Source organism: Nicotiana tabacum, chromosome 22 (assembly GCF_000715075.1).
Source record: "Nicotiana tabacum cultivar K326 chromosome 22, ASM71507v2, whole genome shotgun sequence".
Classification (NCBI taxonomy): domain Eukaryota; kingdom Viridiplantae; phylum Streptophyta; class Magnoliopsida; order Solanales; family Solanaceae; genus Nicotiana; species Nicotiana tabacum.
In genome coordinates this window covers 84681820-84753908 of record NC_134101.1, presented here as the reverse complement: position 1 = coordinate 84753908, position 72089 = coordinate 84681820, and the positions used below count along the sequence as shown (strand labels likewise).

Genomic DNA, 72089 nt, shown 5'->3' with positions numbered 1-72089 from the left:
TTAACGAATCAAGCTAGAAACTTAGTTTAGATCAAATATCATCAGAATGAAACCAATGATTCCGGGCAACATATATTGAACTATTAAGTTCAGATTGATTCACACAGATACAGTGAATAAGCTAACCAATTCTAACCTAAACAAGAACAAATGAACACTGAACTCAACAAACTGAACTCATATGAAAAACATGGTGAATAACAATGAGAAAGGGAAATTGGAACAAATTGAATCAAATGATACTAACATGCTTATTTCAACACAAAATTAGAACAGAAAAGAAACAGGAGGGTAAACCTACTAGAATGAACCAAAAATTAAACTATTATCATGCTAATCTAACATTCAAGCATAGCAGACTAATCGACGACACTTATTCAATCGATTACACAAACTATAACATATAACAATCGACAACAAACAGAAGCAATGATAAAATTGGACCAAATAAAAGGTCTGATGGAGAAAGAAAAGAGTAATTGATAAAAGACGAATTTGAACTCATCTTAAACAAACAAACAACAAAACATGAAAAACAAACAGAGAAACAGAAGAAATACCTCCGAACTCAGACCTATCTCTCACTCGCTCTGCTCGTAACTCCGACTTGAGCCTTTTGGGGTAAAAACGGACTTTAATCGAGTGTTCTCAACTGAGAACACTCGACTAAAGTCGATTAGAACCCCCAATTTTTCCTCGGACTGCTTCTAGGTTTGGTTTGTTCGATTTGGGATTTGAATAGTTCCGATGAGATTCGAACGAAACTGGGGTGTGATTTGGGACTGGGGAGGTGTAGTGGTCAACGGGTGTAAGTTTGGGGGCGATTGGGTAAACTAGGTTTTTTGGTCGGATTTTTCGATCTAAGATTCGAAAAGCTCTGTCATGATTCGAGGTTAAAGGGGTATGGATTCGGAAAGAGGAAGGCATGGAGGTTCAGCGGTGTTATTTGGGTGGTCGGCGGCGTCGTTGCCTCCGGGTTTTAGGCGAAGGTGTGGGGTGGAGGCTCTAGGGTTTCGAGGGGTCGTTTGGTCTGTGGTTTGGGAGGCGAAGAAGAGGGGTCGAGAAATGAGGGGGGTAAGGGGTTTAGGGTATTTTGGTATATTAGATTAAGGGGATTAATGTGAGCCGTTGGATTACAAAATCCAACGGCTGTGATCAAGCCTAAGCGAAACAGGGTCATTTTGTTTAAATGTTGGGGCGGGTTTGGGCTGGACTGGGTACAGGGACGGGGTTGGGTTGGATTTGGGTAAGAGATAATCCTGGCCGTTGGATTGATTCAATCCAACGGCACTGATTGAAAGTGGCATAGACGACGTTGTTTGGGACGTCTGAGTGGGCTGATCAGTCGGACCGGGTTAGACACAAAGTTTGGGCTGGATTTGGTCAAAATTAACATGGCCCAGTCCGATTTCTCTTCCATTTTAATTTTTTCTTTCTTTTTCTTTTTATTTTCTTCCTAAATTATTTTGCTAAAATTATAAACCACGTTAAAAATACTAATTATCTTCTAATAACAATTATCACATATAATTAAATGCCAATTAACAATAAAATCACACAATTCAACATTAAATGCTAAAAATGCAAAGTACATTATTTTTTATGATTTTCATTTTCTTCAAATAAGTCACTGGCTAATTAATCCTAAATTGTAAATGTAAATGTAACACATATATTGTTGTATTTTTCAGAAGTAAAAATAGAATAAAGATGCACAGACAAATACAAATAAATAACAAGCAATACACAACTATTTTATTTTGAATTTTTGTGGGAGTAGTTCTTGTAGGGCAAAAATCACGTGCTCACAACTGCCCCTCTTTGTCCGGAAACACAAAGAGTTTTCGTGGAAAGATAAGGTGAGTAGATACGAGCGATTTTTTTTGCCTGCTTGGCTACTCCGTGTGAAGCATTTTTTTGAAAGATTTGACCGAACCTCTGCTTCAAAGGTTTCCTACATATCCCTGGCTAAAGGGGAATCAGGTCAATATAGTTCGGGAAGTTTCGGTAGCTGGGACTACCATGAAGCTGTAATTTTGCTGTTACTACTGCTGCATGCTGTTACTACTGCTTTCCGACCTCCTTATTACACCGTGCTAAAAGAAGATAAGAAGCTAGACTAAACTAGGGATTACAACATCTTATCTATCTTCAAACTTGCTCTTGTAGCCTTCCTTCTAATTTCTGCAGCGGAATTTACGCTGGGGATATTTTGTTGTAACCCTCCGCTTTACTGACTCTTGACTTGAAATTGAGTGTAGTCCTCTGTGCTACAGGCGGGCTCCTAACTTCAAACTTGAAATTTATTCCTCTGTTCTACAGGCGGTCTCCTGACTTCGCTTTGAAATGTGCAGCCTCCATTCTCCAGGCGGGCTCCTGACTTCAACAGCAACTATTTCTCCAGAATATAACACTTTCATTCTCCGGGCGGGCTCCTGACCTCAACAATTTCTTAAAAATATAACACCGCCATTCTCCAAGCGGGCTCCTGACTTCAACAACTTCTTAAAAATATAACACCTCCATTCTCCAGGCGGGCTCCTGACCTCAACAATTTCTTAAAAACATAACACCTCCATTCTCCAGGCAGGCTTCTGACCTCAACAACTTCTTAAAAATATAACACCTCCATTCTTCAGGAGGGCTCCTGACTTCAACAGCAACTTAAAAGTATGGCACCTCTATTCTCCAGGCGGGCTCCTGACTTCGACTACAACTCAAAAATATAACACCTCCATTCTCCAGGCGGGTTCCTGACCTCAACAATTTCTTTAAAATATAACACCTCCATTCTCCCAGGCGGGCTCTTGACTTCAACAACTTCTTAAAAATATAACACCTCTATTCTCCAGGCAGGCTCCTGACCTCAACAATTTCTTAAAAACATAACACCTCCATTCTCCCAGGCGGGCTCCTGACTTCAACAACTTCTTAAAAATATAACACCTCTATTCTCCAGGCGGGCTCCTGACTTCAACAACTTCCTAAAAATATAACACCTCTATTCTCCAGGCGGGCTCCTGACTCCAACTACAACTAAAAAATAAAACACCTCCATTCTCCAGGCGGGTTCCTGACCTCAACAATTTCTTAAAAACATAACACCTCCATTCTCCCAGGAGGGCTCCTGACTTCAACAACTTCTTAAAAATATAACACCTCTATTTTCCAGGCGGGCTCCTGACTTCAACAACTTCCTAAAAATATAACACCTCTATTCTCCAGGCGGGCTCCTGACTTCGACTACAACTCAAAAATATAACACCTCCATTTTTCCAGGCGGGTTCCTGACTTCAACTTTAACTTGAAATGATAACAACCTCCATTCTCCAAGCGGGCTCCTGACTTCAACTTCAACTTGAAATGACAACAACCTCCATTCTCCAGGCGAGCTCCTGACTTCAGCTACAACTCAAAATGTAATACCTCCATTCTCCAAGCAGGCCCTAACTTCACTACTTCCCAAAACATAATATCTCCATTCTCCAAGCAGGCTCCTAACTTCACTACTTCCCAAAACATAATATCTCCATTCTCCAGACGGGCTCCTGACTTCAACTACTTCTTAAAAATATAGCACCTCCATTCTCCAGGCGGGCTCCTGCCTTCAATGACTTCTAAGAAATGCATTTTATTGTTGTTGCTCCTTCCTGCCTCCTGAACCATTTTCCTTCTAACTTGAAATTATCTTCTTTCAGAACTGCTTCCCTCAAACTGGTGTTTCATTTCTCTGAAAACTGCTAGGGATAACACCGGTGTTTTATTCAAAATTATGTTATTTGCCTCCTTCAAAGACTACTTCCCTTAAGACTTGTGTTATCTTCATTCCGAAATTGCTTCCTTTAAAACTTGTTTGGCCTTCTTCCAAAAACTGCTGGGGATACCATTTTCCCCAAACTTGTGTTATCTTGTTTCTTCCCCAAGTGGGTACCGGACTTCCAGAAAATTTTCAAAATGAAAGAATTTTTTTTGCCCCAGTTTGACAATCTTTCTTGTATCATGATGTATTTTCATCATCTATAACATTTCCTGTCCCAAAGCTGTTGGGGATGAGATTATTTGTTGGGGATGATATTCCTGCTGGCGATCATATTCCTGCTGGTGATGGTTTTTCCCCTCTTCTTTCCCTGCTCCGTGTTGTCCGACCCTCTTGGAACTTGGTCGATAATCTTCCATGGATGCTCTTGTTTCTTGATGATTCTTTATTCACCAATTGTTGCTTCCCACTTTTCTCCATACTCTTCCCGAAATCCTAGACCAATCCATCATTTGGTCTTGCAACGAATGTCTTTCTCATTCCATTGCATTATCTTTGGCCCGTCCTATCCACATTGTGTTTTTGCACCATCTTGGCAACTGGTAATAAGCTCTGAAAATCCTTTTAAAAAACAAACTGCTGGGGAGATAAAGTCTTTAAAAATAAAAAAATTATGAATTCAAGAAAATAAGAGAAGAATAGTTTTCTGAAAAATGTTGGGGAGAACTTATCTGAATGGTACAACCGATCCCAATGATCACGTCGTGCATTTTGGATTAACCAACCCAGTCTATTTTTATCAATCAATCTTTCTGATGGCCTTACTTTGTTGGGGATATATAAGCGCCCAATTCTTTTGTCGACTCAACATCTTTGCACTGCTTGATGCCTCGACGGATCCTTTCCGTCAATCTTATCTTGTTTGCCTCTTTTGACCCCTTGTCGCCTCATAGTGCCCTTCGAGGGGTTTTCACTAATAAGACTCTCTCATTTCCCTCAACTCCCGTCGCCTTATGGTGCTTGTGAAGGTTTTCACCGATAAGACTCTCTCATTTTATTTCTCTCAACTTCCGTCGCCTTATGGTGCCTGTGGAGGTTTTCACCGATAAGACTCTCTCATTTTATTTTATTTTTTCAGCTGGGGATTGGAGTGTTACCGATATGACTCTCTCTACTGGGGATTCTTTCGGCTATCAATTCATTTCCAGCTTATGATCCTCTTCTCTGCTGGGGATCAGAGTGTTATTCCCGACTTCCATTTGCATGACTTGACACTTCTCGGATACTGATCGGGAGGTCTTTTTGGACATCAATATGGGTTTTTGTGTATGGCTAAAAGAAAAGGGGTATCAAAAGGTTCAAAATAATTTTGATGGGTAAAACATTACAACTCTTGGAATCAAACTTCCTTCCCCAAAATTACAAACACAACTTCTGGCCCAGTTTCTTGCTTGGGGATTTTTATTTTTGTTACACTATGACCGAGACGTGAGGCGCCTACGTATCCTTTTTGAGGAATCAGGTCAAACGTAGTTCCCAATTCCTTTGTTTTTCTTGTGACTTTTCTTTTGTCTTTATTATCATTATTTTTCTCTTCTCTTTTTCTTTCATTTTCATTACTGATTCCAAAAGAGGGGCATGAAAGAATAAATAAGGCTCAAAAGGGGAAGCAAATATTGAAGTGTTTGGATAGAAGAACAAATTGCCTCCGTCATTTCATTCTCTGATACCATGCCAAATGCAAACAAACAACAATTACAATTAAAAGAAATCATATATAATATCTCTTAACTGCGTTAGAATTGATAGCCATGTCGACGCATTTCCCTTCGATATCTATTAAACATAAAGCGCCATTGGACAACACTCTGGTTACAATGAATGGCCCTTGCCAATTCGGGGCGAACTTGCCCTTTGCCTCAGCCTATTATGGGAGGATGCGTTTCAGTACTTGCTGGCCCACTTCAAACTTCTGGGGACACACCTTTTTGTTGTATGCTCTTGCCATTCTCTTTTGATATAACTGGCCATGACACGCAACTGCCAATCTCTTTTCACCAATCAAGTTCAACTGCTCCAAATGGGTTTTGACCCACTCGTCATCATCAATCTCAGCCTCAGCGACAATCCGAAGGGATGGAATTTCAACTTCTACCGGTATCACTACTTCAGTTCTGTATACCAACAAATAAGGAGTTGCACCTACTGAAGTATGAACAATAGTGCGATAACCCAACAATGCCAATGGTAACTTCTCATGCCATTGTCTGTACCCTTCTACCATCTTCCTCAGTATCTTCTTTATGTTCTTGTTGGCCGCCTCGACCACTCCATTCGCCTTGGGACGATATGGTGTGGAATTACGGTGTGTAATCTTGAACTGTTGACATACTTCTTTCATCAAACTGCTGTTAAGATTAACACCATTGTCCGTGATGATAACTTTTGGGATCCCAAATCTACAGATGATATGGGAATGAACAAAATCTACCACTGCCTTCTTGGTTGCCGACTTGAAAGTTTTAGCTTCAACCCACTTAGTGAAATAATCGATGGTCACCAGAATGAACCTATGACCGTTGGTAGCTGCCGGCTCAATAGGTCCAATGACATCCATGCCCCAGGCAACAAATGACCATGGTGCTGACATTGTATGCAATTTTGTCGGCGGAGAATGAATCAGATCTCTGTGTATCTGACACTGATGACATTTCCGCACGAAAATAATACAATCACGCTTCATAGTGAGCCAATAGTACCCTGCTCGAAGAATCTTCTTTGCCAATACATATCCGCTCATATGTGGCCCACAAACTCCAGCATGTACCTCTGTCATAACTATCGTGGCTTGACTAGCATCTATACATCTCAGCAATCCCAAATCTGGTGTTCTTTTGTACAACACTCCTCAATTGAGGAAAAATCCATTTGCAGTCGTCGAATGGCTCTCTTTTGATCTCCGGTGGCTTGCTCCGGGTATATCCCCATCCTGAGGTATTCCTTGACATCATAGAACCATGGTTCGCCATCCAGTTCTTCCTCTAACAGGTTGCAATAAGCATGCTGATCACGAACCTGAATATGCAACGGGTCCACATGAATTTTGTCTGGGTGGTGCAACATTGATGCTAAGGTGGCCAAAGCATCGGCAATCTCATTATAAACTCTTGGGATGTGTCTGAACTCCACTGATCGAAATCGCTTGCTCAGATCGTGCAAACATTGTCGATATGGTATGAGCTTCAAATCCCTTGTTTCCCATTCACCCTGAATCTGATGCACCAGGAGGTCCGAGTCTCCAAGACCAAGATGTCCTGGACATCTATGTTTGCAGCTAGCCGTAGACCCAAAATGCATGCCTCATACTCAGCCATATTGTTGGTACAATATAAACGCAGCTGAGCCGTAACAGGATAATGATGTCCTATTTCAGAAATAAGTACCGCTCCTATACCAACTCCCTTCGCATTTGCGGCTCCATCGAAAAAAAGCTTCCATCCTGGTTCCTTGGTCATTTCAAACTCATCTATATGCATCACTTCTTCATCAGGAAAATACGTCCTCAAGGGCTCGTATTCTTCATCAACAGGATTCTCAGCCAAGTGATCAGCCAATGCTTGGGCCTTCATTGTCGTCCTCGTCACATAGACGATGTCAAATTCTATGAGTAATATATGCCAATTCGCCAATCTCCCTGTGGGCATAGGCTTCTGGAAAATATACTTCAGTGAATCCAAGCGTGAAATGAGATAAGTAGTATATGATGACAGATAACGCTTCAATTTCTGGGTCACCCAAGTTAGGGCGCAACATGTCTTCTCAAGTTGAATGTACTTAACCTCATAGCCTGTAAACTTCTTGCTGAGATAATAGATGGCTTGCTCCTTCCTTCCTGTAATGTTGTGTTGCCCCAGTACGCAGCCAAACGAATTCTCCAGGACTGTTAGATAAAGAATTAACGTTCTTCCCGGCTTAGGTGGAACCAACACAGGTGCATTTGATAAATATTCTTTGATTTGGTCAAATGCTTCCTAACAATGCCTCGCCGACTGACGATGAATCCTAACAGCTTTCCAAATGGAACACCAAATGCACATTTGGCCGGGTTGAGCTTAATATCGTACCTTCGAAGTCTTTGGAAAAACTTCCTTAGGTCTGCTATGTGGTCTTCCTGATGCTTGGATTTTATGATCACATCGTCCACGTATACCTCAATCTCTTTGTGTATCATGTCTTGAAACAAAGTAGTCATTGCTCTCATGTACGTTGCCCCAGCATTCTCCAAACCAAATGGCATTACCCGATAGCAATAAGTCCCCCACGGCGTAATGAAAGCCGTCTTTTCCGCATCTTCTTCATCCATCAGAATTTGATGATACCCAGCATTGCAATCCACAAAAGACCCGATCTCACGTCCGGCACAATTATCGATCAAGATATGGATGTTGGGTAATGGAAAGTTACCCTTTGGGCTTGCCCTGTTCAGATTGCGGTAATCGACACACACCCTAATCTTCCCATCTTTCTTCGGCATTGGCACCACATTAGCCAACCAATCAGGATATCTAGTGACCCGAATAACCTTTGCTTGCAGCTGCTTGGTTACTTCCTCTTTAATCTTCACACTCATGTCTGTTTTGAACTTCCTCAATTTCTGCTTGACGGAAGGGCATGCCGGGTTAATGGGCAATTTGTGAACCACTAAATTCGTGCTTAACCCCGGCATGTCATCATACAACCATGCAAAAACATCTTTGAACTCAATAAGTGCTTTGATTAGTTCTTCTCTGATATTTGATGCAATGTGGATGCTTATTTTAGTTTCCCTGATATCATCTGCATCCCCTAAATTGATGGCTTCTGTGTCATTTAAGTTGGGCTTGGATTTCTCTTCAAACTGGCTTAACTCTTTGTTTATCTCTTCGAAGGCTTCATCCTCATCGTATTCCGATTCATCATCATAATCGACCTCTTGTACAATTAGTTCGGAATCAAATTGATTTTTTAGACTAGGTTGAAGATCCGTTGTGCATGCCATGTCATTAGAACCAATATAAAGAGAACTGTTCAGAAAGAGAAAAGAAGAAAACAAAATTAAAACAAAATAAGAAGAGCAAAGCTTTCACTTTATTAAAATACGGGATAACAGAGTTTCACACTTTGCCGAATACAAAACAAAACTGGATTACAACCCTGGAATAATCCAAAAAAAAAAACAAGAAAGAAAAAATCAAAGCCCACTACCAAGACTCCCTCCGGGTAGGAAGGGGAGTAACCATCCAATTGTTGATATTTGCCCTAGGCCCCACAAACTGTACATCTAACCTACTGGACCCTTCTCCAGCTTCTATCATGTTGACATCGGCGAACAGCCTTTCAAATTCCTCATTCAAATCTCCATCTGGCCCAATCAGTGGTCCGAGAACTTTCGGGACGGACAACTTTCTGATACCTGCTCTGACCAATGATCTGGATAGGCGCGGGATTGGCTTGGGAAGGACCCAGACTCTTTTCTTCAACTTGCGGGCCCGTCTCACATCCGCCGCTGTAGGCTTGAACCCCAACCCAAAGGTATCCAGATTTTTGGGCAAAGAAATCGGCTGAACAATACCATGAAGATCAGCCCCTAAACCTTTGCCTGGCACAAACCCGTTCTTCAACATCTCCGAGGCTACCATGATAGTTGCAACTGCTATTTTGGGAAGTGGGATGCTTTCACCTTCGGGAACTTTGTCCACTAAAACCGTATCGAAAACTTGGTAAACCCACGGTCCCTTATCATCATCAGTCTCTATGAAGGGTGCGATGGCATCACTTACGGCGCTTGCATTGTCTTCCCCATATACTACGATATCTTGCCTACCCCACTCAAATTTGACCATATGATGTAATGTAGAAGACACTGCTTTGGCAGCGTAGATCCAGGGTCACCCCAACAGAAGATTATATGACACTGCCACGTCTAACACTTGAAACTCCATGGTGAACTCGACTGGACCAATTGTTAATTCAAGTATGATGTCACCCACTATGTTTGTACCACCACCATCAAACCTTCGAACATAGATGTTGTTCTTGTGAATCCTGTTACTATCGACCTTCAGTTTGTTCAATGTGGTCATAGGACAGATATTGGCACTGGACCCATTATCAATCAGTACTCGAGTGACTACCGAGTCTTTGCACTTCACGGTCAAATAAAGGGCTCTATTATGTTTTGTACCCTCCACGGGCAACTCGTCGTCTGAAAAAGTGACCCTGTTGACCTCGAAAATCTTGTTTGCTATTTTCTCCAGATAGTTCACCGACATCTTATCCGGAACATGGGCTTCGTTCAGAATTTTCATCAATACCCGGCGGTGCTCGTCTGAATGGATCAACAACGATAACAATGAGATCTGTGCCGGGGTCTTCCTCAACTGCTCCACAATGTAGTAATCTTGCGCCTTCATTTTCTTTAAAAATTCTTCCGCCTCTTCCTCGGTAACTGGATTCTTTGTCGCTACTGGATTGGCCCTTCTTAACTCCGCGGGAGCAAAACACCTTCCCGAACGAGTTAACCCCTGTGCCTCACATATTTCCTCCACAACTTCTTTCCCCTTATACATTACCATTACTTGACTGTAGCTCCATGACACAACTTTCTCGCTGATTATCGGCAACTGTATTACTGGACTGATAACAATTGATCCTATACATGCCTCCTTTACGGCTACTGGCTTGCTTGATATCCTTTACACCGTTACTTTGACCAGCCCTGGATTCTTGGCAACATCAGACAAACTCTTCCCCATCACCACCACTGGCTTGCCTTCTACACTTTCCGACTGTACTACCACTTTTCCACTGATCGACTTTTCTTTCGGACTGGCACGGATCATTATTACCGTTTGTGAGGGCTTCTTGAGCTTCCCTCCTTCGTACACTAGTTCGATCATGTGGGCTTCATGGTGTGCCGGCAACGGGTTCTGATTGATGTTAGGTGCCTCTGGCTCCTGGACCTGGATCCTATTTGTGTCAATAAGATCTTGTACGACAGTCTACAACTTCCAACACTTCTTAGTATCATGCCCGGGAGCCCCCGAACAATATTCACAACTTACCGAGTGGTCCAGATTTTTGGGAAGGGGATTTGGCAATTTGGGCTCCACAGGACTCAATAGGCCTAACTGCCTCAATTTGTGGAACATAGTAGTATAGGTTTCTCCCAGCGGAGTGATAATCTCTGCCTCTGCACCCTTTCATTCCTGAAAGTCTGATTCCCACGGAAACCTGGCCCCGAAGGATTCCTGTAGGCCCTTGGTGGTGCATATGTGTTTTGTGGAGGTGGATATGTGTTTTGTGGAGGTGGATATGTGTTTTATGGAGGTGGATATGTATTTTGTGGAGGTGAATATGTATTCTGGGAAGCCAGCGCACGTCATTGCGGGCGAGCCGGAGGCTGGGTGTAAGTTTGGGCGTGATGGACAGAGAAATGTGGCTCTTGTGGTGGGTAGTAGGGCTGTGGAGGGCCGTATGGAATGTGTGGGTAATTTGAGTGATGGGGTCTAGGTTGGTAGTGAGGGGGGCCTCTAGATCTGGACCAAGTACCTGCCTCGACTATTGCGACATCTTCCCTTTTCTTCTTTCCGAGCACACCTCCCGTGCCGCTCTGGATGGCCTGAGTGGTTGATTTAATCGCCGAATAGCTCAGGATTTTGTTGGACTTAAGTCCCTCTTCAGTCATACCGCCCATTTTACTACTTCTCTGAAAGATTTGCCAACTGACGTCACCAGGTGACCGAAGTAAGTTGGCTCCAGAGTCTGCAAAAAGTAGTCCACCATTTCCCCCTCTCTCATCGGAGGATCAACTCTTGCCGCCTGCTCTCTCCAGCAGAACCCAAATTCTCGGAAGCTTTCCCCGGGCTTCTTCTCAAGTTTCAGCAATGTGAGACGGTCAGGGATGATCTCAAGGTTGTACTAGAAGTGGCCTGCAAAGGCTTGTGCCAGGTCGTCCCAGGTGTACCACCTGCTAGGATCCTGTCTTGTGTACCATTCCAGTGCAAACCCGCTTAGACTTTGACCAAAATGAGCTATCAACAACTCGTCTTTTCCCCTGTCCCCTCTCATCTTACTGCAAAAACCTCGCAGATGTGCCATTGAATCACTGTGCCCCTCATATAGATCAAACTTTGGCATCTTGAACCCTGTCGGCAATTGAATGTCGGGGAATGGGCACAGATCTTTGTAGGCCACACTAACTTGGTTGCCTAACCCATGGATATTCCTGAAGGACTGCTCCAGGCTTTTAAACTTTCGAAGCACTTCGTCTTGCTCTGGGCTCTTAGCCGGCTTTTCAGTCTCTACCGGGATCTCGAAGTGAGTATTATAAGTATGAGGCTCGGGTGCTTTGAAGGTTGGTTCAGGGGGTAATATTCGTTATCGTGAGCCTGAAACAACGGCTCGCTGGATGATCTTTGCAGCGTGGCTGGTGAGGGTGCCACGAAAACAGGAACATTTGGTGGAGGAGGGTTCTGATTGGGTTGTAAAGCTTAGGGATCATAGGCATTTCTTCCCTGATAGTATTGGTGACTGGGGAGGCTTGTCAAAGGGACGGGGGGAGGGTATTCCGGCATGTGTCCTGGTGGGAGAGTGGGAGTAACAGGAGGGTCAGGCACTTTTTGTACCCAAGCTAAAGCCAGCTGCATTTCTTTCATCTCCTATCTCATCTTATCCATTTCCTTCTTCAACATTTGATTCTCTATCCTTTCATGCTCGACACTTTGGTCTGAACTAGTCATGCTTTTTAGTATGGGCCCTTTGGATCTTGTTTGGTAATGGTAATCTGCCAGAACGTTCTAACAAACTAACTGGTTCGAAATCTCTGGAAAACAACAAACTTGTTAGCGTTAGAGTTCATATTGCAATTTCACATTGGGGGATGTAATGTTCCTAGGCAGTTTAACCATTTCTAACATGTCTTTGCTTCGACCGCATGCATCATTCCGGCTTACTTTGTTTGTGCCTCGTTTAAGTGTTTCTGAAACTTTCTTTATCTCTCTTTTTCTTTCTTTCTTTTCCTTTCTTTTATTCACTTTGCCTTTTCTCTTTTTATTTTTAGTGGTGGTCGAATCTTATGTAGATTGCCTACGTATCATCTCCCCGCATGAATCATATCGCGCGTAGTTCTGCCACAAGTGCGGAAAATAAAGACACCATTTTTGGATTTTTCAACCTTTACTAGCAAAACGTTTTATTACAAGGCAAAACATTTTTGAAAGGAAACTGACAGGCTTGATACAGACTACAGACTCTATGCAAAAGGGAAATACAAACTCCAACGGACAATAGACTCTGAAGACAAGGAAAATACAAACTCAAACTATGAATGTTTCAAAGTTTTGAATTTTGGCGCCCGCGGGGCATCGTTCGGTCTCGCCGCGGGCTTTGGTGCAAGGCCCCTTTGCAGATCTTTCAAATCTTCCATGATCTGGTGGACATAAATCATTATTAAAGCAAAGAAGGTGGTACGGGACATATCCTCACAAGCTAGGCACTTTATGGTGATGTAGTGCCCGATATCGTTGATTCTTCCCTTGATTTTGTCCCTCTCCGTAAGCAATCGCCCTATTTGTTGATTCCGTGTCCCCAACACTTGAGCGTTGTAAAATAGTTGATCCTGAAACTCATTCATCTGTTTCTTCATTTGGGCCATCAGATCATAGTAGTGCTTCCTATCTATTCTGGCATCTCGGGCTTGTCTGAAGATTCGCTTTTCGTAGTCCCTCTTCATTTGTTGCGTGAACCGTACTTGCTCTTATGTCTTCTTTATCCATTTCACCTGGATTCTCGCTAGACCAACTTTAGATTTTTCCAGGTCTTCTTGATATTCGAGGACTTTTTTCTTTAGACCGTTTATGAGCCTTTTATCAGCCCGGCTTCTCTCCTGGCTTCTGGCAGCTATTTTCATTTTCTGGATTTGAGTTTTGAGGGCCTCGTTTTCCTGAGCTAGTTTTCTCCTTTCTCCCTCATCTGCAGCGATATGCAAATCTTTCTCAAATTTCAAATCCATAACTTGCTTCTCCAACTTGCTTATTGTCATCCTGTACTCGTGTTCTTTAGCCAACCAATCCCACTGTTCTTGCGACGCCTTGACGAACTCCTGGAGATGGGGTCTTTTAGCCGGCCTTTCATGCTCAAGTTCTCTCATGTACCAAGCAAGGTATCCTGGCGCCACTTCGCCTTTGGCCTGATCTTGCACGCAAGTATCTGCTTTTAAATATTGGCATTCACTCCAAATCTGGTGGACTCTTGGCTCAGGGAACTGTCCGTCAGGTCTAATCTCAATTACTTGAGCACTAAGATCTTCCTCCTGTGGCACTGTTTGGCATCTCTCGAGTTGTCTCAAAACCTGATATGGCGCGTAAGGCTGAATGTTCTTGAGTCCCATCAATAGAAAGTGGGTCCTAGCTGCCGGCATATGGATGACCTCGTCAACGGTCAACCATCCTAGTGTCCACTGTATTTGGCTGGCGGTGAGGGTCCGAAAGAATGATGTCCACGTCGTAACTCCATCGGGTAGACTGACCCCCTTGATTCTTGTGTAGAACTCTTCTATGCAAGTTTTCTTCGAGGAACCATAACTTAAGAGCTGGGAACGGTGGCAGAGATGCTCAGTCATCCATATTTGTAGCAAGAAGTTACACCCCTCGAAAAAGTTCCCTCTGGCTTTGCAGGCTGTGAGAGCTCAGAAGATATCAGATACTATCATAGGCGCAAGAGTGCTTTCATCTTGAGTGAGCAAGGTACTGACGACCCCGGCTATTTTCAGATCAATGTTTCCGTCTTTCCTTGGAAATACCAAAAGGCCCAAAAAGGTTATCATAAAAGCCACTCGTCTATGCTCGTCCCATTTCTGACGGTTACTTTTGCTGCATAACTTGTTACCCGGGTTGTTGAATCCTCCGACATGACCGTATCTGTCGTATATAAAGTGCAGATTACAAAAACCTGCGGCTAAATCTGGGTTATGGACCGTCCTGGGTATCTTTAACGAATCTAAAAACCGATGCACAGTGACAGCTCTTGGAGCAACCAGGTATTTTTGCCTCAACGGAACTTCAGCATTTCCGATGTACCCGACTATTTCCTCCAAAGTCAGGGTGAGTTCAAAATCGGAGAAGTGGAAGACATTATGTGCTGGGTCCCAGCAGGTGACCAAAGCTCTTATGATATCCCCCCGAGGCTGGATTTCCAATAAACCCGTAAGACCTTTTAGATATTTCTTGACCTCATCTTGCCCTTCACCACCTAAATCATCCCACCATAGCCGCAACTTGAAAGGGATTTTAGTCATTATTGAAAAAGGTTCATTTTGCATCGTGCTCATCCTGCACATTTATTAAGGTGATTTAAGCAAAAAATAAAATTTATTTGACTCAACCAATTGGCTATTTTTAATTTTTCACAGATTAAAAGAAAGATCCGGTTTCGAACACGGCCTTTCAGCACTTCGGGAACGAAGATTTTGAGGTTGGGTGAGTCAACCGGTCAAAAATCCAAAATATGACTACAAGTGGTCATTTATGCAAAGTCAGCCTTCTAGTGTCCCTTTTGGGAACATTCGGCTATTTTAACAAAAACGGCGTCACCTAACTTATTTATGACGAAAATTAAAATTTTGACATTTTTGTAAAGGGGAGGTTGGACCCGATGAGGGTTGCCTACGTATCCCGCACTCTGTGAGAATAAACCGGCGTAGTTCGGATAGATAAAACAAACTTCTTTTGAAAACAAGACTCTTTTCAATGGCAAATAAAACCATTTTTCATAAACAAAACCCCCCTTTTTTTCATTTTCTCAAAAATTCGACAGAGTTTCGACGCTATTTGGACATTGATTTTTTTTCAAAACATGCGATTAACTACCTCTATCTCTCTTTCCTCAAAGTATTCAAAAGCCGGTCAACATGCAAGTCCGAAGCAAACAAATGCACAGGTAGCAAGTTGGATGCATCAGGATGGTCTTTTGTCGTTTTGGTACACCTGTCCTATACAGACCCAACCCCTGTGTTGAGCCTCCAAAGTCAAATGCACATGATGCGAAAAAATGTTCCTACTAGGGATCCAACATGAAGCTGAGTTATTCTAGGTTCGTAACCTGGGTATTTGTTCTAGACTGTGTACCCGAGCGGACAACTCGAGTCGAGGAGGAGGCTACGTACCGGGGACCCGCGAGATCGTCCGGCTTTGTAACTTGTCCGGCCTCTTTCTTATTTTAGGGTATGATACTAATAGAATAGGGAGTCTCAACCAGTAAGCACATCCCCGGAGGTGAGAAGAGAAGGGTTTCGTAGCAGTTTATATACAGTTCAGATAATATCAAAGCGATAAAAGCAACATTTTGCACATTTAGGCCAAAACATGTAATAAGATCAAATAATAAATGAAGCAAAATAATAACAATTATTCCAGGCTCGAATTCTTGAACCCTGAACAAGAGATTCTAGGTTATCTCCCCAGCAGAGTCGCCAGAGCTGTCAAACCTCCTTTTTATCTACACCCCGCAAAGGGGCGTAAAGGGAGTTTTTCCAATTAAAGGACAATCGAAACGAGATTTATTATTTAATTTAGAGTCGCCACTTGGGAGATTTATGGTGTTTCAAGTCACCGGTTGAATCACGAATCGAGGAAAAGATTAACTCTATATTACAGTCCGCGAACCAGAAATCCGGACAAGGAATTCTGTTAACCCGGGAGAAGGTGTTTGGCATTCCCGAGTTCCGTGGTTCTAGCACGGTCGCTCAACTGTCACATTCGGCTTATTTATCTGACTTTAACAATTATGAGCTTATATGCAAGTTTTAACTCTTTACCAATTTTATTATTATCATTATTATTTTAACAGAGAATTGCAACGTTGTGAAGACGTATCTCAAACCACGTCACATCAATGTACCCGTGGTTGTCGACACATTTCGACTCTGTTGGGATTTGGATTTGGGTCACATAAATGTGCACCCGAATTTGAGAAGGTAATGTTATTTAAAGTACGCGCTTAAAGAGATTAACGCGTGGTTATTTTGGGAAAAAGGCCGTGAAGTTCGCTAAGCGGCCGATCCGGAGTTATAAGTAATTAATACATACATTTGTGAGGGCCCCGCAATCTATGCGTTTTACTAGGCGAGGCTCATATCCTTTATTTTTAAAGGACAATCCTAAAGTGACTACATTTTTCTATTAAGTTCGTCTCTAAAATAAAAGAGAAGAAGTCCTAATTAGTTACATGTTTATAAGCTCGTGCCTCTTATTAGTTATTAGATTAAGACAAATGCAAACGGAAAATTGCAACCGAGCTTGCTCAAAGGGAGATTGTATCGTTCCTTGTTCTATTAGTTAATAATACTAAAGTTGAGATTATGAATTGAACACGAGATTGACACACAGTAATATCAAAACAAACTAACTATTCTTTGATTAATTTAAACTAACATTATTAGATGAATGAGTTATTAGAAGAACCAAATGTAATACCAAGCCATTTTTGAACTCTTTTTACAACTGTCAAAAATACCTCAGTATTTGAAAATTGACGTTAGGCTAACATTATTCAAGTAACTATTTCGTTAGCTTTGAACCTATATGATGATACCTTCAATTCATTTGAATCCAAAAAAGAACTTGGAAAAACGGTAGCTCACATGGTCTAGATACAGTCCAGTTAGGTACATTTACACGAACCACTCTTATTACAGAAAACTAAACATCATACATATGAAACCCTATGACTCATTAATCAGTCAACTACATACTTAGACAAAGAAAGAAAAACTCTATTCGAGCACAAATCTAAACAGGAGGAATTCAACAGGAACAAAACCTGGTCAACACTTCATTTCGCTTCAAGCCAAGAGTGTACAAATGTGTACCTGGAAGGAATACAATGGGGAAGAAGAAGAGAGGAAGGTCAACAACAGCAGTAGCAAACATCAGTTGCAACAGCAATGCAATAAAAGATAACCAACAGCGACTCAGGAAACCAATTAAAATTCCCAGCAATACCAACAGCAACACAAACACCCAGTAACTGACCCCAAAACAGCTTGATAGCAACCAAATATCAATCAAAACACAAGCAGAAACACCCCTAGAATTCAGTAATCAAGAAAACTCGAAAATACAACTCCACAGTTAAAGCTGAAGCTCTTTTTAGTTTCCATGGGATAGCACTAGTTGAACTAGACTAACTCTTAAAACTCTCTTCCTGTTTTTCAGAATGTTCAACACCCTTAAGATTTCCAGCATGTTCCTCCTCTCCTCTTCTTAACTGTGTCCAACTCCTCTCCTTTATAGCCAAACTTTTTTTTTAACCCTTTAGCTCTTAGGAGCATTCAGCTAATTAAGAGAGTGTTTCTGCCCATGATATTCCCTGACAGCCACTACTACATGTTTTTCTCTTTTTTAATCCAAGGTTATGGGTGACTTAACTTATTTAATCAACTTCCCATGCCATTAAGCCTTGTTCCCCACTATTACTAAACAATTCATTAGTTTATTGGTACTTTAGTACCTTACTGACAGCCATTCAAACTAAAGCATTTTTCAAGTTTTGACACCCCAAATTACCCCTGTGATGCCCTGAACAACTATTTTACCTCAAACCCCTGCGACCACATCAGCTATAACCAATTCAAACTTATCAGAATCAGTTAACGAATCAAGCTTGAAACTTAGTTTAGATCTAATATCATCAGAATGAAACCAATGATTCCGGGCAACATATATTGAACTATTAAGTTCAGATTGATTCACACAGATACAGTGAATAAGCTAACCAATTCTAACCTAAACAAGAACAAATGAACACGGAACCCAACAAACTAAACTCATATGAAAAACATGGTGAATAACAATGAGAAAGGGAAATTGGAACAATTTGAAACAAATGACACCAACAGGCTTATTTCAACACAAAATTAGAACAGAAAAGAAACAGGAGGGTAAACCTACTAGAATGATAAAAAGTTAAACTATTATCATGCTAATCTAACATTCAAGCATAGCAGACTAATCGACGACACTTAGTCAATCGATTACACAAACTATAACATATAACAATCGACAACAAACAAAAGCAATGATAAAATTGGACCAAATAAAAGGTCTGATGGAGAAAGAAAAGAATAATTGATAAAAGACGAATTTGAACTCATCTTAAACAAACAAACAACAAAACATGAAAAATAAACAGAGAAACAGAAGAAATACCTCCGAACTCAGACCTATCTCTCACTCGCTCTGCTCGTAACTCCGACTTGAGCCTTTTGGGGTAAAAACGGACTTTAATCGAGTGTTCTCAACTGAGAACACTCGACTAAAGTCGATTAGAAACCCCAATTTTTCCTTGGATTGCTTCTAGGTTTGGTGTTAGGGTTTGTTTGTTCGATTTGGGATTTGAATATTTCCGATGAGATTCGAACGAAACTGGGGTGTGATTTGGGACTGGGGAGGTCTAGTGGTCAATGGGTGTAAGTTTGGGGGCGATTGAGTAAACTAGGTTTTTTGGTCGGATTTTTCGATCTAAGATTCGAAGAGCTCTGTCATGATTCGAGGTTAAAGGGGTATGGATTCGGAAAGAGGAAGGCATGGAGATTCAGCGGTGTTATTTGGGTGGCCGGCTGGCGTCGTTGCTGCCGGGTTTCAGGCGAAGGTGTGGGGTGGCGACTCTAGGGTTTCGAGGGGTCGTTTGGTCTGTAGTTTGGGAGGCGAAGAAGAGGGGTCGGGAAATGAGGGGGGTGAGGGGTTTAGGGTATTTTGGTATATTACATTGAGGGGATTAATGTGAGCCGTTGGATTATACAATCCAACGGCTGTGATCAAGCCCAAGCGAAATGAGGTCGTTTTGTTTAAGTGCTTGGGCGGGTTTGGGCTGGACCGGGTACAGGGACAGGGTTGGGTTGGATTTGGGTAAGAGATGATCCTGGCCGTTGGATTGATTCAATCCAACGACACTGATTGAAAGTGGCATAGACGACGTCGTTTGGGACGTCTGAGTGGGCTGATCAGTTGGACCGGGTTAGACACAAAGTTTGGGCTGGATTTGGTCAAAATTAACATGGCCCAGTCCGATTTCTCTTCCATTTTACTTTTGTTTTCTTTTTCTTTTTATTTTCTTCCTAAATTATTTTGCTAAAATTATAAACCACGTTAAAAATACTAATTATCTTCTAATAACAATTGTCACATATAATTAAATGCCAATTAACAATAAAATCACACAATTCAACATTAAATGCTAAAAATGCAAAGTACATTATTTTTTATGATTTTCATTTTCGTCAAATAAATCACTGGCTAATTAATCCTAAATTGTAAATGTAAATGCAACACATATATTTTTGTATTTTTCAGTAGTGAAAATAGAATAAACATGCACAGACAAATACAAATAAATCACAAGCAATACACAACTATTTTTATTTGAATTTTTGTGGGAGTAGTTCTTGTAGGGCAAAAATCACGTGCTCACAACGACCATCTAGTATTCTCTGCTCGAACCACTTGAGTTGGTCGTCTAGCTTTTTTCTTCTTCTTCCACCTCCTTGAGTTTCGCCTTCAACTCCGCAACTTCTTGTTTGGATTTTCGCTCTCTTTCTCACTGCTTCAAACACAAATTATGAAGATCTTAGAGCTTGTCTTTGTAGTATTCCTTCTGACAGGGTTCATGAACCCATACCTCAAAATTGCATGTAGGTTCGTCGGGTTGCCTATAAAACTTGTTCATACACGTCCAGTAGCGGCGTCCAGCTTCTTCCCAACAATCGTGCATCATGCATATTTGCCGCACTCGCACCTTGGGACATAAAGGGGTTGTTGAGACATTTGTTAAAGAGAAACCTTGGTTTTATGAAAATATTTGCTATTGGTTATTGTTAAGCGCAGAAAATAACTAGAATGCGCCCGTTATTTATAGGCAAGATTTCACACAAAACGTAGTACTTTACCACGCTTGACATATTAAATTTTTCTGAAATAAAACAGCTTTATCGCCAGTCGGTTCAGTTTTCTTCAGAACGACAAGACAACACACAAAACGTAGTATTATACCACGCTTTACATATTAAATTTTTATGAAATAAAACAGTTTTTTCGCAATTGGTTCAGTTTTTTCAGAACGACAAGACAATACACAAAACGTAGTATTATACCACGCTTTACATATTATTTTTTTTGAAACAAAACAGCTTTTTCGCAATCGGTTCAGCTTTTTTCAGCACACAAAACGTAGTATTATACCACGCTTTACATATTAAATTTTAAGAAGGATAATAAAGGATGTCTTGATTTTATAGGTTTTTTTTTGTAATTTTTAGATTCGTCTTCTTTACTAACACAAATAAGTTGAATATTTAAACAACCATATCAGCATCCCAATTCAAAAGGTCATGTTAAAAAATAAGATGTAACAAGATTGTGGAACATAATTTTATTTGATAGATATTGCAACATACACAAGTACAGACACGTAATTTGAGGCTCAATGATCCACATGCGTCACCGAGGAACAAAGAGTTTGGTGGTGAAGATGGACAACAAGGCTAATCGTTGTTTCTGGGAGAGTTATTTCTTTGTGCAGATCGAGCACCTTGTAGCAGACCCAGCAGGGCTTCCCAAGACGTGTAACTTCACCCGTAAGTTCTTTTTTGTTTGACTTACGACTTCCCTTAAGGCAGTGGCCGACCGTTCCTTTTTAGGTGGCATTGCTAATTTTTTTCTGTGCTCGCAGCTGAGAAATTGCCTCCCCCGCCCGTTGGTGATATCCGCGAATGGGTTACTGCTATTCTTCCCCATACGGTGGGGGTCCATGAGTGGGCGTCCTTCTATAAGAGATACGGGCGTAAGCCTCTCACCAATAAGTCGGCCCATTGCAATTTCCTTGTTCTTTGTCTTGCCATTTGATCTCGTTGCTTACATAATCATTTTTCTCCTTTAACAGGGAGAGTGCGAAGGGCGAGGGCTCCTCCACTCGCGTTTCATCAACCGTGCCTTCTGCCTGGCCCGTACTGAGGTCTACTGCCCGGCCTACATCAAGAGCTTCTCAATCCACTCCTGCAACCAGGGCTGTGTGCATGGAAATTATTCCTCACGCTTTGACTCTGGCTCCTGCTGCTCGCTCAACGGGTGAATCTTACCGTGCTAATGATGGAGAGGGTCCATCGAAGAGGCGGCGAGTGGAGTCTGAAGTGGCTCCTTCAACCGTAGTGCCTTCGGGGGCGACCTTCCCTTGACAGTGTCTGAAATTGGCGGTGATGCTAACCCGACCGTAGAGGTAAACTAGGTGGACGGGGCCAACTCGACGACAGAGGCTTCGGCTGTTGTGATTGATCAACAAGCTACTGCGATGGGAAGTCGGGGTCCCGATGCCATTGTTGCCGCTTCAGATAGGCCTTCGTTTTCCGAACAGAATCGAGCTTCTTTTTTGGCCGCAAAGAGAGGAAATGGGGTCGTGGTCAACGACTATGAGTTTGACTCTGACCTCGATCCTGATGATGTCAGGATGTTTGAGGAGTGTTTTACCCATACTGTGGTAAGAGCGGGAGGTCCCTCTTGTATACTTGAGATTCCGTCGGAGCTTAACCTTCTGATGGACACGAAGGGCTTGGTACCGCAGTTAGATCTTTTATGCTCTACCGCAGAGTGTGAGGCTCTTTGGACGTCAGTGATGTTGAATTGATGCATGAAGTGGCCGCCATGGGCTTGAGGGTAAGTTTCTCCTCTTTGTTTCTCTTTTTTTTGAGTTCTTTCTATTTTTGGCGGCCTTGGCCTTTACCGACCTTTTTTCTGGGCTTTCAATCTTATATGCTAAAGATTGAAAGTGCTCGCAGGGCCTACACTCGAGCCAATTTTTTTTGATGATGTTGGAAAAGTATCGGCGCTACCGCAACAAGTACTGTGAAATGCATGAGTGGCTCAGGGCGAGCTCTGGTAATCAATCTCTCAGGGAGGAGCTGGAGAAAATGGATCAGGAGTTGATGCAGTCCATTTGTAGGAACAGTGAGCTCGAGGAGCTACTTCGTGTGAAGGACGAGGAACTCGAGTTGGGAAAAGGGGTCGCCGCAGAGTGCGAGTATCTTTAGGCGAAGCTGCTGTCGTTGTAGTCCGAGCTTGATCAAAATACCGTCAGGGTTGAGGCTTTGAGTGCGGAGTGGATGGGGAAATTAGCCGAGTTGGAGAGAAAAGTGTCCGAGTTGGAGAGCGCTGAGAGTGCTCGAGCGTTGGCTTCAGCAATGGCGGTGGCGTTGGAGGACACTATCTACGTCCTTCAATTTGAGAAGGAATCTAAAAAGGCAACGACCACACTAAAGGAGGCGAGGCTTGAAGAGCACATTGACGAAATTGACCGAGAAGCTTCAAACTTGGGAGATCGGGTCGCTGTACTAAAGGCCGAAAAGGCACAACTATTGGCCCAAGTTGAATCTGCCTTTGCTGTTGTTCCTTGCTACTTACACGAGCTCTAGGTTCATGCCGAGGCCCGATGAGACATATACAAGAGTTTGTGGAAGGCGGGCAATATTTCTAAGGCCGCTTATGAAGGAGCCCAGACGAAGGCACGAGAGGCTCGTATCAACTACGGCTACGATCTTGCGACACCGGAGGCTGGCGAGGATGCTGATGCTGAGGGGGAATTTCTTGGAGATAATGATGGGGAGAATGGCGGCGATGACGTCGAGTGAAAAGTTGTTGCCTTAGTCTGTTTTTTTTTGCTTTGCTTTGTTTTTTTTGTACTGGGTCAGTTTTGGCCGTGTATAAGGTGCGATCGTTGTGCAAGTGTATAAATAAAATGGTTGTTTCATTGTTGTACATCCTTTGTATTTCTTTCCCTTCCCACTTACTTTACATTTTTTGCTTTGGCGTAGACCTTCGGATTTTTGTATGGCGAATCCCTGATTTCTCATTTAGGGAAACCAATTTTAACCAGACCGAACTGAGTCTCGCGTGTGAATCCGAATGGAGTTTTTTCAAATTTGCATATTTGGGCGAGATTGACTTTTGATTTGTCCCCTTAGGCGGAATCACCTTTGATTCATAAGAGGTTGAATTCAGAATCGTCATTTAGGACGAAGTCAGTTTTGACTTGAATCATTCTAGGGGGATAGAACTCAATTGTTGATTTAGGCTAAGTCGACCTTTTCATATGTATTCAAGCGAGGTCGAATCTGGATTTGGAGCGAAATCAATTTCTAACTTATTTGTACAAATTCGGGAAACAAAAAACAAAAAGTTTTTATTTGACGATGACCGATGGCCGCAAAGGCATTAGTGCGAGTAAGACTGGAATGTTAATTCGTATGATTCGAGCGAGGTCGAATTCTTCTTTTGGCGATGGCCCTTGGCCGTAGGGGTGTTATTTCGAGTTAAGGTCGAAATATTAACCCGTTGTGATTCGAGCGAGATCGAATTCTTCTTTTGGCGATGGCCCTTGGTCGTAGAGGTGTTATTTTGAGTTAAGGTCGAAATATTAATCCATTATGCTTCGAGCGAGGTCAAATTATTCTTTTGGTAATGGCCCTTGGCCGTAGAGGTGTTATTTCAAGTTAAGGTCAAAATATTAACCCGCTGTGATTCGAGCGAGATCGAATTCTTCTTTTGGCAATGGCTCTTGGCCCTAGGGGTGTTATTTCGAGTTAAGGTTGAAATATTAACCCATTGCGATTCAAGCAATATTGAATTCTTCTTTTGGTGATGGTCATTGGCCGTAGGGGTGTTATTTTGAGTTAAGGTCGAAATATTAACCCGTTGTGATTCGAGCGAGGTCGAATTCTTCTTTTGGTGATGGCCCTTGGCTGTAGAGGTGTTATTTCGAGTTAAGGTCAAAATATTAACCCGTTGTGATTCGAGCTAGGTCGAATTCTTCTTTTGGCGATGGCCCTGGGACGTAGAGGTGTTATTTCGAGTTAAGGTCGAAATATTAACCCGTTGTGATTCGAGCGAGGTCGAATTCTTTTTTTGGCGATGGCCTTTGGCCGTAGAGGTGTTATTTCGAGTTAAGGTCGAAATATTAACCCGTTGTGATTCGAGCGAGGTCGAATTCTTCTTTTGGAGATGGCTCTTGGCCATATGGGTGTTATTTTGAGTTAAGGTCGAACTATTAACCAGTTGCGATTCGAGCGAGGTCGAATTCTTCTTTTGGTGATGGCCCTTGGCCGTAGGGGTGTTATTTTGAGTTAAGGTCGAAATATTAACCCGTTGTGATTCGTTGTCAGATTTTGGAGAATCATAGACCACCATATTGTGTGTGTATACATCGGAGTGAATCGTGGCGTACTTGATTTTATTTTTTTTGGAGAATTTTGGGCGTTCCTTGGGGGCTCCCAGTTTTGCTCGACTTCTGCGTTTCCTGGGTGTGATTGATTTTGTTGCATTGGAGAATATGATACGTTTCCTGGATAAGTCCCAGTTTGTTTACTTTTTCTTGCGTTGGAGGATACAATGTGTTTCCTGGGTAAGTCCCAGTTTGTTTAATTTTGCTTTAATTGGGGAGTACTGTTCATCAGGGTGAGTCCCGGTTTGTCTAATCCCTTCTTTGGCGGGATGTATGAGTAATGTCGCTTGTGCTTCTGGACGCCCTGAGATTTGATTAATTTCGAATGCAGTTCGGGCATGATTCATAATATCTAGTCGGTTGAACCGACATCGGATTGCCATGGCGAGCAGCCGTGCAAGTTTTTTGTGTTACGTTCTGCTTGTTGGAGAGACTGTTCCACGGACTCATTGCCTAGTCCCAGGTCATGGAAATTTTCTTAATCATACTGGCTCGTTCTGGGCCGTTTGTCCGTTATTTTGTAATATGGCATGACGTAGAGGGTCTCTCTTGACCGTCGCTTGCGAGGTAGTATGTTACGGAATGTTATCCTGATGTGTCTGGCAGTGTTTGTTCCTTGTTCGCGCGCCTGTGAGAGTGCCCATGTTCCTATCCTGATCCAAAAAAGGAAAACAATAAGTTAAGCTCAAACGAAATTGCATGTTACCTTGACCTGATGAGTCGGCGAAGGGGGAAAAGCGTTGTAGGATGAATCGTTTTATCTAGTACTCGAATGGCAGTTTCAAATTCTGTAGCCTCGCATTGGTCTTCATCGTTAACCCCATCTAGACCTCTTATGGGCTGAACATACTTTACCCGTCAGAATCTCGAGCTCGGGCCCCAGTCCGATCCCGTCCAATGACATACAAAAATAGAGAAATATTAGTTATACTCAGTACATAAATTACCCACTGTGCGCACGGGTACAAAAATAAGGCAGGATAAGCCGGTTGTTTCAAGGAATCACACAGTAGGCTATCGTCCTTTTCTAAGAGGTGGTGGAAGTATAGATCGATATGTAATGTTAGTATGGTGAATAGGATTGCGGACGTGCTAAGTGCGTAGTGGCCGTAATCCCTCCTTGGGTACTCGTACGACGTACCAAACCTATCGCTACAGCGAGACGCGGATTTTGGATAGATATCAGACGTAATTTCAATTTCATACAAAGATCTGACCCTGATTGGTTTGGTTATTTCAAAAGCTTGTCCACCACTTTTTTCAAGTTGGTGTTTATACTGAGACGGTGAGGTTATGACATCCGGGAGATGACACTTTGGCTGGCTTTAGATCTAGAGGAAACTAAAAATTTGGCTAAGAAATCCCCACAGACGGCGCCAAATTGTTTGACTAAAAAGTGTTGAGCTTTTTGCTAAACTAATTAGATAAGAAGACTTTAGGTAAATCTTAGCCAACGATAATTTATTTTAGATCTAAGATAGAAGATGAGAGTAAGCAAGCGTAGCACACATAAGATTTAACTGTAGTATTTATTAAATCACATTATATAAGAAGAAGAAGATGACGGTTTCCATAATGTTTAACAATCAATGAGGAATACATGGATGGAAAAAGTCACCGATCTTTAATAAGATAGAACCCTATGCATTGGGTGTGATGAGCCTAACGATCTATGTTGAAGATCCGAGCTTCCTTGCTTCTTTCTCCTTCATGGAGAGAGAAATGATGATCCCTCCTCTTTTTGGGGAATGTCTGTGTTTTTATTTGTTCCCTTCCTTTCTTCTTCTTCTTCTTCTTCTCCCTTAGTTTATATACTAGATCTTCTCCCTTACTCAACGGTCTTTACCCATAGTATTTAAGTCATTCGACTATATTATGGGCCGACCCCTTGAAATGCTACGATATCCAATTTGCCTCAGATATCCTAAATACACGACCTCGTCCGTGGCCGAGGTGCGTGTCGTTACAGTGTTGAGTTGATATGACAGTTCCAGGTAACCTTTCACCATCCCTTCCCACGCCGATTCTTGTCTGGTCAGATTTTGACCCATACAATAATTCTATCACTATATTCCGTGATAATTTGTTTCCCAACTAAACGATCCCAGATGCAATTATCCGTCCCCTCTTTCTACAATGGCATAGCTATATAGACTAAAATCTTGAACACCTTTAGCGAAATTCTTAATTTGGCTATTGTTATCCCCTTACCCCACCCAACTTATCTAAAGTACTTATTTAACCTTATTTTCTAGTCTTTTCGGAGACAAAAAAATAGCAGTATTAATTTTTTTTATAGAAGATAAAGTTATTTAATTTTGAATAGTTGCCATGTTTGGTACATGAAAGAATCATGAGACTACATACGTAACTAAGTGTTATGAAATAAAAGCAATTTAGTAAAACATGAACAAGAAATAAAGACAATTTAGTAAAACATGAACAAGAAATAGAGATAGAGAGGAAGGAAGAGATTTTCTTCTTCAATTGTGTGTATTTTCCTATCTATTACAAGGCCTTTATATAGGCATGAAAAGTGAAGAAAATGTATGATGGAATATGTCATTGAACATAGAAAATATGTCATTGAATATATCATTAACCATTTGAGAGAAAGATCATGGAGGAAGAGTAGACATCCACTATATTTTGATTTTTATTATAACACTCCCCCTTGGATGTCCATAAATAATGTGTCTCGTTAAAACCCTATTAGGAAAAAACCCTATAGGAAAAAATCCTAATGAAGGAAAAAGAGTACACATATTTAGAAATACGCCTTTTGGTTGCCTCATTAAAAACCTTGCAAGGAACCCAATGGGACAAAACCTTATAAGGAAAAAAGAGTACAACGCGTATTAACTCCCCCTGATAAAATCATCAGTTCACATCGTTGAGCCTTCGTATCCCAATCTTGTACACTAGTTTCTTGAAGGTTAACGTCGGTAGATATTTGGTGAACAAATCAGCCATATTATCACTTGAACGGATCCGTTGCACATTAATATCACCATTCTTTTGAAGATCATGAGTGAACAATAATTTAGGTGAAATGTTCTTTGTCATAACTCCTTTATGAATCCTCCCTTTAATTGGGCTATGCAAGTTGTATTTTCTTCATACAAAACTGTGGGTAGTTTGTCACACTTCAAACCACATTTGTCTCGAATAAGATGTATAGTAGACCTCAACCATACACATTCTCGACTTGTTTCATGAATAGCAATTATCTTAGCATGATTATAAGAAGTAGCCACGATTGATTGCTTAGTCGATCGCCAAGATATGACAATGCCTCTACATGTAAACACATAGCATGTTTGAGATCAAGCCTTGTGTGTGTCATATAAATACCCCACATCGGCATAACCAACAAGATCGGTATTGCAATCATTGCCATAAGATAAGTCCACATCGGCAATCCCCCTTAGATAACGCAATATGTGCTTGATTTCATTCCAATGTCTCCTTGAGCGGAGCTATCTTGCTAAGACATTAACTGAAAAAGTTATGTTAGGCCTTGTAGTGTTAGTAAGATATATTAGCACACCAATTGCATTAAGATATGGTACTTTAGGACCAAGAAACTCTTCATTATTTTCATGAGGTCGGAGTGTATCTTTATTTATATCGAGTAATCTCACAACCATCGGGGTACTTAATGGATGTGCTTTATCCACATAAAAGCTCTTTAAAATCTTTTTAATGTGTGCTGATTGATGGACAAAAATTTCATCTTTCATATATTCAATTTGTAGACCAAGACAAAATTTTGTCTTTCCAAGATCTTTCATTTCAAATTCTTTTTTTAAGCAGTCTACTGCTTTAGGAAGTTCTCCGGGAGTTGTAATGATATTTGAATCATCAACATACATGGTGATTATAACAAATTCAAATCCATATCCTTTTATAAAGACACAAGGACAAATTGAATTATTATTGTACCCTTCTTTCAACAAGTACTCTCTCGGACGATTATACCACATGCGCCCTGATTGTTTCAATCCGTATAAGGATTTTTGAAGCTTTGTTTAATAAATTTCTTGGAAACCTTAATATGCTCCAAGACAATTTAAATCTTTCAATGATTTCCACTATACGCATATCAAGTTTTTCATATATTGCCAGATTAAAACCTGAAGTGGCTATATCCACCATAAGAGAACATGTCTCCATATAATCACTATGAGGATATTTACTAATTTTCTTGTTCCACAAATCGTCTTTATGTCTATCGACTTGAACCTTTTGCACAAGAACACATTTATACCTCAATTGACTTTATACTTTCAGGTGTTGGACTATCCGTCCAACTTCACATTTTTCAAGTGAAGTCAATTTCATTGCGTATTTTTTATTTGGCCAATATTTTATCCTTCCAAATTTCATGACAGATTTGACCTCAAGATCCTCGTCAATATTAATAATATTGAGCGCTACATTATATTAACAATATCGTCGACGATCATTTTATGTCGGTTCCTTTATTACCCAATAAAGACATAACTTATTGAGATCTCTTTATTTCATTATTTTCATGACCTGAGCCTCTCTCATGAGGTCGTATGAAGTGTTATGTCGTGGTGCTCTTCTAGGGCACTTGCCTTCTTATTATGACCATTTTGAATATTTGTCCCTCTCCTTCTTCAAGGAGTTTTATTTTTGGAACCGATTGGTCTGTTACGCTTCATGCGTGCCATAGACTCTGTCCCTCATGGACTTTATTCTATTTGGAGCATTAGCAGCTGAAATATGACATTTAGCTTTGGGTCAGCAAATGCGTCTGACAATAATTTGTAAATGAATTATCACTTGAACTTCAAGTTTATATTTTCTTGTACGAGGATCTATATGTATTCATAATAATTCATTTCACGTATTACTTTCTCAGCTGCCCATTTTCTCCCCCTAGTATTGGGTCACCAACACATTTCCCAACCATCTTTGGGAACTCATTTTTGTGCATTTTGGTGGCATAATTAAATCATATAGCACATCCATATTTCTATATAGAAATTATTTGTTCCTGACCCTGAACCGATTGTGATAGGGAGAAATTTTTATAACTTGGCTAGATGCGTACAAGTGTTGTTGTATATTAAATAATACATCTCATACCTAATTTCGTTTTTGGGAGTTTTGTTCTCATAATCAATGATTTAGCTATAATTAGAGGCATACAATTTCTGCTAAACCAACTTGGATTTAAACTAGTATTATTAAGATAAATCATCATAATTTATATTCTGGAATTGTGCTCTAATAACTTGAGCAAGCAATCTTACAAAAACCAAACTGCAAGTTGATAACAAATGCACATGTGACCATAGAATAGATGCATCTATTAAAATCATATAATAGTAAACGGTCCACATGGCAGGTGAATGGGCCCATATATATATCACCTTTTATTCCTTCCAGAAATCAAGGGATTCAATCCCAACCTTTAACTGGTATATCATGAGAATAAGCAGCGCAAGAGAATTCTTGAAGAAACTTTTATTACTTCAATATATGCCAATGTAATTCTCAATTAATTTTTCGCATCATAATTGAACTGAGATGGTCAACCGGTCATGCCAATTAATATTTGTTTTAGTAAACCTCTAGTTTACTTGTGGCATATGATTCCAGCATCATGCTTATATTTGTGTAGTACAAATAGAAAGAAGATCGGGTAACCTTTCATATTTACCCGATATGATTATAGAAATATGAAGATATTCAATCTTTCTTTCATTTATAGTCTCAATATGCCAACCACTTTGACTTATACATTTGAAACTCAAAAAGTTTCTTTTGAGACTTTACAATATCAATGTCATGAATAATTTTATTCATCCGGATAATAACAAATTAATTTTTCCGGAGTTCTTAATAACTTTTGTACTACAAGATCTTTTATCATACCATTCATATGGTAAATGTCTCCTTCAAGGAGAAAATTATATCACAATAAATTGTCATGGTCAAAATCATCATAAGCAAAATCATTTCTTGCTTTAATTTTGCCTTTAATAACTTTTTATAAGTCATGACAAAATAACTTTTGGCGTATCACATGTACGTGACCAATGACATATTCATGTAACCACATAATAATATTTATTCTCTTTTGATCACTCAAACCTCCCTTAGAGGAGAGTTGTGTGGTATTCATATAATCATGAATTACATGTCTTTATTCATTGTTGTTATCACATATTGTCACCTTTAACTTTAGGTTTGCATTCTCAATGCTTATCACAAGTCACATTCTCTTCAAGGAATGGATCATAATTAGCGACGTACTTTATTATTTTCATACCAATTTAATGGTAAACATTGCCTTTACATTTTGAAGGATTATTTTGAGAACCCTTATTGTTCTTCTTTTATAATCATAGTGATGATTATTATTATTTTGATATTTGGAACGCCCACATTCATTGTTCAACCACTTGTCTTTATTGAAACTTATTATGCACTGCTATCACATTCACTTCAAGAATGGAGCAAATCAAGTGGGACAATTTTCATGCCTTTTCATGAAAAATATATTATTTTTCTTTAGTCATCATTATATCATCAATATGATACATTGGGACTCAAATCCAATATCTTACCAATATAAAGGCATGTTAGGCCATAACAAATTGGGACTCAAACCCAACTCTTATCATTATGGAGCATCAAGACTTGATCCGATGTCTTACCCTCAATCAATGGTATAATAGGCTAAACAATATTGAGATTCATTCTCAAGCCTTAATTTCAATCACATGCCAAGAAAGTTATACACAACTAATTTGCAACTTAGCAAATCAAATTTGCTTTCTTAAATAAGTATACAAATCTCAAATCAGCATAAAACGTTATTAATTATTTGTAGCATCTATATGAAATACAACCGTTTGTAGTTAGAATATTTCTTCTAAATTCTATTAGAGTTTAAAAGGATCATAAAATCATTGTCATAATATTTATTGAGTCTCTCTCAAAAATATTGTTGTTTTCGGGGTATATCCTACCTATTGGATTTGATTTAACGCCATGACTTTCCTTCACTCAATTCAACCAAGCAATTAGTGAATAAATTTATCAAAAGTACATCATATAGGTAACAACACACATATAATACTAATACATAAATTTAGTATTTATATTACCTGAAAAGCGACATTATAGGTAACAACTTACCAGTTGTAGCTTGTGCATCATTCATATAAAATACTTAAAAATGGTAAGTCAGTAGCAAGCATCAAGTAGGTCATGGATACTCAAAAATACCTCTTCTAGTAGTCATACTAATCATTGTTTGCTTTCAAATGATACGACCATAAATTATGAAGTATACTTTCTCAATAGCTGGTTTGTTTTCCAAATTTCAAAGAAGTAATTAATCAACCTAGATAAAGATGTGAAGTATTTCTTGTTTTCTTCAAGATGATTTATTCTTTTAATCAATGTGACCAATTTTATTTTTTTATTCCTTTTTTTGGTACTATATGCAAGTGTAAAAATCCAAAAGGAAAAAAAATATTCATCCAAGTAAAAGAAAATATTAAAAGTGGCAAGACAGATTGGAGATAGTTAACACACAAATATGCATAAGACAATTTATATAAAATATCCTTGGTTACCATGACATGCACCATATCAACAATTAACTGCTACTATGATTTTCACATATAGAACTTCGAAAATTTTATTCCATTCATGTGATATAAAAGATGTAATATTAATATGTGCTTATGCAATACAGGTGTAGTACGAAGTTGTGTGCATATGAGATTTTAAAGGAATGATAAGTATAAGATAATCATACCTTCTTACATTTCATTACTTACCATATGTAGTTTCTCTTTACATTTAACCATGTGATGATATGTATAACTTCTAATTGTAATCTTTCCGGATGTAGGAAATTTTTTGTAGATATATATACAATTGGTTAGAGACTCGTGCTGATAACGTGTTGTAAAATAAAAGCAATTTAGTAAAACATGAACAAGAAATAAAGACAATTTAGTAAAACATGAACAAGAAATAGAGATAGAGAGAAAGGAAGAGATTTTCTTCTTCAATTGTGTGTATTTTTCTATCTATTACAAGGCCTTTATATAAGCATGAAAAGTGAAGAAAATATGTCATGGAATATGTCATTTAACATAGAAAATATATCATTGAATATGTCATTAACCATTTGAGAGAAAGATCATGGAGGAAGAGCAAACATCTATCATATTTTGATTTTTATCGTAACACTAAGATGTATTTTCACTAGCAACTCAACTTTTTAGACCTTAACTTCAGGCTCATAACCTTTTCTTGGGAAAACTCATTTGTTGCTTCTAGCAGCCCCAGTTTGTGCTCTATACTTGGCCACTAGCGCACTGACCAAAAGAGATAGAGATGGGGATTGGAGAAAGTGCCCGACTCAACTCTCTACTATTCTCCAATAAATTCACACGTCAGACCATCAGCCATTTCCCAAACTCTTCCACGTCACGTGACTCTGACATATATCACGTGACTTATTGCCTTTAATAATGCAAAGAATAGTAATATAACCTTTCTTCACGCGATCATGAACACAATTCCAACCACGCGGCTAACACCTAAATTACCTTTCTTCTAATCCAATCCAATTATTAAGGGGTCTTTTGGTCACCGAAACAAGAATATTAATCCCGATATAAAAGTTAGAAGGCAAAATTATCTATGAGCCACTTAAACTTGCATCAATTTGCCATTCCGATAAATAAACTTACAACTTTCCTATTTAGATGCTCAAAGTTGGGAGAATAAATATTACTAAATACCTTTGACCGTTGACCATACTTCTGTGGCAATGTCGTGGGTGATGTGGCAATAATGTGTGCCATTCACGCGAATTAAACGCGTGAATTTAGTTTATTGGAATAAAAAAATGCTAAAAAAAGACAGAAACTAAATATGAAAAGAAAAACCCAAATGCCTCCAGGTACCCCCCCTCCCCTCCCTCCTCATCTTCTTCATTACCCATCTCATCACAGTCCTCTTATCTCTTCCTTTTTCTTTTGTTTTTTTGTTAACACTTCTCCTTTCCTTCCAATTCTTCTTCTGTCTTGACACAAAAGAAAACTCTTTTTCCTCTTCCTCTGTATGTTCAGTCGTTCATAGTTCCAAAGAAAAAAATCTTCGAACTTAAAATTGAATCAGTAAAATCCGTAGTATTTCACAACAAAGGAATCGAATCTTAAAAAATGAGCAGCATAAGAACATGTTATGACTTTTTGGTGACGATATTCTCGCCGAACAGTAAAGTATTTTAGATCGAATATGCTGGAAAAGTCGTCGATAACAGTGGAAATGAATTATTCAGTGGTGCTTAAAGGTTCTATGATTGAATTATTTAGGTGGGCTCCTGGCAGAGCTATGGTGATGAAAAAAGGAAAGAAAGAAAATTAGAAATTCAGTAAATTGATTTTGAAAAAACAACTAGGACCCACAGATTACAAATGTCAAGCACTAAATGGTCTTACTATGTGATGTGTTATTCATGTAAGGCGATGGAGATAGACGCTTCAAAGGAGGGTTTATTACAGTACAAACGAATGAGTTAAAGTGTCTAAACGAGAAAAGTGTAAGTTTATTTACCGAGATGACAAACTGATGCAAGTTTAAGTGGCTCATAGGCTATTCTCCTTCCATCCGTGAATTTGAGGCAGGAGAAAAAGCGTAATTTCCCGGTCTCATAGGTTACCTTTCTATCTTCCTCCCCTGTCAGATGGAGCTGATTAGATCCACAGCCGAGATGGGGCCATTCCTGGAGTCAAAGAGTTATCACCCGTTGTATCATTGACGTGGATGTGGCTTCCTCGCATCATACCATCGTTTCATCGAAAGATGATTCGACGCCGTGATGCAAAGGCTGACCGGTTCTGCTTTATCTAAATCTTTCTGTTACTTCGAAAGTAGTTGCTTCAGCTTCAACCACTCGAATTTTCGATATTTCTTTTTATTTGTCATCATTCCGTTTTTACATTATTTAAATTAGAAAACAAAAGATTCAAGTTCGAATATTGCTCTTCTTTCTTATTTCAATGATATTATTATTTCAAAGATAAAAATATGAAGTCAAAATTTATTTTTTTTTGCCAAGTTAGAATTATAGATATCTTAGATTTAATTGTGGGTGTTAGCTATGTATACATTTTACACCAAAATAATAATATTAGTTATTATCCCATATAAAGATGGGATAGATAATTTCTTGGGGTATCTCAGAATTATAATCCCATGAATATCCTAGAACTGCATCAAATGACCCCTAAGGATATCGCGCTCTCTCTCTCTCTCCCTAATATGAAATATCTTAATTTTAACGTCCATACTTTTTATGTATGTATACCATTACAACAATAACAACAAAATCAGTATATTCTCACTAGTAGAGCATGGGAGGGTAATGTAGACGTAGGCCTTACCCTTACCTAGTAAAGGTAGAGAGACTGTTTCCAATGGACCATCGGCTCAGAAAAGGTGAGAAGAAGAAAGAAGACGAGGAATAAGAAAGAAAAGGAAGAGAAAAGAAAAAGAGGAAGAAGAGAAGAATAAGTAGTACCAAATAGTGACAAAAAGGAAATACTATAACGGAAGCAAACTCAACAACATGACGTAACATAATCTAAGATTATGAAGGTACCAAAGGCGGAGCCAGGATTTCAAGTTTATGAGTTTGGAATTATAAGCATATTAAGCTACAAGGTTCTACTAGTAAATCTACTAGTATGAAAAGGAGAAACTTACAACTACCTATTAACTTTATACCATGATCATTGACCTCCACACCTTCCTATCAAGGGTCATGTTCTCAGTAAGCTAAAGCAGTGCAAGTTTCCGTCTAGTCAGCTCTCCTCAGTACTTCTTTAGCCTAGCTCGACCTCTTCTTAGACCCGCCATGACCAACCTCTCACACCTCCTAACAAGAGCATCAATATTTCTCCTCCTAACGTGCCCGAACCATCTCAGCCTCGATTCCCGCATCTTATCCTCCACGGAGGCCACTCTCACTTTGTCCTGAATAACTTTATTCCTAATCTTATCTCTCCTGGTATACCACTCATCCATCTCAACATCCACATTTCTCCTACTTTCATCTTTTGCATATGGAAGTTCTTGATTGGCCAACACTCAGCCACATACAACATCATTGGTCTAACCACCACTCTGTAAAATTTACCCTTGAGTTTTATCGGCACATTCTTATCACATAGAACACCGGATGCGAGCCTCCATCCTATCTATCCCGCTCTAATACGATGTGCGACATCCTCGTCAATCTTCCTGTTATTTTGAATTATAGACACGAGATACTTGAAATTGCCTCTTTTGGGGATAACTTGATTATACCATTGCTATTATATTTTTCATATTTCTATTTACTCTAATGAAATTCCAACACGAAGGATGCCATTTGAAATTATTATCAAAAGTAGACAAATTTAATCTTTATTTTCCAGGTATTTTAACGCTTGGAAAATTCACAATGGATCTCCGTCAAGGTCAAAGACAAATACAAAATGATGGCAAAGATATAAATAAATTTAAAGTATAATGAATAATAAAAGTAAGATACTCATATAAAACAACAACAACAACAATAACAATAACAACCCAGTGTATTTTTATAAGTGGGGTCTGGAAAGGGTAGGATATACGCAACCTTACCCTACACTGGAAGGCAGAGAGACTTTTTCCAGTAGATCCTTGGCTAAATAAAGGATGGAAGAAGAAATGATAGAAAGTAATAACAAAATAGGATATTTGGAAAACTAATCCAAGATAGCAAAAAAGAAGATGAAAGAACTACTGATAGCAAGTAATAACAGTGCAAGATATGTAGTAATAGCAAACTAAGGGAGTACTGATGGCAAGTAATAACAGTACAAGATATGTGGTAATATCAAACTAAGGATAAAAGTAATGCCATACTAACACTAATACTATTGAACTAAGGAAGACAAAGGGAAACACTGGACTACCTACTAACCTTCTACCCTAATTCTCAACCTCCACACCCTCCTATCAAGGGTCATGTCCTCGGTTAGCTCAAGCTGCGCCATGTCCCGCTTGATCATCTCTCCTCAAGATTTCTTTGGCCTACCTCTACCCTTCCTCTTACCCACCAAGGCCAACCTCTCACACCTTCTAGCTGAGGGCATCTTTGCTTCTCCTTTTAACATGTTCGGACCATCTCAGCCTCGTTCAGTGCATCATTTCCTCTACAGGGGCCATTCCCACCTTATCTCGAATAACTTCATTCCTAATTCTATCTAACCTAGTATGCCTACACATTCATCTCGACATCCTCATTTCAGCTACTTTCATCTGCTGGACATGGGAGTTCTTGACTGGTCAATACTTTGTCCCATACAACATAGTCGGTCTAGCCACTACCTTGTAGGACTTACCTTTAAGTCTGAAGGGCACATTCTTATCGCACAAGATATTGAAAGCGAGCCTCCACTTCATCCACCCTGCTCCGATACGATGTGTGACATCCTCGTCAATCTCCCCATTACTGAATCACATACCCAAGGTACTTAAAGCTCTCTTTGGGAATGACTTGCGTATCAAACCTCACATCTCTGTCCGCTTTCTAGGTAATACCGCTGAACTTGCACTCACTAAATCAGACATTTTACCTTCAATAATTTTTACCACTAAATATATCCTGAAAGAGTTTGTTCCTTTCATCCTTAAATAATAATTTTAAACTTAAACTTTAGCAATAATATCTTTAGTAAAAATAATTACCCTTTTTAATGAGCCTACGAATTCCTAAAGGGAAAAGGAGAGAAAAGAATTACTTAAAGCTTCCCACGCGCCATAACTGAGATGGGTTTTTAATTATCATTGAACATTCAACATTTGTAGTAATAAAAACATTACATGCGGTGGTGTTGTCTCTGTCTATCACTCTATCTTGCTTGCCTGAATCTTGAGTCTTTGACTTTATCATTTTACTTCTTTTCCCCCTTGTACAAGACTACAAGTCCTCAATTATTTAACATACCACCTAAATCTTTTTACTATTTTTTTCATCATACTATTAATAATTATCTTTACTATCCATGAACCGCCCATTATCCTCGAAATTATTTATTCAATCCGGTCATTTTGCTGTAATTATTTTGCTCTCTTGATTTTCTTTGCACCCCCATTTGTTCTTTGTGCAAGAAGATGAAGTGGGTATCTACTAAAAGTGAAGGGAAAATGTTATTCAAGTCTAAATTGAAGTGGGTTGCTTTAGCTGGGCTAGTTCTATCCGCTCTTTCTCTTTTCACACACTTTCTTTTAGCTAAACAAACTTATGGAATTATTTCTGAGTACCATTCTTCTGTTACAATCATCTCTTGGAGACCTAAATTCAAGAAATCAGATCTCTCCACTAATGTAATTTGCTTAAACCCCTCCAAGATCTCATTTTTATAGCTTCTTGCTTTGATTTTCTTAACTTTTTTTAGCTTCAAATTCCTATTTTAGGCTGCTGCATTTGCTTACTTGAGTTAATGGTACTAAATTTAGTTTCATGGTACTTTTTTTTAATTCTAAAAATCAGGTCTGTTAATGCAATGTAATGTGCTTAAACCCCTCAAAGATCTCACTTTAATAGATTCTTGATTTAATTTTCCAGCTTATTTTTCTTACAAAACATCAAATGTCTATTTTTGTCTGCTGCATTTTGCTTGTTTTAACTAGTTGTAATAAATTTAGTTTCATGTTAGTCTGTTTTTTGGGTTCTAATGTTATGTAATGTGGTTAAACGCCTCCAAGATCTCATCTTTAGTTCTTCCTGTTTTCATTTTCTTACTTTTCTTTTTCTTTAAAATTCAGATATTTGTATTACACTGTTTCATTTGCTTGCTTGAGTATTAGGTAATAAATTTAGTTTCATGTTACTCTAGATTTTGGGGAGTCTGCTAATGTATTGTAATGTGCTTAACCCCTCCAAGATCTCATCTTTAGTTCTACCTGTTTTGATATTTTCCAATTTATTTTTCTTAAGAAACTTCGAATCTCTGTTTTGGACTGATGCAATTTGCTTGCTTGAGCTAGTTGTAATAAATAAAGCTTCATGTTATCCTGTTTTTGGGGTTAATTTGCCACTGTTGCTGGAGCTTGTTATGAGTATTCTTGTTAGCTAATAAAAAAATGGCAGCCCGGTGCATTAAGCTTCCCCTATGCGCGGTGTCCGGGAAGGGCCGGACCATAAGGATCTATTGTACACAGTCTTACCCTGCATTTCTGCAAGAGGCTATTTCCACGGCTCGAATCCGTGACCTCTTGGTCACATGACAACAACTTTACCAGTTACGCCAAGGCTCCCCTCTCTTGTTGGCTAATATAAAGGAATTCTTTTTCATGCAGAATCCATCTAACAGAAGGCTGTGGGCCCCAGTTAGGCGTCTTGAGTCTTTGCATCCTCATGCAAATCCAAGTGGAGATTATGCAGGTTACATCTTTATATTAGATGCCTCTTAACTTTAATTAAAACCTGAAATGTAAAGATTAAGAAGTCAGTTAGATCAGAGAAATATTGCATTATAGCTGCACATCTGTTTTGTACAAGATGTAATCTTTTTCTGTTACCGCAAGCATGTAAACTTAATTAACTGCATCTTCTGCTAACTGTAAACTCCATCAGTATTTTAACATATCTATAATCCATTCCGTTAGTTTTTTGAAATAAGCCTTGATATTTTTGTAGTGGAAGTTGTTGCATATGCTGCTGAGGCCATTCCTTGTCTGGTGCCAATCCTTTTACTAGATTAATACGATCTGATACTAGGCCAACTTCACACCTTATTTTTAATAATCTTTAACGTGCATTCTAGAATAAAGTAATTGAACAACATGAACTAGTAAATTATCTGCAGTGCTTGGTATTTTCCGATGCTTTTTCGACTTGTTACAATTTGTTTCGATGGTGATTTTATTGCAGCTCCTGAAATTCAATCAACTGGATTCATCTTTGTCAAGATACGTGGGGGTTTCCATGAGATTAGGAATGCGGTAAGGATACCTCTGGCACTTAATAGCATTGCTTTTAAATAGTCCAGCAATTTATTAGGCTTCCATTGTTTGCCAGATTTCTGATGTTGTTGCTGTTTCGAGGCTCCTCAACGCTACCCTGGTCATTCCAGAGATCCAATCAACCACAAGCAGCAAAGGAATAAGGTTCTGTCACATTTATTACTTCAAGCAAATTGATGCAAAAATTGAATGATAGGATCAACTTATTTTCCATAATGATGAGACATTTATATATAGAAAAAAAGATGAGACATTGGCCTAAGCTCTCAACCTTTTTTTTTGTTCTCGCTAAAAGAAAATTTTGTTTATCACTGCATTAAGAGTATGCAGGGCAGAATGCACTGAATAGCCATTGCATATTATTGATCACATCTCTCAACTTATGCAGTACACTTTAGGATATTAATGGGATGATAATCTATATTACATGCAACTGAGAAATGGAATCGATTCATTATACAGTTTGTTATTTCATTTTTGCAGCACTCAGTTCAAGAGTTTTCCCTACCTGTATAATGAGGATCAATTCATAGCAGCATTAGCAAAGGATGTCAAAATCGTAAAAACCCTTCCAAAAAATCTGAAAGGAGCGAGGAGGAAAAAAGAAATCCCTTCATTTAAAGTTCCTCATGGGGCATCTCCATATTATTACCTGCACCACGTTCTCCCTATGTTGACTAAGCACTCTGTGGTTGAGCTTCTTGTTTCTAGTGGTGGATGCTTGCAGGTAACATCCATTACCTTTATTTCAAATAAAATGTCCTCTTTGATTTTTACATGTTTTTTACCATCAAAACACTAAATTATGATGGTTCTTTGCATTAGAATTTTGAAATATGGTTTATCTTGACTAGAAGGACATCCAATTCGACAGAGTAGGAGAATTATATTTATAATAAAGAGGTGGAATCATTTTCATCTCTATTACACAAGCTCTTTGATTGCAACAAATTTAGACTTGAAATGGAAATATAATGGTGACTCTTTCCTTATCACCTAGCATCTACATATACGTGTACCTCTTGTATCTCCAGTACGTCTCATCTATATGTCACTACTCAAAAGAGCCAATAATTGTCATATCTATATTAAAGTATGGAACATAATGCACCATTGAAAAGAGTGGTGTAAATTGTAGAAGGTTGAGTTTGATTTAGGATAAGTGTTGTTGGGTATATAAGTTAACACGCCTTACACCCTAGTAACGCGTTTTAAACCCGTGAGGGCCTAGGCCCAGAGCGGACAATATCACTAGTGGGCCGGGATAATTCTGAAAATAAGGGAAAGTGAGAGGTGGGTTTTGGGTTTTCTTTATTTGTGACTTTGTCCCATTCCAATTTATGTGATTTAAGTGCAATATTTGAAAATAATTTTTTGAAGGGAAAAATATTTTCAAAAAAATTGCACATCACGAGATAAATAAATTTTTGATGACACAAGATGAAAACATTAGTGGCAATGATGGGTTACAGAGAAACCGAGATAAGCACATGGAGTAGACCTGGGTTCAAGTTTATTTTTAGAATAAGGTTTGAGCCAAGGATAGCATAGACAACCAAAAGTTTTAAGAGCATCATAATTGGGTATTTCACCAAATAATTTTTGAAATGGGGACTGGTTATTTAAAAGTGAGGTGGGAAGACGATTGATTAAATAAACAGCATGTTGACACATGAATGACCAAAAAATTGATGGAAGAGATGCCTCATAAAGTAGCGTTCTTTCACTTTCAATAATATGGCGATGGCGTCTCTATGCAAGAGCTACCCTTTGAGGGGTATAAGGTGGTGTAGAAAGATGCTCGATACCGTGAAGGGCGAGATAAGAGTAAGACTTTTATACTCCCCTCCACCATCAGTATAAAGTGATAAAATTTTGGTATCAAAGTGCTTTTCCATTAGAGGGTGGAATATTTGAAAAAGCTCTTTGACCTCACTTTTATTTTTTAAAGTATACAACCATGTATACCGCGCGTACTGATCAACAAACAAGCAATAATACAATTTTTTGTCAATGGATAGAACTGGAGAAGGTCCCCACAAATCACTAAAAATTATTTGAAGAGGTTTGGAACTTGTCAAACTCATCTGACTAAATGGTTGCCGATGGGCTTTATTAGATGAACAAGAATTACAAAAAAGAGACTTGTCTCGCTCAGAGAATGGAAGCGAAAATTTATTCAACATATACTTAAGAATTCTGAAATGCGGATGACCTAGTCTTCGATGCCATGTGGTCATAGAAGCCGTGGTAGAGGTGATGTGAGCTTGCGGAGGTGGTGGATGATATGACTTGGGCCACTCATACAATCCATGTTTATTCCGGCCTCGCACCAGTGGTACTCACGTTTTCAGATCCTTCACAAGAAAATCAAAAGGAAAAAATTCAGATCTCGCGAAACTCAGGGCCAAGTCCACTAAGGATTTTGGCAATGAGTTTGGAGTTGGTAACAGGGGCACCAACAGTGGCTAGTTCATCCGAAAAGGACCGAATACGTTGAAGGTATTCAGTAATAGGGAGGGAGTCTTTGGTGATTCGGGCAAGTTGATCACGAAGGCTAAAGATCCGAGTTTCGAACTTGTTTGCATAAGCAGTATGCAAAGAGTCCCAAGCCTATTTTGATGTGTTGACAGCAGCAACTGTGGAGGCATGGTAGGATCAACAGATGCCATAAGGGCGTTTTGAATGAGTTGATCCTGACAGAACCAAAGTGTATAAGCAGGTTTGGGGGTCGTGTTGGTGCCAAAAGTAGTGCTCGGGTTGGGAGTCGGAGTAGATCCATCAAGGTGACCATAGAGGTCATGTCCATGCATAAGCACGGAGAACTGAGTTTTTCAAGTGGAAAAATTGTGACCGCCACTAAGTTTGATTGGTAGTTGGGAAGCGGGGTTGAATTGAACTATGGTGTTGATACCAGTAGTGTTATCCGCTCTGGGCCTAGGCCCTCACGGGTTTAAAACGCGTCACTAGGGTGTAAGGCTTGTTAACTTATATACCCAGCATCTCTCTTGTGTTTTGCCGATGTGGGACTCTGTCTAAAGCGTGGGGTATTACATACACCCCTTATATGGACTCAGCGTCCTCGCCAAGGTTTGCCCCATCGCATGTGATTCGCCTAGACTTAGCACTGAGATTTGCCCCGCCTAACCGGGATTTGCCTATACTCAGTTGAACACTGACCCATCATCGGCATGGCTGACACAAGAGTGACTCTGATACCATATGAACACTTGAATAGATGATGGAAAACTGTATCTCTTATTGAATGTATTAATGAGTTTAACCACCTTTCTAGCGTTTCATGTAAACCAAATAACTAAAGAATCCTATCTAAACCAAATAGATAACTTTGAAGAACTAACTATGATATCATCTAATCTAGAAGATAAATGCAATCTAATCTAAAGAGATAAATGCTAGGAACAAACTGATAACTACTAGTAACAAGGACTGTTGGTCCAATAAGTGTAGTGTAAATATGTGTCATCCATTAATCAGAAATGTTTTAGCTGTGGTTGGTGCAGCAAATTTATTGTTGGAATGCTGCTTGACACTTTGTTGTTCTTTGGAATATCCAGTCCTATTTGTTCATCCTTCTTTTTTTGATGATGTATGCATCCAGTTCTCATATTCGTTCTAAATCATAATGTTCTTCACATTTTGACTATCATGTTTTACTGTGTATGAGTCAGTCTATTCTGCCCCCACATCTTGTTGAGTATCAAAAGCTGAGATGCAGGGTTGCTTTTCATGCCTTACGGTTCAGAGAGGAGGTCCAAAATCTCGCTATGATAATCTTGAATAGGTAACTTACTAGACCCTATTCCCCATAGAAATGAATATTATGTTTCATTATGCTTATTTCGTGTGTTCTTACAGACTAAGAGCTTCAGGACGACCATTTATTGCCTATGATCCCGGGATGACTAGAGATGCTTTGGCATATTATGGCTGTGAAGAACTTTTTCAGGTATATTTCAAAATTTTGGAGCATCAAATGGCAAATCAAGGTTTGGCTTTGTTTGTCGAGCATCTAACGCATGTTATGCCCATATATTTTTCCTCTAGGATGTACATACTGAACTCATCATGCACAGGCGTGCATGGATGATTAAACGTAGACTTCTGAAGGGGAATCTTTCTTCGGATTCAGCAGAAAACTATCGTAATGGCTTGTGTCCACTCATGCCTGAAGAGGTACGTTGCATACTTGAGTTTAATATAAAGTCTTTACACTAAATCTTGCATTGGCAAAAATGAGGACTTGTGACGTCCTCCCTGGCAATAACTTCACCCAATTTATCTAATGTTTTTCATGTTAATCACCCCCTTTTCATACGTTGAAGCTTGTCTATACTTTGTAGTCATGTGCTGCTAACATATTTATTATCATTTGTTCTTTATACCTCTGTTTGAACTCATTAAGTTAAGACATAGGAAAGTATATATTGAGAAACTTAATTCGAAATAATATTTAGGTATATGTTGAGAAACTTTAATTGAAATAATATTTAATCAAGTAAATTTTCCAACAGATTGGTATTCTCCTTCGAGCATATGGTTACTCATCGGACACTATCATTTATATATCTGGTGGTGAGGTCTTTGGTGGGTTGAAAAAGTTAATTCCACTGCATGCTATGTTCGAGAATGTTGTTGATAGGACGTCCTTAAGCTCAACAATGGAGTGGGATAAAGTATATGGCCGGGAGACAAACCTTGTTGACGAATATTCAATGACTCCACCTTCGGCTAACCTAGACATGAGATCGAAGTCATGGAAGACTTCTGGTCCACGTCCTCGTCCACTACCACCGCCCCCTGCACGACCGAAGATGTACAATGTTGAAGGTTGGTGGGGTTGGGTAGCTGAGAGCGATAACGAGCCAGAAAGTACTATTGTGGAGTTGAGAACTAATGCTCATCGATTACTGTGGGAAGCAATTGACTATATGGTTTCCATAGAAGCAGATGCATTCATCACCGGATTTGACCGTGATGGTAAAGGAAACCCAAATCTTGCTAGTTTGGTCGCGGGACATAGATTTTATCAATCTCCTGCATCTAGAACTTATGGTCTGGACAGGTAATGTATTCCAAAGCAAACTTTGTTGTTGGTTGCCTATTCTCTCGCTCTGATCCTGTCATGTAACTTCCACTTCTTTTTTCCCCCTGTCCTCCTGTTCTTTCCTTAATCAGGACCATGTGGTAAATGGGCTTAAAGTTGGTTCTCTGTCATGACTGAATACAACATCTTAACTACTTCAAAAATACAAATTGGGTATTACATGTCAAAACTAAGTCATTTTTGTGGCTGACTTACTCTGTAGCTCACCACACAACCATTTGACTAAACTCAGTGAGTTAAAGTGCAAAATGATGTATAACTGAATGTGGATTAATCATTAACCTCTATTGTCCATGTTTCTTTTAACTTTATAATCTATGACCATTCTTTTTCTTGTACTCAAGATACTAGGTGTATGCTAGTTAATTATACTGTAAACTTACATGGCCTTATTGGGTATTACATGTGAAACTAAGTTACTCTGTAGTTTGACTTGCTCTGTAGCTCAACCTGCAACCGTTGATTGAATTCAGTGGGATAAATTGCAAAATGATGTAATTGTATTTGGATCAATCATTGACCTCTGTCGTCCATGTATCTTCAAATCTTTTATCTGTGGTCAATTTCTTCCTTGTACTCAAGTTACTAGGAGTATGCTAGTTCAAGTGAACGGTAGCTCTACATGGCTTTATTGACTTTAATTTCTCGTTCTGTCATACATTGAAACTAAGGACATATGCCAAACGGAATATAGTGGTGATAAGACGGGGAAAATAAAACATTCTAAGGTCTGTGCTAGTTGATCGTGTACTTGCTTGTTGACCAATTTGTGCATTCTTGCTGCAAATTTACCTGCATGTCAACCTACTTAGATCTCCATATTTGCCTTCACAATTTGGAGAATTTTGGGTTATTAACAGAAGTAAGACTACTTAGATATTAGAACATGAACACACATTTCTTGACAGGTTTGTTATTTCTTGTTATCTGAGTTGATGCAGGAAGGAAATTGCTAAACTTTTTGAAGAGATTCGTGAAAGTCTGTATCAACCCAACCGTACCTGGATAACATCACTGCACAAGCAATTAAGAAGAAGTTTAATGGATGGATTGTTGGAAGAATCCAAGAAATCCAAACCACTGTCTTTTCTTTCATTTCCAGTTCCTGAATGTTCTTGCATGGTGGATGATTCTACCAAGAGTCCAGTCAATGCTTCAAGTGGTCCTTTGCCACATTCTGAAATTCCTGTTTTTCTTGGACAAGTAGATCCATGCCCTGCTTGGATGAATGGCGCCACTTCTTCTCAGTCGAGGGAAGAAACTGAAGAGGACAACGAGAAAGATGATTCCACCTCTTTAGGGCTGTTCTTTGGGCTGAGTAATGGTAATCAAGAAGGTGAAATTGGAGACGCGAGCAACAAAGAAGAAGCTCTAGTGGAGGATCAAGAAGAGCTTGAAGGGGGTGAAAGATGAGAGTAGAGAATTAAGTTATCAGAAAAGGAAACTGCATCGGATTCTTTTTAACAATACATGCAGAATAGGGAAGCTCGTACGACTTGAGGTAAGCTTAGCTAGACAAAAAGATGCTGCAACTGACATAACTGATTGTTGGAAATCCAATTTTGGTGGAGGGATAGTTGTAGTTTAGGATGGCACTTGATGTCTGATCAGGTGGCTAAAAAATGGCTGCATATGGTGTAAAGTATTTCACAATTGCTTAGAGCTAGTTAAGGGAGAGTTTAAGCTCTATGTGAAGAATATTTACGCTATCACGTCATTCAATGTTACAGTAGGAGAAAAAAAAGTGAACTGATATATGCCCTGAAACACAGCCACAATTGAGATGAAGTCTTGTATGACTCAGAAGTTGCAACTGATCTGATGCTTATTATTTACTCCAGAATAGTTAGTACTAACTGGATGCGCACTTGTGCTGCCTTGATTATAAGTAATTCTTGACCTAATCTAGAATAGAATGAGAATAAAGATTGTAATAAGCTTTTATTCGTGATGCTCTTTTTGTATGACTTTTTAAAAGGTCATATATCTTGGGACTTATTAGCATATAACCATGTTATTCAATCTAATTTAGCAACTTTACCAGTAAAGGCACCATTTATAATTTTTTGTTGTATTTTGTTCAAACTTAGCTGGAAATTAATACTAGTAGATAATGCATTCCATTATTCTACCCATGATAAGAGAGAAGCATAATAATATAAACAATGAGCAATGTAGAAATATTAACAATGATATAGTGCTAACTGCAGAGTTCTAGAACCTTCATTACTGATTAAGAGAGTGAAAAGAAAAAAAGGGGAGAAGATTAGCTTTTCTAGAGAATCAACTGAATTTTTATTCATTAGAAGTTGTAATCTGTACAACAATCGTGTGTATATATACATGAGCATCTAGACCTCACTAATCCTCACTTAACTTAGCTGGTGACAGCTGTCACCTACTAACAGACTTTACCTAGCTTACAGCTTCTAACTAACTCTAACTACTTCTAACTGTCTTCTATGCTTCAACACCCTCCCTTAAGCTGATGGTTGAAACACATCCTTCAACCCCAACTTGGACAATAGATAGTCATGTTGTGGCTTTCCTAGGCTTTAAGTGAGAAGATCAGCCTGCTGTTCTTTTGTGGGGATGTGATGTGTTTTCACTGCTCCGAACAATCTTTTCTCTAACAAAATGACAGTCTATATCAATATGTTTTGTGTGTTCATGAAATATGGGATTGGATGCAATTTGAATCGCAGTATTACTATCACAATATAGATCAATTGGCAAATGAACTTCAACACCTAGCTCCTTGTATAGACCTGTCAGCCATGTTAACTCAGCTACTACTGAGGCCATGCTTCTTAACTCTGCTTCTGCAGAGCTTCTTGCCACAGTATCCTGCTTTTTTGACTTCTATGAGACTAGAGTACTCCCAAACTTCACCAAGTAACCTGTAACATATTTCCTTGACTGTAAGCAGCCTCCCCAATCTAAGTCACAAAAGGCTTCAAACTTCCCAGATCCCTCAGAGGGCATCAACAGCCCCATGCCAGGTGCATTCTTGATATATCTTACCACTCTTAGTGCAGCTTCCCAATGAGATTGCTTGGGTTTATGCATGAACTGACTTAGTACTTGAACAACAAAAACAATATCTATCCTTGTCATGGTTAGATATAGAAGCCTTCCAATTAACCTTTGATACTGACTAGCATCAATTAACAATGTGTCCTTTTCTGCATCTGAGTTTTGAGTATTTACTGCAGCTTGATTGTTTATGAAGGTATCATAATCAGCAGAAGTAAGCTTCTGATTAGGCTTCAAAGGAGAAGCAGCAGGTTTAGTTCCTCCATGCCCCATTTCAGCAATTAACTCCAAGGCATACTTCCTTTGATTCATGACAATTCCCTCCCTTGATCGAGCAAACTCAATGCCCAAGAAAAATTTGAGCTCCCCAAGATCTTTCATCTTGAATTTGAGCTGTAGATCACATCTAGTTTGCAAAATAAGTCAGACATTTTTACCTGAAACCAAGAGATCATCCACATACACTAGCACAAGAACCAGCTTAATCTCCACCTTTTTTGTGAAGAGAGAGTAATCAAAATGACTCGGGGTGAAATCAAGTTGCAGTAGAGCATCAGTCAGCTTCTTGTTCCACTACCTTGGAGCCTGTTTAAGGCCATACAAGGACTTGTGAAGTCGGCAGACCTTGCTAGACCTCCCTGAGTAGAAAACCCCTGAGGAATTTCCATGTACACTTCCTCAACTAGATCTCCTTGAAGGAATGCATTGTGTACATCCATTTGAAAGATTGGCCAATGATTAGCTGCAGCAACAGCTATTACAGACCTAACTGTGACCATTTTGGCCACAGGAGAGAAAGTCTCTGTGTAGTCCAAGCCTTCTTGCTGACTATATCCTTTAGCAACTAGTCGAGCTTTGTATCTCTCAATTGCACCTGAAGCTGTGTATTTAACCTTGAACACCCATTTGCACCCAATAGGGACTTTAACTTCTGGAAGATCAACTATACTCCAAGTATTATTCTTTTGTAGAGCAGTGATTTCAGATCTCATAGCTGCAATCCACTTGGGATTCTGAACAACTTCTTTGTAGGTTTTTGGCTCAACAATAGCTGAGTATGTAGAGAGAATAAAGCTATAAGCAGAGGAAATATTAGAGTAGCTGACATAGTTGGAAAGAGGATAGCAACAATTAGATTTTCCCTGAGACTGAACCACATAGTCCTTCATCCACAATGGTGGCTTGGAAACCCTTTGAGATTTCCTGCTAAGCTCAGGTGCTTCAGGAGGTAATACAGAAGGTGAGACATCAACAACCAATTCTGCAGGTGGAGTATTGGGGTGTACATCAGTAGCTACATCTGGAATCTCAGCAGAGATAGAAACATCAGTAGAGTGCTCAGTATCATTGAGCTCAAGAGAGATAGTAGTAGGAGCAGTAATAGGATCATCCTGAAGGGGCATTGTCACTCTACTGTCAGAGATATCAGAAGATGAGAATTCTAAGATAGGGAATAGAGATGATATAGGCAGGTCAGTATGTTTAAAGGGGTAAACATCCTCTTTAAAGACCACATCCCTACTCACAATGAACTCCCTTGACGTCAGTGTATACATTTTGTAGCCCTTTTGAACCATTGAATAACCAAGAAAAACTGCTGGAACAACACTAGGAGCAAACTTATCTATTTTTCTCACCTCTGACACATAACCTAGACACTCAAATACTCTCAAGTGAGCAATAGATACAGGGGAACCATGCAAAGTTTCATAAGGGGTCTTGTCTTTGAGAGTGGAAACATGTACTCTATTTATGAGATACACTGTTGTAGAAACACACTCTCTCCAAAATATAAGAGGAACTGAAGCCTGAAACCTGAGTGCTCGAGCTACATTGAGTATATGTCTATGCCTTCTTTCAACTACTCCATTTTGCTGTGGAGTATAGACACACGAGCTTTGATGAATAATGTCAAGTGTCTGAGTAGGTCTGTCATCTGAGTGTTGAAAAATTCACAGCCATTATCTGTTCTAAGAACCTTAACAGTTGAAGAGTAAACATTTTGTACCATTAGAAAGAGATTTTTGAGAACAACAATTGTCTCAGCCTTTGAAGGTAATAAAAAGATCCATGTGAATCTGGAATGATCATCTACCAAAGTTAAGAAGTACCTTTTCCCACCATAGGTAGGGACCCTATAGGGATCCCACACATCACCATGAATCAAATCAAAATTTGAATGAGCAATTGAGGAGCTTACTGTAAATGGTAGCCTTGTTTGCTCAGCCAAAGGGCACACAGTACAATGCTTCTCAACGTTCTCAAGATGCACAGATTGGAAAACACTTACTTTCTTCATTACAGCTAAAGGTACATGACCTAATCTCTTATGCCACAGCGCTACACTTATTTTGTTATTCTCTATGGTATTTACAGTGAGAGACTTTGGAGGTGAGCCTGGACTTCTTGTAACAGATGCCCTAGCAACTTCCCTTATTACACTTTCAGAGGTGAGTACATACAGTCCACTGTCTTCTCTACCAATCCCCTTCACCTGTCCATTGAAGAGATCCTGAAAGATGCAAAAATCAGGAAAGAACATAGCTACACACCTTAACTCCTTTGTAATTTTTGAGACAGATAAGAGGTTATATCTGAACTCAGGAATGTGCAACACATTAGTTATCCTGTGACCAGGAAAAATGTATGTAGAGCCTATGTGTTTAACTGTAGCTACATCTCCTGTGGGTAGACATACATTTCCTTCTTTAGAGTTTCCCAAGGTTTTTAAGTCAAACAACATGTCAAGTCTATGTACCATATGGTTAGAAGCTCCAGTGTCAATTATCCACTTAGGTTTATCTGTAGGAACAATTATACTATATGCCATACATGCTGCCATATCTGAACCACTATTTTCATTCCCTTTTCCTAGCATTTGCATGATCTGATTGTATTGCTCCTGTGTGAATTGAGGGATTCCTCATATAGTAACTTGATTGTTGGAAGGATTGAGCACTTGTGAAGAGGCTGATGGATTTCCAGAAGAAGTTGCAAGGTTGATTGAAGTCCCATATGTTCCTCCAGTAGGGTTGTTGGAAAGCTGACTTTCTCCTGTGTATGAAATGGAATTTCTTGAGGGAAATTTCTTCTTAGGCTTGAAATATGAGGGAATCCATGTAGCTTATAGCATGTCTCCCTAGTGTGACCCTTGAAGTTACAGTAGTCACAATGTAGCTAATTTCTTCTCTACTTGAAGTTGCTATTAGATTGTGAAACTCCTTTGTTGCTGGATAAGGTTGGATTAGAGTTTATAGAGCCAGGAGGATAGGAACCAATTCTGTTAGTGAATTGAGCTTGATTAGGATGATTTTTGTTAGTGAATAGAGCAGTTCCTTTATGAACTTCAGAGACATTTATAGTATGATTAGCCAGAGATCTTCTACTTTCTTCTGTGATTATCATAGAGTAGGCTTTGTTTATGGAAGAAATAGGAGACATATTCAGAATTTGATTACTAGACTGTGCATATGACTCGTTTAGTCCCATTAAGAGTTGCAGCATTCTCTGATACTCAAAGTGTTCCACATACCTTTTAGATTCTTCACATCCACATCCAGGGCAGGGCATATGTGCATCAAACTCAGCCCACAGTTCCTTCAGCTTTGCAAAATAGGAGGATAATGACGAAATGCCCTGTGATAGAGTAGCAATCTGTTTGTGCAAATACAGAACTCTAGAGCCATTTACCTTCTCAAAACTTTCTCTGAGATCACTCCACACTTTGTGAGCACTTGTGGCATATACCATTCCACTCAGCAATTCTGTTCTCATAGGGTTCATTATCCATGAAAGTACTATAGCATTGCACTTCTCCCACAATTCATGAAGAGAAACATCAAATTTATCCTTCGAGTACCTTCCATCTACAAAACCTACTTTACTTTTTCCTAGCAAACTAACACGCATAGAGCTGCTCCATAAGGCATAGTTTTCATATCCAATTAGCTTAATTGAGATCAAAGAGCTACCTGGAGTATCAGAAGGTTGAAAGAATAATGGATGATGTTGATCTATGACTGCAGTACTAACACGAGTTGGATATGCTACTGGAATTGAGGCATCAGATCGAAATTGACTCACATTAGCAGGAATGTCTTCCAATCCTGTGCCTGTACTAGTGCCATCACCTCCGACCGCCATTGATGATCAGAAATCAGACCTTTGACTAGTTAAGCAAAAAAACAAAATGCCTAATTGCTCAGTGATGGTTCACTCGCAACTTGAGATGAATCGAAGCAATTGCATGGACAAAACACGAAATGAAGATCTAGATCCAGAAATCACTTAGACTGATCTACTTGAATTGATCGTCTCTATGTGCTCTGATACCATGAAGAGTTCTAGAACCTTCATTACTGATTAAGGGAGTGAAAAGAAGAAAGGGGAGAAAGTTAGCTTCTGTAGAAAATCAACTGAATTTTTATTCATCAGAAGTTGTAATTTATACAGCAATCGTGTGTATATATACATGAGCATCTAGACCTCACTAATCCTCACTTAACCTAGCTGGTGACAGCTGTCACCTACTAACAGACTTTACCTAGCTAACAACTTCTAACTAACTAACTCTAACTGCTTCTAACTGTCTTTTATGCTTCAACACTAACCGTATAAAAAAAACTCATCTATTTGATGAGCATATATATTTGAAAAGAGGGTCAGAGCTCCAGTTATTTTTTATATTAATAAATCAGAGAAAGTAAATGACCTTGGACAAGTTTGGGAAGTTAGAGAATACTATCCATCCAATTTCAATTTGTATTACTTTACTTTTAAATTTGTCTTAACAAAAAATCCTTTTTTTCATGTTTAGTGCTCCCTCCATCCCAATTATGTGACATTCTTTTTTCTTAGCCAGTCTGAAAAAGAATAATATCTTTTTAAATTTAGAAGTAACAATTTAAGTTTAAAATGCTTATTTTACCTTAATAGGATAGCGATACTAATATATATGGCATATTTAGACTATAAAATTAAAAATTCTTTTTTTCTTTCATAAATTTTGTACCAAGTAAAACACGTCACATAAATTGGAACAAATGGAGTAAGTATTACGTTTTTAATTCTAACATTCTTATTTTACCATTAATATAACTGTCTTATAGGAATGATCCGATGTCTTCAATAATACAAGATTCCTTTTTTTGTTTTTTGATAAATTGGGATCAAATATTCCTATTAGATAATATGGTCATTGTTAGATAGTTATGAGTAGAATATGTTCTAGTCTGATATGTAGTAGGAGTAGAATATGTATTATATATAGGACTCATTGTATCATTGTTAATAAATAGATTTTTCTCCCGTGTATTCTCACATGGTATCAGATCTTCAGTGAGAAAATTATCGTTGTGCATCGTTCCAGCGACATCTGGGAAGAAAGATCTCATCGCCGTGCAATTTTTCGGCAACTTCGTCTTATTTGCAGGGTTCATCACTGCTACAGTGGTACTATGCATATACCAGTACCGCCATTAGATCCGAAACCTTTATGCGACCAAACCCCAGAAATCTCAGTCCCATCGGAATAGAAAAATCAGTCACTGTGTGTCTTTCAGGTTGACGACTCAAGATTGATTTTCGTTATCTCCTCATCGGTAAGTGTTGTGCAAAAACCAACACTTCCATCTTCTTCGGAAAAGTCAGGCGACAAAACCCTAGTCAATCACTCCGGCAGAAAGTCCCTTACGCGTCTCCACGCGCTACCAGAACTACGGTTCCAGCGAGCTACAATAACTTTTCCGGCGTGTGTGAGCCATTTCAGCCACTTTTTGAAAAAACTTCTTCCAGACAACTTACTCGTCCCGTGATTCCGAACCTACCCATATAAATTACATCAAATTCTAATAACTTTTATTTTTTCTGGCGTGAACGGTGACTTACCTGCGTGAACAGTAATTTCCAGAAAAGTTTATGCTTTCTGCTGGTGTTTTAGAACCTATTTTGTAGTGTGGAAATAGTCTCACTATTTTCAAATTTTTCGAGTGACCTTTCGACCAATTTCTGTTTATCAGCAACCACTTAGTTTTGTTGCTCAAGGAAAGTCTAGTGACCTTGTATGTCGAATGATCAGCTTGCAGATATGTTCACCAAGTCCCTCACTGGTCCTCATATTAGTTACATATGTAACAAGTCGGTACATATGATTTGTATGCACAAGCTTGAGGGGGAGTGTTAGATAGTTATGTGTAAATAATCCTAGTCCTATATGTAGTAGGAGCAGAATATGTCCCAGTCCCATATATGTAGTAGGAGTAGAATATGTATTATGTATATGACTCACTGTACCATTGTAGGTATGTGTTACATTTTGAAATTGGTTGGTGTGATTGGGCAGGGCCCCGTGGGCCTCAGGTGTGTTTCAGATAGGTTTCAGTCCATTTCTCCATGTTTTGGCATTGCTGATTTCTGATGTCTGCTTTCTTTCTTCACGATCGCAATAAGGCAGTCGCGTTCACATAGGGTATTTTTGATGTCAGGCGAGTTGTTCTTCGCATCCGCGAAGTTGTAATCGCATTTGCGATGCTTTGGGAGGAAATGGTCTCCGCAATCGCGTGAGGGATGACACGTTCACGTAGAAGGGAGGCCACTTGGGTACATCAGGCTGTAAGCTTTTGTGATCACGAGAGGTCGCCCGTGCTCGCATAGGGTCTGGAGTGCAGTGCATCACATTCGCAACCAGTGTTCCGCATTCGCATAGGCCTTTTCTGGGGCAGTGTGTGATTGTGCTTCGTGATCGCGAAGTTGGGTCCCCGATCGCGAAGGGAATGCCTAGTAGACCATAAGTACTCTATTTTCAAGGGTTTTATTCATTTTAATATATTTTGAGTTGCAAAGCTCGGATTTGGGCGATTTTAGAGGGGATTTTCATGATTTGGATTAGGTTAAGTATCTTTGACTCAGATTTTTTCATTATTCATGATTCTAACCTTGTTTTTAACATTTAATTGGTGAATAAAAGTGAGGAAATTGGGGATTTTGGTTAAAAAATTTCTAAAAAATAAATTGCTGAATTGAGGGTTGATTTGTGGTCGGATTTGGATGAAGCATATATATTTGGACGAAGCATATATATATTTGGACTCGTATCGGAATGGTGTTTGGAATTTGTGAGTTTGGTCGTGTTCCGAGGTGCGGGTACGGGGTTGGCTCTTTGGGTTGACCTTTTGATTTTGGTAAAAGATCTTACTTTTATCATTTGGAATGTTACACCTCGTACTTCTGTGATGTCGTATATTATATAAATGACTTCATAAGAATGATTAAATGAGCTTAAAGTCATAATATGAATATATATGATGTTAGGATATATAATATAAAGTTTGCGAAAAATCGAATTTAAGTTGCAGAAAAACTGACTAAGGATTTGCCTTGTAATAAAACTTTTTGAGAAATTAATTTTGTGTTATATGAGGTCCTTTGGGGACATATTATATACCAAATTTAAGGTATTGGAATTTAGTTTCCAATTCTCTTGACCGTTCGTTCATACGACGTCCAGATAAAGAGATATGAGAATTGGAAAAACGGCCGGTGAAACACACATATTGTTGACTTTTCAACCTTATAATAAATAGAAGACTTATTCTTTTTCCTCATTTTCCAGCAAATTCATGCACAAGCAGAGATCCATAGCTCTCCAAGAAGTTCCTTAGGGTTTTGATAAGTGGGTATTTTACCAACTTATCTCGTCTTTAATCTTAGATTTTTGTTATGTTTGGTTGATAAAATTATGTGTTTAATGTCGTTTACTTCTATTTTATAGGTTCTATGTGATTTAGAAGTGATCATGAAGAAACCAAGTGAAAATGAGTCAAAAAGAAGTTGAAAAGAAGAAAATTTGGAAAAAGGCCTCAGATGTCAACTTGGCAAATGCGATGTCAAACATTCCAGTCAATGTTCGCAAATGCAAAAAGAGGGTCGCAAATGCGAAGTCAAACCAGACAGTCAACCTTCGCAAATGCGAAGATCTCCATCACAAATGCGAAACCAAGTGCACAGTGCCAAGTTCGCAATTTCAAACATAAAGATCGCAAATACGATGTGCAATAGTAATCTCAAGGTTCACAATTGCAAACTAATATTCGCAATTGTGAATATCATGCCTCAGTTCTGGGTACTTCTCTAATTTCACATTTTTGGCCCCAAACCCTTTAATACCCGACCTAGCTTATTGGAAACAGATCTTTGGCAATGTTTGGCCGTCTTTGGATATCTTTGACATATTTTGAGAAGAGAACACAAGTTTTGAAGCTAGGGTTCTTGCACACACACTTGGGTCTTGAAGATTTGAAGATTTTGGTTGAGAATTTCTTACTCATTTATGCTCATTTCTTCATTTTCTTGCTTTGTATTGAAGTGTGTAGTATTTATTTCAACACTTGAATCTTGTTTATGGGAATATCCATATTTAAAGTGTGGATTAAATATTCTTGTGTATTGAACGATTTTTATTTATTATGAAGTGAGTTATTGTTTCTTTAATTATTCTTGTTCTTTAATGTTTCCAAAGGGATTAGTTAACCTTAAAACTCGCCCATTTACTTCGTATTAATTTTGGGAAAGATAATTTGGGGTTGGAAAAGATTAATTAACAAGAACTTGAGGATCTAACCCCCTCTTTATAGATTCTATCTAGGGATAGGATTGAACTACTTGTAACCATATTTGGGTGTGCTTAATCTCTTAATTGTTTTAGGGATAATTATATTAGGAAGTCTTGTTAGTCTTTGGAAGAAGCTAATATAGAATTATTACCCGGGGCTAATTAACATAAATTTGCTCATATTTGTAAAATCGTAAAATACATTGGATTTACTTGAGTATAATTCCCCATGTATCCATGCTTGTAGTTGTAATGACCCGACCGGTCGTTTTGAGACTTGCACTTCGCTCACTAGTTCTTAGGCATGACTAGCCCCGTATGATGTATTGTTAATTATGTAAATCGTCAGTTTTGATTTTCAGTTAATCGGAATAGATATGGAAGAAAGATTCTTGGCTTGAAGTTTTAAATTTGAAAGGTTTGACCAAGTTTTGGCTTTTTAGTATTTGACCTCGGACTTGAATTTTGATAATTTTGTTAGCTCTGTTAGGTGATTTTGGACTTAGGAGCGCATCCGATTTGTGTTTTGAAGGTCCGTGGTAGAATTAGGCTTGAATTTGGCGAAATTGAAAATTTGGCAATTTCTAGTTGGCAGTGGAAAAATTTGATATCGGAGTCGGAATAGAATTCCGGGAGTTGGAGTAGGCTCGTAATGTCACTTGTGACGTGTGTGCAAAGTTTGAGGTCATTCGGACGAGGTTTGATAGGTTTCGGCATCGGTTGTGAAAGTTTGACGTTTCAAGTCCATTAAGCTTGAATTGGTGCGCGATTCATGTTTTTGTTATTGTTTGAGGTGATTCGAGAGCTCGATTGAGTTGTTATGGTATTTTAGGACTTGATGACATATTTGGTTGAGGTTTTGGAGGCCTCGGGTGTGTTTCGGGTAAGTTTTGAACGAGGCCGGGCATTACCAGAACTCAAGCATGGTTCTGGTGCTTAATTTTTGCTGAGAGCGGATAATTCCGCTGAGGGCGGAATTTGGGGCGCTGAGGACAAAATTTAGGGCGTTGAGGCGCTCTAGGGAAAGATTTACAGATTCGCTGGTCCGACTTCGGAAGCCTATATCTTTTGATCTACAAGGAATTTTGAGATGATCCAAAAATAAAAGTTGTAGCCCTTCATGTCTAGTTTTCAGAAAAATAAAGAAATTATCACTTGGACATCTTTATATAAAGTTATGGCCAAAATACTAAGGCCTGTCTGTGCAGCCACCAGAAGCACGGTCAGCGGCGGAATTCCGCTGTCAGTGGTGGAAGTTCGTTGGGGCGGTGATTTTTGTCTGTCAGCAGAATGGCAATCTGAGAGGTGCTCTATAAATATGAGATTTAGGGTTTTATTTCATATTTTGACCTAGAGATCTCGGATCTTGGCGATGTTTCGAAGATTTTTCAAAATATTCATCGGGGTAAGTGATTCTAACTCGGATTTGGCTAAAATACATGAATCTACCATTGATTTTATCATTTTATTAGTGATTTGGGGTGAAAATTTGGGAAAGATTTGTGGAACTTCATAAAATGAACTTTTGGAATTTGAAAGCCGATTCGAAGTTGGAATTGAGTCAAATTAGTATGGTTAGTCTCGTAATCGAGTGGGTTGTCGGATTTTGTGACTTTGGTTGGATTTAGAGATGTGGTCCCGGGGCCCGACTTTTGAGTTGACCTTTTGACTTTTGGCCTTAAGCTTAGTATTTTCTTATGGGATTGGTCCTTTTTGCTCGTGTTGATTGTATCGAATTGTTTGTGGCTAGATTCGAGGCATTTGGAGGCCGGTTCAAGAGGCAAGGACATTGCGGAGTAGAGGATTAACCGGGTTGATGTACGTAATGATTGTGAATCTTATCCTAAGTGTATGAAACCCCAAATTTCAGGTTGTTTCACTATTTTGAGGTGACACACATACTGGATGACGAGCGTGTGGGCGTGCACCGTTGGGGATTGTGATTCGGTCCATCCTGTAGCAACTATAAGTTGCGTATTTGGTTGAAATTATATGATACTTATGCGTTTTAGAAATAATTTTTATAAATTGGGCTGAATGCCATGTTTGGGCCTTGTGCCAAAGTTGTTTGGACCCTGAGAGGCCTTTTTCTTACTACCCTCTTACTGTTTTCGATTGAAAATCTATACTCAGTCATGTTATACTAATTGATTTCATAACTCAGTCTTTACTATACTGTTTTGAAACATACATAAAAATGTTACTTTGGGATGAATACCCTGTTTTTTTACTGATAGCCCGAGTGGCTTGAAAGATTGATGACTGAGTGAGACCGAGGGCCTGATTTGTGAAAATATTATGGGATCGGTATGCACACCGCAGCATGATGTTACTGATTCATGATTATGAGGCTAAGGGCCTGATTGTTTATGCCACAAGGTGGCTTGTTATGAGGTATAGGGCTTGGTTGATTATGCCACGAGGTGGCTTGTGATAGCGCTTGGGATGTAGGAGCCCCTCCGGAGTCTACACACCCCCAATGAGCGCGGGTACCTTGAGTGAGTGATATGATGTTAGCCCGGGGGGCTGTTTATGATATGATGTTTTGCCTGAGGGGCTGTTCTTGATCCATGTTTTGCCCGAGGGGCTGTTCTTGATTCATGTTTTGCCCGAGGGGCTGTTCTTGATTTGTGTTATGCCCGAGGGGCTGATTGTGAGTGACTGTGAGGTTTGCCCAAGGGGCGGTTCACGAGTGATGTTTTGCCCGAGGGGCTGCTTATGGTTTCATCATTTTTTACTCACTATTTTATCACCTGTTCGAAAACTATTGAAAGATGTTTTAAAAAGGGTTTTACTGAAAATGGATTTCTAATGAGATGATTTGACTTATATACTGATTTAAAGGCATGTTGTACTTACTGAGTTTTCATGATGTGGATTTTATGTGTTTTCTACTGCTCAGTCTTTATTTACTTTTATTACTTACTGAGTTGGCGTACTCACATTACTTCCTGCATCTTGTGTGCAGATTCAGGGATTGTTGGACATGCTAGCGAGCGTTGATCTTCATCAGCCGTGGATATTTCGGAGTTGGCAAGATAGCTGCATGTCGATTGTAGCCTTGTCCTCCTCCCTCTTATCTCCCTGTAGATATTAGTAGTTGATTTCTAGACTACTTTAGTTTTGTTGTATTCCGGAATAGTTGTAGTTTGCTCATGACTTAGTGACACCCGAGGTCGGGCTTGTATTTTTCACATTTTGGTTTTTGAATTAACTTCTTTTACGGGATTTCAGTATGAAAAGGGTAATATTTGGTTTTTAAATGAAATATCAAAATTATTTTTTGGGAATATGTCGGCTGGCCTAGTTCCATGATAGGCGCCATCACGACCGGGGTGGTTTTGGGTCATGACAGTAGCCATTGATCATTTTACTTGCTTTCTAGTAGTTTACATTTTCGCAATTAGTTATAAATATTTTCTCAAAATATTTCTAATTGTTTGGATTAGCACAATAAGTGATAATTCTCTTACACGCCTAATCGCCTATATATTGTTCGCCGTGAGATTCGACCCCGACTCATAGTTGGGTAAATTATATTGCATGCGACTGTGTCCATTTACTTTTTAGTAGTGGATTTGGACATCATCAAAATTGGCACCGTTGCCGGGGAAAAATTTGGCATATTTAGGTTTTTTGAAAAGTAAACGTCCGTGCTTTGGTCCAAACTTGTGAATATTTGTGTAATTAATTTTTCTTTTCTTGGTTTATTTTCTTGTTTGTTTCTTGTTTATTTTCTTAGTTTTGAAAAATGGCATTATGTAATGAAAATTGGTCAGATGGTAGTTGTTCATACCTTGATGACCCTTATCATTGGTGGAGGACTGCACTCTTGGCAAAATTATTTAAATTCTACCAGGGGTGGATTGTGCACAATCTTAAATCCATGAGTGGAGTTTTTGTGAGAACTGTGGTCGTCAAAATAGTCATTGGAATTATTGTGCTTATTTTTCCTTCCCTTCCCCAATCCCCCGCTATGATGATTCTACTTTTTGTGATGAAAATTATAGGGATATGAAGTAGAAGAAGTTGAACATGGTCAAATGGAGAGTTCAAGCTCATGATGGAATGCCTCCTTGAAGGAGGAAACAAAGAGCAAAAGGCCTTGGAGGAACTTTTGGAAAATAGTCTCCAAAATAATTTGGCGCTTGAAAAGTTTAACGTACAAATGAGAGAAATGCTTGAAGCTTTAGAGGTCCAAAAAGTCTCGGAAGTGAATGATAGCCAAGAACCTTTCTTAGAGGTTGACGCCGAAAATCCTTCTTTGGCACTTGATCAAAGCCAAGAAGAACTCTCAAATGCTCAAAATGAGAGGATGATGTTCATGTTGGAAGCCATTCTTGAAAATGAGGAGAAGCAAAGCTTGGTACTCGAGGACTTAAAACAAGTACTACATCAAAATGATGAGACTATCCGCACTTTGGAAGATCAAATGAAATCATTGATTGAGACTCATTATGCCTATCAATTTGAAAGTATGGAAAGAGCTCAAGAAGAGTCCAACTTCGAGGAAAAAAGTGAGCTTTATTTTGAGGAATCAAGAATTGAACCTCCACCAACCAACTCCATGCTAGTTAGTGATGCCAAGAAAAATATGGAATTAGAGTCAACTGGTGTAATTGAAAATACGGTTGAGATTGACTCTAGTCGGGGGGAAAAAGAGAATGCCAAAATTCGGAAAAATTACAATTTGAAGGCTTGAGGTTACATTCCAAGTATTTTTCAACATTGAAATTGTGTGGTGATATGGGAATTGAACCATATGAATCCATGTGGGAGTGTAAAGGAGAAAGACAAGAGCCATACATCTTGCAATTTGAATATTCAAGAACGGAAAAGGACATTCCTCAAAGCCAATAAATGCAAAACGAAGAAATTGAGGCTTGGCTTGATCATCTACTTACCACCCCTATTGCTCGTGGTCACAAACTTGAGTCCAAGTTAGGTGCCCAATTCATATCGTCCAAGCGGCGAGAAAAGTGGTAAAGTTGATTCGCGTCATGCCACGACGTTAAATGCAACGTTTGGTGACTCATCGTTTTCAAAATTTGGAGTGGTTTTTGAAATTGTTTTTTTTAGAATAGCTTAGAATATTATTTTTTACTAATCTTCCAAGTTTTAGAATTTTTGGAGTTGATTTGTGCAGGTCGGAGTGGTTCGGATAGCCCAAACTAGTAGCTGAATACATCTGCAGTCCAGGCCTCAGTGTTTATGTTTGCGAACTTGGCCTCATCGCAAAATTGAAGAAAGGGTTGCATTTGCGACCTCTGCTGGATTTTTGAAGTTCGCAATTGCAAAGAAAGGGTCGCAAATGCGACATCAGAGGCCTTAAACGGGTAACTGTGTGTCATTTTGAACAAAAGTTAGAAAATTTTGGGCTCTTCAAAAAAATATAAGACCTTCATTTTCCTCACTCTCCTAACTCTCAAGCTCCACCATTTTCACTCCTAATTGTAAGCATCCAGGTATGAGAGCTTAATCTTTACACTCTTCTTCTTCTTCTCTCCTTGTGCTCTCAAATACTAGGGCTCGAATTGATTTTTCTGTTCTGTGCAAAAATTAATTAAAAAACAACATAATTCATGTTGTAATTTCTGGGTGAGGTTGGTTGAGAGTGTGAGATTCTTTCTTTGCTAAAAAATTGGGGATGTCTGAGTACCCATAGGTTGTTGGAATGTGAAATGAATTTTGTGCCTTCAATGTGTTCGATGATAGGCCCAAATGAAATTTTTGGCCGATTCATTGATTTCTTCAACTCGTGGTTGTGTCTGAAGTTTATTACATGATTTTATGTTTAAAAACTGACTGAATTCTTTAAAGGTGTGCTTTTGTTCAAATTTTTTAAGGCTTGGGATTGTTCTGTGAGAGAAGCTGGCTGGGGACGATGAAGTTGCAATTGCGATAGCCTCTTCGCATTTGCGAGCTTCGCAATTGTGAAGAGGTGCTCGCAATTCGCAATGGTGAACATTTTCATGTCTGGCATCCTTCGCATTTGCGAAGATATGATCGTAATTGCAATCTTTTTAGGTTCTTGTTGCCTTCGCGATTGCGACATCAGAGAGCAGGCTTCTGCTGAACTCAAAATCCTAAATTTTTTCTAAGGTTGGGTTTCGCATTTCCCATCATTTCTTTGACATATTTCACTCATTTTGCAATATATTTCATAGCCATACCATGTGTTCACTCCAATATTTCTTTACAGGTATCGTAAGCTGAAAATGAGCTCTAACTTCGATGAATCCGCACATGAATATCCTTTGGAAATTGAGGAGATCTATGACCAACACCAATTATTTTCATTGGATTACCAGGAACAGTACTATGCTGAGTTGATTTCGAAGAAGTTGCTCCTGAAAAATGGTATATTTCCGGATAAGGTCCCAGAATGTCTTCCTGAGTTCTATGAGAGGCTTGTTGACATAGGATGGACCGATTTTGCCCATCAACCTTGCAGAGACAATGAGTAATGGGTGAGGTAATTCTATTCTAACCTTCCAGCAATCAAGTTAAGAGAGCCAATCATGAGGATTTGTGTCAAAATGGTGAATTTCGCAGCTGAAGCTATGAACCAAATCTATCACCTACAGGACCATGACATGGCCCCATTCTGTGCAAAATATTGTGCCTCAGGCGATTGGTTAGTCTCCAAATTGTGCTCGAGAGCGGATGTTCCATGGGCAGCTGAAAAGAGAGGGATCACCTCCAAAGAATTCATTTCCGAAGCAAAGATATGGCTGGCCATCATATGCAGTCGCATCTCCCCCACAGGGAGTATATGGAATGTACCAATAACGAGAGCTCAAATGATATCCTCCATTCTTGATGGTATTCGGCTCAATGTTGGTAAGATTTTCATCAATGAAATGAGGGAGTATCAGATTCAGAATGGTCCATCATTGATGTTCCCATCTCTTATCACTGAGCTGTGCCAACTTGCTGGGGTTGAGGAGGATCCGGGAGACAACTAGATAGATCCGTGGAAGCCTATCAATCTATTGAAGAAAAGAGGAGAGGGCGGCGCCGTCAAAATCAAAAAAGAGAAATTTGGGATCTTCTTTTCAGACCGACCAGGGTAACCAGTCATCATTTTCTGCAGGAGGACCATTTGCTGTGCTTTTCGAGGAAATGCGGCTGATTCGCGACCTAGTAGCTAGTCTTCCATAGGGACCTGGGTAAACATCTGAGGGACCCTCTGTATGTATTTCAAAGAAAGAATTTCAAAAGTATCTTGATGATCAAAAGAAGCAGGGGGATCACCTTAAGAAGCTGGAGAAGGCATATACTGATTTGGCTACGATGCACGGTACTTTGGGTACTTCTCATGACAAGCTAGCAAAGGCACACACCAGGATGAAGAAAGGGGAGAAGAAGAGAGATAAATTTTTCACCCGCATATGGAAGGGTTGAAGGGGCTATAGAAAGTTCTAAAGCCTCAAGAGCTAGTGCCATCGACCAAGCTGGAAGATGATGATGATGCTCCAATTCATTGGTCCGAGGAAGAAGACAAGGAGGAGGAGGATGCGATTGAGTCCGACAACAAGGAGAGCACTTGATGCAGTATTCAGGGAGTACTTTTCACCATTTTACTCTATTTTGTTTAGTTGCATTGGGGACATTGCAACATCTCTAGTTGGGGGTGGCTTCTTGTATAACTGCGGATATGGTAGATTGATATTTGTTTTCATATGATGTGTTATATTAATATGTTAACTAGCTTCTTGAATTTTTGTTTTTATTTATAGTATGTTTTATTGACTTGATGTTTATTAGCTTCTTGATTTTTTTTAAATAGTATATTTTATTTTGGTGGCGATATCCTTGGTTTTCTTTGTACCATGATTCTTTTTCCTAGGATGCCAATTTTTTTTTGTAAATCGGGTAATTTTGTCAAATTTTTGTGTCGACTTTTCCCGATGATGGATAGCTAGGTGAATTTCTTAAGGGAATTAGTCTTGTAGTTTAGATATAATTTTTGTTAATTTAGGAAGAATAAGTGGTATGGGTTGGAGTTTGTGCCCATTGGCCAATTTTTGGCTTGCTTGGTACCAACATGATTTAAACTTCGGCATATGAATTATAAATCTTTGAAAAATAAAATGATTGAAGTATAGACATTGTAATGACTTTTAGACTCAATTTTTGGCTCTTTGACTCACTAAATATCTTCTTAGGCTATACGTGACTTCTTTGAGTTCATTGATTTCAATTGGATTTAGGATTTGTATTCCACTTGAGTTTTCATGTGCCATGTGTGGTGAGATTTATTGTGAATTCTTTTGCATGATTTTTAGGCTAGAACTTGCCTGGAATGTGCTTCAAGGCGAAACACTAGACTAACTTGGTTTGAAAAATGGTGTTAGGCCTTTCTGGTACCGCTATTGTGCCTTAAATTTCCTACCCTTGCATAATTTCCTTAGTCAACCCCTTTTGAGCCTTTAAACTTTTTCTTTGGCAACCATGGTACAAGCTTTAACCTTTCTTTCGTTATTGATTTATCTTTTCGTACCCTACCTCCCTAAGTACTTTGAAAGTGTAAACATAGGCTAAAAGCCTAAGTTTGGGGGTGAATGTTGGAAAAGTTGTGATGTGGAAGTTGTTTAAAAAGTGAAAGGTAAATAAAAAAAAGAAAAAAAAAATGAGAAAAAAAGAAGAAGGAAAAATAAGGAATTGTGAATAGATGGAAGACTAGGTGATGAAATGAAAAATGAAGAAATGGTGGAAAAGTTCTTGAAGGAAGTGTATTTTGATTGTTGAAAAATTGTAGTGCTTATTGTGCGCTGCCTTAACCAGAAGCCTAAACTACAATCCTTTAAGTCCTAATTGATTTTGAACCAAGTTTGTCTACATTAGTGGAGAAATATATGAAGGGCAAGCCTATGGTACAACTTGTGTGCATTTGAACATCTTTGTGAGAGAGAGTTAATTCTTTCCATTTGATATCCCATTTATGTTTTGAATTGAAATTTATGAGTGTGAGATTCTCTCTTAAGTAAGAGGGCACATGAGATTGGAGTTGTGAATTTAATCTCCTTTTCAATTGGGAGGAATGAACAAGGGAAGTTAATTGTGATAAAGAGGCAAATTTTGAAGCTTTAGTGTCATGACTTGATTGCTACTGTGGTTTACATAGTGTTTGAGCACTTGAATTGTAATGAAATTCATGAGAAGTTTTTGGTATTTCATATGCTTTAGATTAATTGCTGGTACCAATCAAAGCCATGTGTTTGTGCCTAGAGTAGACCTTTTTGACTTGGCATGATATTGATGCATTATTAAGTTAAATACTTAGAAGGAGAATTTGTCCCTTTAATTCCTTGAGGAAAAGTAATAGTTTAAGTCTGGGGTTTGATAAATGGGTATTTTACCAACTTATCTCGTCTTTAATCTTAGATTTTTGATATGTTTGGTTGATAAAATGTAACGACCCGGCCGGTCATTTCATGAGTTACCGCTCCATTTTCCCCATTTCTGCTTCTTATTTCCTTGTTCAGTTGTATTATGTGTTATTGGGTTGGTTGGCTCGGGTTCGAAAAAGTTTTGGTAAGGTTTGGGACAATTAGTCTCTTTTGAGTAAGCTTAAGTTGGAAAAGTCAACCGGATGTTGACTTGTGTGAAAAAGGGATTGGATGTGAATTCTGAAGGTTAGGATAGCTTCAGGAGATGATTTGGGACTTAGGAGTGTGATCGGAACGTGTTTTGGAGGTCCGTAGTAGGTTTAGGCTTGAATTGGCGAAATTAGAATTTTGGCGTTTTCCGGTTGATAGGTGAGGTTTTGATATAAGGGTCGAAATGGAATTCCGAGAGTTTCAGTAGGTCCGTTGTGTCATTTGGGATGTGTGTGCAAAATTTCAGGTCATTCGGACGTGGTTTGATAGACTTTTTGACCAAAAGCGGAATTCGGAAGATTTTTGGAACCTTAGGCTTGAATCCGATGTGTTTTGGTTGATTCGATGTTGTTTGAGGTGTTTTGAATATTGGTATAAGTTTGGATAGTGGTATATGACTTGTTTGTGCTTTTGGTTGAGGTCCCGGGGGCCTCAGGGTGATTCCGGATGGTTGACGAAAAGTGAAGAATTGGGAATTTGCAGCTGAGGCTGAGTCTGCTGTCATAACCGCACCTGCGGCTAGGGGACTGTAGGTGTGGGCTCGCAGAAGTGCCTAGTGGGTCGCAGTTGTGGAAATAGCCATGGGAGCTGGAACCACAGAAGCGACTATTTGAGCGCACCTGTAGTATCGCAGGTGCGGGTGTTCGATCGTAGGCGCGGAGTTGGGGTTTTAAGTGAAAACCTCAGATGTGGTGCGCTTGACTGTAAAAGCGGTAGAGCAGAAGAGAAATTGGGCCGCAGGTGCGAAAACCCTGGTCCAGAAAGTATATAAACCCTCTTTCGCGATTTTCAGCCTTTCTTACCATTTTTAAATCAATTTTGGAGCTTTTTTGGGGGATTTTGGAGAAGGAATCAGAGGGAACTTCATTGAGGTAAGATTTTTGAACATAAAACTCGTTATTATGGTGTTATTTCATTGATTAGGCTTGAAATTTATGGAAATGTGTGGGTAAATATTGAAGAAACTAGGGCTTGAGATTGGAGACCTTTGAGTAAGGGTTTGAGGGGTCATTTGTGGTCGGATTTTGGTACTTTTGATATGGATGAACTCATAGGAGGATAAGGAGTTTATTGATGTAATTTTTATAGGATTCCGAGACATGGGTCCGGGGGTCGAGTTTTTGTTAATTTCGGGATTGGTGTTGTAATTTGATTTTTTTTCGAGTGGGCTTTGTTCCCTTAGCACATTTTGATGGTTATGTTCTGATTTTGGTTAGATTTGGAGCATCTGGTGGACGATACGAGAGACAAAGGCATCACTGGCTAGAGTTTGGACCGGATAGAGGTAAGTAATGATTGTAAATGCTGTCCTGAGGGTATGAAACCCCAGCTTTCACATTGTTGTGCTACTTTGAGGTGACGCACACGCTAGATGACGAGCGTGAGGTCATGTACCTTTGGGGATCGTGACTTAGTCCATCCCGTATGACTATTTAACTGGGTATTTAATCGAAAACTATTTGCTATCATCATGTTTTGGGTTGAATGCCATATTTGGGCCTCGTGCCAACTATTTTGGACCCTTAGGGGATTTTTACTACTATTCCTCACTGTTTTGACTTCGTATTTGTACTCAGTCATGTTATATTCTACTGTTTTCACAACTTAGCCATCTTTACTCATTTTTGATATTTCAAATGATATTTTGAGGCTGAGCATCATGTTTCACTGTTGCCCGAATGGCTTATGAGATTCTGACTAAGTACGGCCGATGGCCTGTGTTGTGAGGATACTAGGGGATCGGGATGTGCGTCGCAACAATATTATACTGGTCCTTGATATGAGGCCGAGAGCCTGTTTGATTATACCATGAGATGGCTTGTTATTGCGCTAGGGCCATAAGGTGCCCCTCCCTGAGTCTGTACACTCCCAGTGAGCGCGGGTACCCAGTGTGAGATGTGATATAACCCGAAGGGATGATGTTATTCTATGTTATTGCCCAAGGTGCTGATGTTGTTCTATGTTATTGCCCGAGGAGCTGATACAAGTGATTGCGAGATAGCCCGATGGGCTAATTCTGTTGGTATTTTGCCCGAGGGGCTGTTTTTATGTGTCTATCTTTTCTGACTGCTTTTCATTCACTCGTTTAGCTGCTAAAAGTTGTTTAAAGAGGTTTTTACTGAACTAAGGTGTTTATACGAGTTTTAACTGATTATTGCCTTGTTTTGGTTTTACACTGCCTCTTTGTAGCATTTTGCTCTGTTTTACGTGTTTTCTTATCGCTCAGCTACCTTTAATTTTATTACTTACTGAGTTGGCATACTCACGTTACTCCCTACACCTTGTGTGCAAATTCAGGAGCCTCGGGTCCTGCTAGCGAGGGTTGATTGCTTCCAGCAGGCTGTTCGGAGTTCACTAGGTAGCTGCTCGGCGTTCGCAGCCTAGTGCTTCTCCCTCTTATCTTACTTTCCTTTGTTCTAGTTTTGTAATAGACTGTGTAGTCTTTTTTATACTCCTAGATAGATGTTTAGATGCTCATGAATGGTGACACCTCGATGTCGGGCTGTGTTTGTTTTCGCATTTGTTCTATTTCACTTTATTTTGGAATTTATCACTTATTAGTGACTTAATTATGAATTATATAAATGTTAATTGGTATTGGGGGTTTGTGTAAGCTGGCCTTGTTTCACGATAGGCGCCATCACGACTGAGCCCGGTTTTGGGTCGTGACAAGTTGGTATCAGAGCTTAGCTTACAGAGGTCTCACGAGTCATGAGCAGGTTTAGTACAGTCTCGCGGATCGGTACAGAGACGTCTATATTGATCCTCGGGAGGCTGTAGAACCTTTAGGAAAACTTCATATTCTTGAAACTCTTGTTGTGCGAATATATTAATCCAAGTACTAAACTTCTGTTATTCTATTCTCTCACAGATGGTGAGGACACGAGCGACTGGTCAGGATAGACGACCACCACTGCTACCAGTGCCACTAGTTGGGGCTAATAGAGGCCGAGGATGCGGTCGAGGCCGTGGTAGGGGCATGGGTATAGCCCGCACAGTAGCTAGGGCAGCACCTGCAGATCCACTAGCCGCCCTAGTTCATGATCAGGTCCCAGTTATAGACGCTCCAGTAGCACCAGCTATGCCCATTGTGATTCCGAGTCTTCAGGAGGCCCTGGCTCAGATTCTATCAGTATGTATTGGCCTAGCTCAGGCGGTCTCAGTTACTACAATCGCAACTACTTCTCAGGTCGGGGGAGGTACTCAGACTCCTGCCGCCCGTACACCTGAGTAGGTCGTGCAGGGACTTCAGACATCGGGGGCACCTCTAGCCCAGCCGGTTGCAGCTGTTCAGGAATATGTAGCTCCTGCTATGCCAGAGGACGAGCGGCGCAGGTTGGAGAGGTTTGGTAGACTTCAGCCTCCGATTTTAAGTGGTGCAGAGAGGGATGATGCCCAGAGTTTCTTGGACAAGTGTTAGAGGATTCTTCGTACAACGGGTATTCTAGAGACCAACGGGGTTGCATTTACTACTTTTCAGTTTTCTGGAGCTGCCTTCACTTAGTGGGAGGCTTATGAGAGGTGTAGGCCTGTTGGTGCAGCACCCCTTACCTGGAAGCAGTTCTCCTTTTTATTTTTGGATAAGTATGTGCCACAGTCTCACAGAGAAGAGGTATGCAGGCAGTTCGAGTGGTTGTGTCAGGGAGATATGACTGTGATATAGTGTGAGATGAGGTTCTCGGAGTTAGCTCGTCATGTTATTTGGTTGGTTCCTACGGAGAGAGTAAGGATTAGGAGGTTCGTTGATGGCCTCACATATCAGCTTCGTATTCTCATGACTAGGGAGAGGGTGTCTGGTGCTACTTTTAAGGAGGTTGTAGACATTGCTCGCGAGATTGAGTCAATTCGTTGCCAGGAGCAAGATGAGAGGGAGGCCAAGAGGCCTCGGGAATCTAGTAGTTATGGTGGTGCTCCTTCGAGAGCTCAGTTTCAGCACGGTAGAGGCCGTCCATTCAAACATGCTCAGTCAGCTTACCCAGGTTATCGTGGGGTATTATCGGGTCATGGTTCCCACAGTTCCCATCAAGGCCAGTCATCACTCAGTGCCCTTCCAACCCAGAGTTCATCCCGTGCACCATCAATTCAGGGTTCTTCTATGCCAGGTGCATCTGCTAGTCATTTTGATGCTAGGGGTTCCCTTCAGTCCCCGTCTCCAGCACCAGGGAGTTGTTATGAGTGTGGAGAGTTGGGACACATGTGGAGGCAGTGTCCTCGTTGTCTTGGGGGTTCATCTCAGAAGAGGAGTCAGCCATCGGCTTCAGCGCCAGTTACTTCACCACCACCCACCTAGCTAGCTAGGGGTGAGGCCAGTCAGCTAGGGGTCGCCCTAGAGGGGGAGGTCTATCAGGTGGTGGTCAGGCCTATTTCTATACACTCCCATCTAGACCTGATTTTATTGTTTCAGATGCTGTGATCATATGTATTATCTCAGTCTGCCACATAGATGCCTCTGTATTATTTGATCCTGGTTCCACTTATTCTTATGTGTCATCATACTTTGCTCATTATTTGGATACGCCCCATGAGTCTCTTGTTTCATCGGTTCGTGTATCTACTCTGGTAGGCGATACTATTATTGCAGACCATGTGTACCGGTCATGTGTGGTGACTATTAGGGGTCTGGAGACCCGAGTGGATCTTTTGTTGTTATGTATGGTAGACTTCGATGTTATATTGGGCATGGATTGGCTATCTTCGTGTCGCACTATTTTGGACTGTCATGCTAAGACAGTGACATTGGCTATGCTGGGTGTGCCATAGATTGAGTAGCGAGGTTTGACTGATTATGTTCCCATTAGGGTAATTTCATTCTTGAAGGCCAATCGTATGGTTGGGAAGGGTTGTCTTTCAAATTTAACCTTTGTGAGGGATGTCAGTGCAAGGACTCCTAGTATTGATTCTGTTCCTGTTGTGAGGGATTTTTCCGATGTGTTTCCTGCAGACCTACCGGGCATGCCACTGGATAGGGATATTGCTTTTGGTATTGATCTGGTGCCGGGCACTCAGCCCATTTCTATTCCACCATATTGTATGGCACCAGCGGAGTTGAAGGAGTTAAAGGAACAGCTTCAGGAACTCCTTGATAAGGGGTTTATTCGGCCTAGTGTGTCGCCTTGGGGCACGCCTATCCTGTTTGTGAAGAAGAAGGACGGCACGATGAGGATGTGCATTAATTACAGACAGTTGAACAAAGTAACAATCAAGAACAAGTATCCCTTGCCTCGTGCAGATGATTTGTTTGACCATTTTCAGGGAGACGAGAGTGTTCTCCAAGATTGATCTCCATTCAGTTTATCACCAATTGAAGATCAGGGACTCGGATATTCTTAAGATAGCTTTCAGGATCCGATATGGTCATTATGAGTTCTTGGTGATATCGTTTGGGCTAACCATGGACCAGTAGCATTCATGCATTTGATGAATAGTGTGTTTTGTCCTTATCTCGACTCATTTGTCATAGTTTTCATTAATGATATTCTGGTGAACTCGCGTAGTTAGAAGGAGCACACGGAGCATTTGAGAGTTGTGTTGCAGAGATTGAGGGAGGAAAAGCTTTATGCAAAGTTCTCCAAGTGTGAGTTTTGGCTCAGT

At 39.6% G+C, this 72089-nt stretch overlaps 1 protein-coding gene across 1 annotated transcript; it reads left to right on the top strand.

Annotated features, from left to right (window-relative positions):
- The first annotated feature begins 37954 nt into the window (after positions 1-37954).
- On the top strand, positions 37955-47291 carry LOC107769340 (O-fucosyltransferase 27). The gene is made up of 10 exons (XM_016588546.2): positions 37955-38479; positions 39455-39539; positions 40029-40099; positions 40176-40264; positions 40604-40847; positions 43813-43925; positions 44000-44090; positions 44189-44317; positions 44656-45206; positions 46190-47291. Exons 1-10 carry the CDS (start codon positions 38267-38269, stop codon positions 46659-46661), a joined length of 2058 nt encoding a protein of 685 aa, XP_016444032.1. The 5' UTR covers positions 37955-38266; the 3' UTR covers positions 46662-47291.
- The last annotated feature ends 24798 nt before the right edge of the window (positions 47292-72089 follow it).

Excerpts from the sequence above, each read along its gene's own strand:
- LOC107769340 (XM_016588546.2), top strand. The coding sequence starts at position 38,267 with ATGAAGTGGGTATCTACTAAAAGTGAAGGGAAAATGTTATTCAAGTCT. Across the intron at positions 44,091-44,188 it reads GCTGTGAAGAACTTTTTCAG|GATGTACATACTGAACTCAT; the intron begins GTATATTTCAAA and ends TTTTTCCTCTAG. Across the intron at positions 44,318-44,655 it reads GTCCACTCATGCCTGAAGAG|ATTGGTATTCTCCTTCGAGC; the intron begins GTACGTTGCATA and ends ATTTTCCAACAG.